We start from the raw sequence: 54960 nt of genomic DNA, 5'->3' as shown, positions 1-54960 counted from the left end.
GTAAACAATTGATGATTTTCTGAGCTCTCTCTCAACTTCTTAAAAAGTGATGAAATTGGTGCTTATTTTTTTGCGTGTTCGTTTTCCAGCAGTGTCAGATGTTTCCTTTCTGCTGCGAGGGCTTTTGGACTCTAAGTGGCACTGAACCATTGCCCGCCCGGTGTTACCCAACAAAGCATTGCAGCTTGTACAAAACACTATTCCACCGTCAGCATGCAGAATTTGGCTTCCACATTCTTTCACTCAATGTGCTGCATTGTGGCCGTTTATGATTTGCATATTCTGACATTCTCATTTGTCTGCTAATTCTTGAGACTGCTTCTCTCAAAACTGCACTGCAATCCCTCCCTCATCTACCAATCAGCGAGTTGAGCCTTGTGTCAAACACTAAAATGCACAAAGTTTGCAAAATGGTTGATTTCACGGAGCACCCAAGATTTCACAGTACGTGATGTATTTTTCACGGCCGTGTGGTTAGTAAGGCCCTAGGTAATGGGGATGGAAGGTGCGGATGGATATTGGGAATCGACGGTGAAGATGGATTTTGGGGATGGATGGTGTGGATGAATATTGGGGATGGATATTGGGGATGGATGGTGAAAATGAATATTGGGGATGAAAGGTGAGGATGGATATTGGGGATGGAGGGTGGGGCTGGATATTGGGGATGTACAATGTGGATGGATATTAGGGATGGAGGATAAGGATGGATATTGGGGATGGAGGGTGAATATAGATATTGGGGATGGACAGTGTGGTTGGATATTGGGGATGGAAGGTGAGGATGGTTAATAAGCATGTTGCTCTGAGAGCTGTTTGTTGCACTACACATCTTTCAAGTTTGAATGGGTTGAATTGATTACAAGCAAAGTTTCATTTGTTCCAAGTTTAGTATCAAAATAAGGGGAAGGACGTACACCCAAACAAATTTATTTGGGGAACCTTGTGTCTCATGTTAGTTCCTGATCTGAATCTTCTTGAGTCAAATCCAAAATCCCATTACAATTTGATGCATTTTACACCTCTCTCCTGCCTGCGCTATCTAACCACCTCTACAAAACATGGTAAACCTCATATAAGAAACTAAACAAGAAAGACTTGCAGGTTGATAGGTAAATTGGCCATTATAAATTGTCACCAGTATAGGTAGGTGGTAGGGAAATATAGGGACAGGTGGGGATGTTTGTTGGGAATATGGGATTAGTGTAGGATTAGTATAAATGGGTGGTTGATGTTCGGCACAGACTCGGTGGGCCGAAGGGCCTGTTTCAGTGCTGTATCTCTAATCTAATCTAATCTAATCTAAAATCTATAACTCATTAATAATTTGGTTATAAGCTGAATTCCTCACTAACAATCTCCTAACATGGATGCTGATGAGATCAATGTGACTTTCTTGTAATCCTATTGCTTGTTTCTTTCCTGTTATATTAATTGCTGAACAACCATGTGAATCTGTTACTTTGAATCTGCATCCCTCAGCACCAGTGTAATCCTTTCATCATACATTCTTTCTTTTGGGCCTCCTTATCTCGAGAGCCAATGGATACGCGCCTGGAGGTGGTCAGTGGTTTGTGAAGCAGCGCCTGGAGTGGCTATAAAGGCCAATTCTGGAGTGACAGGCTCTTCCACAGGTGCTGCAGAGAAATTTGTTTGTTGGGGCACAGTTGGCTCTCCCCTTGCGCCTCTGTCTTTTTTCCTGCCAACTACTCAGTCTCTTCGACTCGCCACAATTTAGCCCTGTCTTTATGGCTGCCCGCCAGCTCTGGCGAATGCTGGCAACTGACTCCCACGACTTGTGATCAATGTCACACGATTTCATGTCGCGTTTGCAGACGTCTTTATAACGGAGACATGGACGGCCGGTGGGTCTGATACCAGTGGCGAGCTCGCTGTACAATGTGTCTTTGGGGATCCTGCCATCTTCCATGCGGCTCACATGGCCAAGCCATCTCAAGCGCCGCTGACTCAGTAGTGTGTATAAGCTGGGGGTGTTGGCCGCTTCAAGGACTTCTGTGTTGGAGATACGGTCCTGCCACCTGATGCCAAGTATTCTCCGAAGGCAGCGAAGATGGAATGAATTGAGACGTCGCTCTTGGCTGGCATACGTTGTCCAGGCCTCGCTGCTGTAGAGCAAGGTACTGAGGACACAGGCCTGATACACTCGGACTTTTGTGTTCCGTGTCAGTGCGCCATTTTCACACACTCTCTTGGCCAGTCTGGACATAGCAGTGGAAGCCTTACCCATGCGCTTGTTGATTTCTGCATCTAGAGACAGGTTACTGGTGATAGTTGAGCCTAGGTAGGTGAACTCTTGAACCACTTCCAGAGCGTGGTCGCCAATATTGATGGATGGAGCATTTCTGACATCCTGCCCCATGATGTTCGTTTTCTTGAGGCTATACACTATAATTAAAAAGATAATGATTTCACAGGTTTTTTTCTGTAACGAGTTTCTTTGTAGCCACAGATCAGTATTTGTACTTCCCTCAGCCTCGGGGATCAGTACACACTGGGAGAGCTCCAATTATCTTTTGTTAAAACACATTCACGACCAAACAATGATATTAAATCAGCTGGTGCTGTTCAGGTCAGTTCTCAGTTCAAAAGTTCCGTAATCACCATCTTTGATGCTGTGTGGCTGTACAATGGTAATGTTAATCAGTGATTTTAATGTGGTACAACTTAAGATTCTTGCCTTCCTACTTAAAAAACAAGGGACAAAAGTTAGTAAGAAAGACATGCATTTTTATAGCATCTTTCATGACCTTTCATGTGTTCTCAGCACCTTGCTGCATGACTGTGACCAGCTACCAGGAAAAGAAGCTCAATAATTTCTATCTTTGCTGTCTGTGGTTCATTATGGATATATCCTGGCAGGACTAAATCACAAATGTAGCAGTCCTCTCAAAGGCAGAGCTCCGAAGTGTGTTGGCACTAATCAAACAGAGGCGGCTTCGGTGGATCGGACACGTCCCCAGGATGGACAACGGTCGCATACCTGAGAACATTCTGTATGGTGAGGTGGCCGTGGTCAGATGACCAGTGGGGCGCCCAAAGCTCTGCATCAAGGATGCTTGCAAGTGTGACATGAGAGCCCTAAATATTGACTACCTCACTTGGGAGTCTCTAGCTGGTGAGAGAGGGAAATGGCGACACATCCTGTGGACTGGCGTGCACTACCACCATGATCAGTTGCTACAACAGCTTGGCAACAGGTGCCAATGTCAAAAACAACAACTCACAGCATCACTTGGCAGCTTCACGTGCAGCACTTGTGGCAGAACCTGCCTCTCAAGGATTGGCCTTCACAGCCATCAACCAAGGTGCACCAAGAGAAGACACCCCAACTAAATGGATTGTTTGCTGCATGTCCATCATCTTTCGTAGATGGAAGGATGCCAACCCTTTCGTGACCTCAGGACACCCCAAAGCATTTCATATCCAATGAAGTACGTTTTGAAGTGTAGTCACTGTTGTAATGTAGGAAATGCGGCAGCCAATTTGTGCACAGCAAACTCCCCCAAACAGTGATGTGATAATGAGAAGATAATCGCTTTTAGTGAATAAAAGCAAAATACTGCAGATGCAGCAAATCTGAAATAAAAACAAAGTGCTGGAAATACTCAGCAGGTCTGGCAGCAGCTGTGGAGAGAAACATTCTGCTTCTCCCTCCACAGAGCTGCCAGACCTGCTGAGTATTTCCATCAGTTTATGTTTTTATATCTGTTTTAGCAATGTTGATTGATGGAAGAAGGAATTTTCCTCCACACAAGATCAGGGGGCAGGTTGTTCAACCTTGCCCCTCTAAGAGCGAAGTCCAAAGTACGGAAAGTCCTCATCAGGGAACTCCTCTTTGCTGACGATACTGCTTTAACATCTCTCACTGAAGAGTGCCTGCAGAGTCTCATCGACAGGATTGCGGCTGCCTGCAATGAATTTGGCCTAACCATCAGCCTCAAGAAAACGAACATCATGGGACAGGACGTCAGAAATGCTCCATCCATCAATATTGGCGACCATGCTCTGGAAGTGGTTCAAGAGTTCACCTACCTAGGCTCAACTATCACCAGTAACCTGTCTCTAGATGCAGAAATCAACAAGCGCATGGGAAAGGCTTCCACTGCTATGTCCAGACTGGCCAAGAGAATGTGGGAAAATGGCGCACTGACACGGAACACAAAAGTCCGAGTGTATCAAGCCAGTGTCCTCAGTACCTTGCTCTATGGCAGCGAGGCCTGGACAACGTATGTCAGCCAAGAGCGACGTCTCAATTCATTCCATCTTCGCTGCCTCCGGAGAATACTTGGCATCAGGTGGCAGGACCGTATCTCCAACACAGAAGTCCTCGAGGCGGCCAACATCCCCAGCTTGTACACACTACTGAGTCAGCGGCGCTTGAGATGGCTTGGCCATGTGAGCCGCGTGGAAGATGGCAGGATCCCCAAGGACACATTGTACAGCGAGCTCGCCACTGGTATCAGACCCATCGGCCGTCCATATCTCCACTTTAAAGACGTCTGCAAACGCGACATGAAATCCTGTGACATTGATCACAAGTCGTGGGAGTCAGTTGCCAGCGTTTGCCAGAGCTGGCAGACAGCCATAAAGGCGGGGCTAAAGTGTGGCGAGTCGAAGAGACTTAGCAGTTGTCAGGAAAAAAGACAGAGGCGCAAGGGGAGAGCCAACTGTGTAACAGCCCCGACAATCAAATTTTTCTGCAGCACCTGTGGAAGAGCCTGTCACTCTAGAATTGGCCTTTATAGCACTCCAGGCGCTGCTCCACACACCACTGACCACCTCCAGGCGCTTACCCATTGTCTCTCGAGATAAGGAGGCCAAAGGGAGAGATTGATGGATAATTATTAGCCAGAGCACCTGGGAGAGCAGATGGGGCCTCGCTTTAATGTCTCATCTGAAACATGGCATCTTTGATAGTGCAGCACTCCCTCAGTACTGCACTGGAGTGTTAGCCTCGATTTTATGTTTGAGTTTCTGGAGTGAGATTTGAACTCACCACCTTCAGACTCAAAAGGCATGGAGTTTTACTTGAAGCTTGTGTACCTGGCAGCAATGTAAAGTCAAATTATTAGCAATATTGTATTAACAAACTTTATTAAATCACAATTCTCTTTAATGCTTTCTTTAAAACTCTCTCTCTGAGCTCTGTTTTTTTTTCACTGGGCTGTTTTTCAGGCACTATATAGCCACCCAAAGAACTAAAATCGCTGCCCGACAGGACACGGCGTCAACTGGGAGAAGGACTGACTGCCCAGGAGAGCATCGCACGCTAGCAAGATGATAAAGAGATAATCACCTGGATGAGTGTGCAATGCAGCTTGCAGGATGTGATTGCCATCTTGGACGGCCCTAGTGAATAAGACGCTTTGTGTTGTGTGATGCTGACCAGCATGAAGATCTCTCGCCAGTGCTACTTAAAGGGATCATGCAGGGCTTGCAGGTAAGTTGCTGCTTCAGTACTTCTGGCTGCTCTAAGTCTGGGCAGTTTTTGCTGAGTTTGAAAAGTGTTCGAAGTTCAATTTGGCTACACAGAGAAAGGACTGGCTGCGCTTGCAATCCTGTTGTTACATCCTTCAGAAATGATCCTGCTCCAGATGTGGGCAGCCCGGTAGGACTGTCTCTCAGAATGGAGCATGACTGGGAGAATGAAGGAAGACACCACAGAGCTGAACACACTGCCAGAAGAGGAAGGCAAGGGCACTGCGCAGAAGGCCACACCCACCGCAGGTCTGAAGGGAGCAGTTCTGAGTTTGGAAGCAGCAGTCTGACCTTGCAGGGTGGCAGTCTGAACTTCTATCACAGTTTTCTGAGATTCCAAGGCAGCAGTGCAATGGAAGCTGTTTGTGCTGAAATGCAAGCTGTGACATCGCCAACAGACTCTGCATCCCCGTGGGTTCCACAGATGTGCTACTGGAGGTAACCAGCCATTCCATGCTGAAAAGGATGGGCTCCAAGTTCTGTGCAAAGCCCTGTGCCAAGTTGTTGCTGGATTTCTCCATGCTCCTTGACATTGACTGCAGGTTTTCCAGTGCATCAAGTTGCGTACATCCCATCAAAGCCCTTATCTAATACCTCTGCAGCAGACCGTGTGTGACCTTGCCATCCAGTAAACTGGCACCAGTGCTATCCTTTTCCACTGCACCCCCTCCCCCGCCTTCAGGCAGGGAACTGATCGGTGACGTGACTAAATGGATGGAGTTAAAACTCCTCAGCAAGGGAGGGAAATCCTGAATTCCGGGTTCCCTCTGACTTTCTGACTGAGCTGCTCCTTACGAGACAGGTAAGTAAAAATTCAGGCCCAAGTCCCACACTGTGGGCAGGATTTTGCTCTGTCCCAGGTATTGGGGCCTGTGGCGGGAGGGGGGGGGGCGGTGCCTGAAGATGCCTCTGGGAAAGGGCTGCCACATACCCCGACACCAGGAGGGCCCGGCCCGATATTACCGGCAGTGACGGGACCTCCATTTGAATATTTAAATAAATTAAAATGATTGAATTAATGATATTCACATCACTGCCTGCTGTCCCACTGCGATCTTCAGCCTGGGGGCCGGCACTCCCGAGCTTTTGGATCCCCGTCTGGGGAAACGAGTCAGCACACGGGGAGGGGGGAGGAGGTTAGTTTATCAGTGTGGGGTGGAAGTGGGGGGAGCAGGGTCAAATTAACAACATGGGTTGTGGGAAGGGTTTGAGGTTAAAGTTTATGCAGTTCATGAGGGTGAAGGTCGCATGGACAACATAAGGGTTTTGGGAGGAGAAGGCAAATAATTAAATTGTTTCTGCGGGGGGTGGGAGAGGGGCAAAAGACATGTCTTTATTTTTATTTACTTGAGTATTTAAGTATTTAAATCTCCCAGTAGGGCTTGAAGCCCTTTAAAAATGGCGCCAGGGCCTGCGCTAAGGCAGCTGACGCCATTGCCGGGGACGTTCAGCCCGCCCCCTCCACGTGATCGGGAGTGGGGGCACAGTCCACCCCGGCTGCTTAAATGAGCCTCTGCATGGAAGATTCAGCCCTGTGTCTCACATCATGTCTTACTCTGAGCTCTGTTTCCTTTGCCTATTCCTCTATGACAGCAGTGGGAACAGACACTGGATCGGAATATTACTCAGTCGCAACCTGCGTGTCACTCAGTTGCACTTGTGAGTGGAACTGTTTGTTTGGGTTGTGTATTGCTGCACATGTTCAGCTGCACTACTTCTCCTTCTCACTTCCACTTTCCTACATTTTTAAAGACTCGATCACAAATTTCTGGCTCACAGAAATACCTCCTGCTTCTGACAAGTAAGTGATTTACTTTGCTTTGTATTTTAAGGATATGTCACTTCAATTGTTTGCTATGTAAGGTTGCAGTTTAATTATTTCTGAATATCTTCCCCTCATCGCCTAACCTAAAAAGGATAGAACAGGGTACTTTCTAAATGGTGAAAAGCTGAAACAGCGAAGGTCCAATCAGATGTGGGGGGTCCAGGTACATTAGATCATTAAAATGTTATGAACAGAAAATAATCAAGAAGGCTAATGGAATACTGGCCTTTATATCACGAGGACTAGAATACAGGGGGTAGAAGTCATGTTTCAGCTAAACAAAGCCCTGATTAGACCATACCTGGAGTTACTGTGAACAGTTTTGGGGGCCACACCTTAGGAAGGATATATTGGCCTTAGAGGGAGTACAGTGTAGATTTACCTGAATGATACCTGGACTCCAAGGGTTAAGCTATGAGGAGAATTTACACAAAATAGGACTGTATTCCCTAGAATTTAAAAGGTCGTTGAAGTTTTCATGATATTAAGGAGAACAGATAGGGTCAATTGGGAGAAACTATTTCCACTGGCTGGGGAGTTTAGGACTAGGGGACATTGTCTAAAAATTAGAGCCAGACTTTGCAGAAGTGAAATTAGGAAACATTTCTACACACAAAGGGTGATGGAAGCTTGGAACTCTCTTCTGCAGATGGCAATTGATGCTAGATTTTAAATCTGACGTTGATAGATTTATTTTATCCAAAGATATTAAGGGATGTGGGGTAATGGTAGGTATATGGAGTTTTAGATCAGCCCTCTAAGGTGCCCATCAAAACCAGCTGCCCCTATACTGACAAGCTCCTATAAGGAAATTTCTGTACAGTTTGTCAGGTTATTTTAAATGAGGCCCAAGTGTGAAAGTGGCTCAAGTCCAACAGGAGCACATGGCTGATTAACGCTATCGATGAAAATTGTCCGACTGATGTTGATGTGCAGGCTTGCTAGCAGGTGTTGCTGGAGGGGGATTGGATTCAGAGCCTCTCACCAGCTTGTTTAATTCCTATTTAATGGATAGCGACATTTACAGAGGAAGTGTTATCCGTTTGTTAAGTAGTTAATGTCAGGAAGCACTTCTTCACACAAAGGGTTGTGGAAATCTGGAATTCTCTCCCCTAAAAAGCTGTGGATGCTGGAGAGAAATTAAAAATTTCAAAACTGAGATTGATCGATTTTTGTTCGGTCAAGGTATTAAGGGTTATGGAAACAGAGTAGGTGGATAATGTTAAGATACAAAGTGGCCATGTTCTAACTGAATGGCAGGACAAGCTGGAGGGGCTGAATGGCCTCCTCCTGTTCCTGTATCAATAGGAGTGAAATGTTTACTTCTGTTGCTGTAGTTTGATCGCATGTTGAATCGGGAGTTATTTAGCAGCTAGAGTGTAATGGGTGTGAGTATGAACTGCAATGGGAGCAATAAATGTAGTGGAGTTCCAGCTGGCTGAGAAGTGATCACATCCTGCATTCCCAACACTTGTTTTATTGTTGCTGTTATGTCTGCGTCTGTATTATTATCTTAATACCCGTGTCCTGGCCAGCATTTCTCCCTCAACTAACCTCTAAAACAGATTAACTGGTTATTCTCCTATTGCGGAATCTTGCTGTACACAAATTGGCTGCTGTATTTCCTCAGCACAACAATGACTACACTTCAAAAATACTTCACTGGCTGTAAAGTACTTTGGGATGTCCTGAGATCGTGAGAAGTGCTTTTGAAATGCAAGACTTTCTATTTTGGGAGGTCTGTGATTAAAATTGTTGTAAAAGTTTAAACAAGCCCTGTTGAACTTCAGTCACTGGTCAGTTTTATTTTGCATCCTGTCATCTGTCGATTGATTGCAGTGCGTTTTGCAATGCTGCTTGTTTTTCCTGCAATTCAGGATTTGTGGGTTCTGCTTTCACTACCTTCCTTCCTCTTATATTAATGATTTCCTCCAGATAGAAGATGTCTGACTGATTGCAATGTTGAGATGTACAGCTCAGGTTCTGATACAGGTGCAGGAGCTAAGCTTTTAGCTCTACCTGGTTTTGTAACATGTCAGCAGTGTTCAGTTATAGTCTCAATATTACAGGCAGGATATAGAGTTATTGGCAGGATCTCACAGAAGGACAACAGGGCTGATTCATGAACTTGGAGAACTCAGTAAAGGTAGTCTATTCTGGAAAAGAGGAGGGTGATTACTGACTTGATCAGTTGTTTTTTCTTCTTTTTTACATTTTTTACAACCTTTTTTTTTTGCATTTATTTCATTTCATCTTAGTTTGTTCAGTTTGCTTACCCACTGTTTTTTTTCATCTTTGTACTTGCTGCTGTTCAATATTCAGTCCGTTAACACCTATTCTGTACTAATGCTTTGTCTTTCAACACACCATTAACATATTGTTTGCCTTTGCTCCATGACCTTTTGGTCAGCTATGTGGCCTTGTCCAATCTACACCTTCTCCTTTGTTACTTTGTTATCTCTTGCCCCACCCCCACCTCACTTGCTTATAACCTGTGACATTTTTAATATTTGTCAGTTCCGAAGAAGGGTCACCGGCCCGAAATGTTAACTCTGCTTCTCTTTCCACAGATGCTGCCAGACCTGCTGAGTGGTTCCTTTATTTATTATATTAGGGTGATTACTGACTTGATCAAGGTGATTTAAGATTTTCAGGGTATGGACCTAAAGAGGTTCTTCTGTTGAAGACAGTATATGAGGAGGGAGAGTTTAAAGTTGATGTCAACAAAAAATGTGAAATTTAGATACTTAATAGATGATCAAATCATGGAACAGTAGAGCTGGGGAGCAGAAAACTGTGACCATGCAGACTGACTTTGTCTCACTTTTCATCTCTTCCTTTTCCGCTTTGTTTTTCTTTGCTCTGCCCTTCTGCTGATCCCCTGCTATTCTGTGATGACCATATATGCTCACGAATGGTGTAAGCTTCTTTATTCACCTACTGTCCTGACTTAATAAAGAGGATGGAGAACAAAGACCATTACTGGTTCCCTTTATCTAGTCTACTTGTTACGTCCTCAAAAAACTCTAATAGATTTGTCAAACACAATTTCTGTTTCGTAAAACTATGCTGACTTTGTCTGATCATACTATGATTTTCTAAGTGCATTGTTAAGACTTCCTTAGTAATAGATTCCAGCATTTTCCTGATGACTAATGTCAAGCTAACTGGCCTGTAGTTTCTCTTTTTCTCTCTCCCTCCTTTTCTTGAATAGCAGTGTTACATTTGCTAACTTTCAATCTGCTGGGACTGTTCTAGAATCTAGGGAATTTTGGAAAATCATTACCATCGCATCCAGTATCTCTGCTGCTATCTCTTTTAAAACCCGAGGATGTAGGCTATCAGGTCCTGGGGATTTGTCAGCTTTTAGTCCCTTAAGTTTCTCCAATTATTTTTCTCTGTGTCTTCTACTGTGAAGACAGACAGAAAATATTTGTTCAATAGCTCTGCTATTCCTTGTTCCACATGATAATTTCTCCCATATCTGCCTCTAAGAGACTAATGTTTACTTCAGCTACTCTCCTCGTTTTTATATACTTGTAAAAGCTCTTACAATCTACTTATTTTTATATTGCTGGTGAGTTTAATCTCATTCTATTTTTTCCTTTTTTTCAACTTTTTGGTCGCCCTTTGCTGGTTTCTGAAATGCTGCCAATCAAAGAACAAAGAACAGTACAGCACGGGAACAGGCCATTCGGCCCTCCAAGCCTGCACCAATCTTGATGCCTGTCTAAACTAAAACCTTCTGCACTTCCGGGGTCCGTATCCCTCTATTCCCATCCTATTCATGTATTTATCAAGATGCCTCTTAAACGTCGCTATCGTACGTGCTTCCACCACCTCCCCCGGCAGCAAGTTCCTGGCACTCACCACCCTCTGTGTAAAAAAACTTGCCTCGCACATCCCCTCTAAACTTTGCCCCTCGCACCTTAAACCTATGTCCCCTAGTAACTGACTCTTCCACCCTGGGAAAAAGCTTCTGACTATCCACTCTGTCCATGCCACTCATAACTTTGTAAACCTCTATCATGTCGCCCCTCCACCTCTGTCGTTCCAGTGAAAACAATCCGAGTTTATCCAACCTCTCCTCATAGCTAATGCCCTCCAGACCAGGCAACATCCTGGTAAACCTCTTCTGTACCCTCTCCAAAGCCTCCACGTCCTTCTGGTAGTGTGGCGACCAGAATTGCACGCAATATTCTAAGTGTGGCCTAACTAAGGTTCTGTACAGCTGCAGCATGACTTGCCAATTTTAATACTCTAATCCTCAGGCTTACTGCTATTTTTGCAACATTATAAGCCTCTTTTAATCTAATACGATCCTTAACTTCCTTAGTAAGCCACAGATGGATCTTTCTCGCTGAGGTTTTGTTTTTTAATGGACTGTATTTTTGTTGAACATTTTGAATTCTTTCTTTAAATGTTTCCTACTGTTTATTTACAGTGGTACCTTTTAGTCTGTATACCTAATCAAACTTAGCTAGTTCTCCCCTCATACCTATGTAACTCACTGCAAGTTCAAGATTCTTGCTTGGCACTGGGGTATGTCACTTTCAAGATGGATACAGAACTGACTCAGTCACAGAAGACAGAGGGTAGCAGTGGAAGGGTGCTTTTCTGAATGGAGGGACGTGACTAATGGTGTTCCGCAGGGATCAGTGCTGGGACCTTTGCTGTTTGTAGTATATATAAATGATTTGGAGGAAAATGTAGCTGGTCTGATTAGTAAGTTTGCGGACGACACAAAGGTTGGTGGAGTTGTGGATAGTGATGAGGATTGCCAGAGGATACAGCAAGATATAGATCGGTTGGAGACTTGGGCAGAGAAATGGCAGATGGAGTTTAATCTGGAAAAATGTGAGGTAATGCATTTTGGAAGGTCTAATACAGGTGGAAAGTATATAGTAAATGACAGAGTGTTGACAGGCAGAGAGAGCTGGGCGTACAGGTCCACAGGTCACTGAAAGTGGCAACACAGGTAGATAAGGTAGTCAAGAAGGCATACGGCATGCTTGCCTTCATCGGTCGGGGCATAGAGTATAAAAATTGGCAAGTCATGCTGCAGCTGTACAGAACCTTAGTTTGGCCACACTTGGAATATTGCGTGCAATTCTGGTCGCCACACTACCAGAAGGATGTGGAGGCTTTGGAGAGGGTACAGAAGAGGTTTACCAGGATGTTGCCTGGTCTGGAGGGTATTAGCTATGAGGAGAGGTTGGATAAACTCGGATTGTTTTCACTTGAACGACGGAGATGGAGGGGCAACATGATAGAAGTTTACAAAGTTATGAGTGGCATGGACAGAGTGGATAGTCAGAAGCTTTTTCCCAGGGTGGAAGAGTCAGTTTACTAGGGGACATAGGTTTAAGGTGCGAGGGGCAAAATTTAGAGGGGATGTGCGAGGCAAGTTTTTTTTACACAGAGGGTGGTGAGTGCCAGGAACTTGCTGCCGGGGGAGGTGGTGGAAGCACGTACGATAGCGTCGTTTAAGAGGCATCTTGACAAATACATGAATAGGATGGGAATAGAGGGATACGGTCCCCGGAAGTGCAGAAGGTTTTAGTTTAGACAGGCATCAAGATCGGTGCAGGCTTGGAGGGTCAAATGGCCTGTTCCTGTGCTGTACTGTTCTTTGTTCTTTGTACTGTTAGGGGCCTATAAACTAATCCCACCAGCATTTTCTGACCCTTGTTATTTATAATTTCCACCCATACTGATTCAACTTCCTGATGTTCTGAACTTCTGAACCAAGATCATTTCTTACTACTGTCCTTATGTCATCGTGCTGCTCCTTTTCCTTTTCCATTCTGTCTTTTTGAAATGTTCTGTACCCTGGAATATTTATTTTCCATCCTTAGTCACCTTGTAACCATGTCTCTGTAATGGTGATTAGATCTAAACCGTGTTTCTCTATTTATGCCAATCCCCACCCCTCAATTGTGGGCTAAAATATCTAAATATTAAACTATACAGTCTTACAGCACTTAAGAGGCCAATTCGATTCACTCCGTGCGATATCAAGAAACGACTGAAAGCACTGGATACTGCAAAGGCTATGGGCCCTGACAATATTCCAGCAATAGTACTGAAGACCTGTGCTCCAGAACTTGCTGCACCCCTAGCCAAGCTGTTCCAGTACAGCTATAACACTGGCATCTACCCTGCAATGTAGAAAATTACCCAGGTATGTCCTGTACACAAAAAGGAGGGCAAGTCCAACCCGACCCAATTACCGCCCCATCAGTCGACTCTCAATCATCAGTAAAGTGATGGAAGGCATCATCAACAGTGCTATCAAGCGGCACTTGCTCAGCAATAACCTGCTCAGTGACGCTCAGTTTGGGTTCCGGCAGGGCCACTCAGCTCCTGACCTCATTACAGCCTTGGTCCAAACATGGACAAAAGAGCTGAACTCAAGAGGTGAGGTGAGAATGACTGCCTTTGACATCAAGGCAGCATTTAACCGAGTGTGGCATCAAGGTGCTCGAGCAAAACTGGAGTCAATGGGAATCGGGGAAAACTCTCCCCTGATTGGAGTCATCCCTAGAGCAAAGGAAGATGGTTGTGGTTGTTGGAGGCCAAGCATCTGAGCTCTAAGACATGACTGCAGGAGTTCCTCAGGGTAGTGTCCTAGGCCCAACCATCTTCAGCTGCTTCATCAATGACCTTGCTTCAATCATAAGGTCCGAAGTAGGGATGTTCACTGATGATTGCACAATGTTCAGCACCATTTGCGATTCCTCAGATACTGAAGCAGTCCATGTAGAAATGCAGCAAAACCTGGACAATATTCAGGCTTGGGCTGATAAGTGGCAAGTAACATTTTCACCACACAAATTCCAGGCAATGACCATCTCCAACAAGAGAGTATCTAACCATCTCCCCTTGACATTCAAAGGCTTTACGATCGCTGAATCCCCCAATATCAACATCCTAGGGGTTTACCATTGACCAGAAATTGAACTGGAGTAGCCATATAAATATCGTGCTACAAGAGCAGGTCAGAGGCTAGGAATCCTGCAGCGAGTAACTCACCTCCTGACTCCCCAAAGCCGGTCCACCATCTACAAGGCACAAATCAGGAGTGTGATGGAATACTCTCCACTTGCCTTGATGGGTGGAGCTCCAATAATATTCAAGAAGCTGGACACCATCCAGGACAAAGCAGCCCGCTTGATTGGCACCCCATCTACAGACATTCACTCCCTCCACCACCGACGCACAGTGGCATCTACAAGATGCATTGCAGCAATGCACCAAAGCTCCTTAGACAGCACCTTCCAAACCTGTGACCTCTACCAACTAGAAGGACAAGGGCAGCAGATGCACGGGAACACCACCACCTGCAAGTTCCCCTCCAAGTCACACACCATCCTGACTTGGAACGATATCGCCGTTCCTTCACTGTCACTGGGTGAAAATCCTGGAACTCCCTTCCTAACAGCACTGTGGGTGTACCTACCTCACATGGACTGCAGCGGTTCAAGAGGGCAGCTCACCACCACCTTCTCAAGGGCAATTAGGGATAGGCAATAAATGCTGGCCTGGCCAGCGATGCCCACATCCCATGAATGAATTAAAAAAGAGGCCATTCGGCCCATTGTGTCTGTGCAGCTCTTTGCTAGAGCAATCCCAAACAAATCCCACTAACTTGCTCTCTCCTCATCACCCTATGTGAATCCAAAACTATGCTCTCCCTATCTTGTATCTTCCACTGCTTCAAATATTGATCCAAATGTTCCCCCAAAATATAATGGGCTCTCCTTTAACTAATGATTGTGGCAAACCATTCTATACTCCGACAATTCTTTGGAATGAAATTTCTCCTAACCTCTTGCCTCCTTCTCTTAGTGACAGTTTAAATTGCTAACCCCTCCATCACTCCTCAGCCTGAGAAATAGTCTTTCCTTATTCCATCTCTTCATCATTTTAAATACCACTATTAAATCTCTTGTTGGCCTTCTCTGCTCCAGGGGAGACAGTCCTAGTAACTCCTTAGAACTCTAGTTTCATGTCCCTGGTACCATCCTGGTGAACGTACACTGTCCACTCTATGTGGCTTTAATGTCCTTTCTGTAATGGGGCTCCTAAAACTGCACTCAGTAATCTGACTGTGGCCTAATCAGTGTCTTGTACAAATTGTACTCTCTTGAATGGTTTATTCACACTGCTGTTGCATTGTTCACTTCGTTTGGTTCAAACAAATTTTGTGGTTTGAAAAGGAACTGAGAATGTGCGAATGTCTGTCTGTCTGTTTACAGGTTGGAGTGAACTGTGTTATTATGGTGTCAAGAGTTTGTTTCCCATCACTGCCATTCACCCAGTGTTGATTCATGTTGTTGCAGCCCAGTCGCCACTCTTTCCACTGTTTCCCGCGAATACCACTAGGTGTTAGCAGTCATGAGCACAACAGGCACAATCACCCAGCAGCCCAGAACTGAACGTCATCCACTGTTGGGATCCGGCTCATGGAGCACAGGACTCTGCAGCCTGACTGACAATATCCCCATTTGTAAGTACGATTATCTGGGGCAGAGGAGAGGCGATGGCAAGGATCAGCGTGTGAACGGGAGGTCAGGGTGACACCTAGAGGGGAGGACAATGGTCAGGGGTAGGGAGGAGGTTCTTGGTAAAGGTGGAGTATGGATGATGATGAGTGTGCAGAATGGGTGCGGAGTTCAAGGCAAGAGTCAGGCCACATATTCAAGTGGAGGGACAAGGGTCAGGGGAAGAGGCACATGCGAGGTGGATTTGTTTTAGCTTATGAGTAGAGATCTACTGTAAGTGTGTACATTCATCAAGTGGCTGACACACCTGCACAGAGTCAGGAATTTAGCATGTCCAGCAAAACAGCTGGCCAGCAGTGAGCTAGATTCAGGTAACTTTTTAATATTCTTGGTTTCCACATGGTGCAGGGAGCAATTAGTAGCGTCTCATGCAGGAAACCCACACAACAGCATCCGGGAGGTGGAGAGTATCGTGGATAGCACGTATAGAGAGGTGGTCACACCGCAGGCTCAGACTCCACAGGCAGGAAGGGAATGGGTGACCACCAGGCAAAGCAAGAGGACTAGGCAGACAGTGCAGGAATCTCCTGTGGTTATTCCCCTGCAAAACAGATATACTGCTTTGGATACCGTTGGGGGGGAATGGCCTCTCCAGGGAAAGCAGCAACAGCCCAATTTGTTGCACCACGATTGGCTCTTCTGCACAGGGGAGGAGTAAAAAAGTGTGGGAATGCAATAGTTATGGGGGATTCAATTGTAAGGGGAATAGATAGACGTTTCTGTGGCCGCAAAAGAGACTCCAGGATGGTATGTTGCCTCCCTGGTGCTAGGGTCAAGGATGTCTCAGAGCGGTTACAGGACATTCTGAAGAGGGAGGGTGACCAGCCAGTGGTCGTGGTACACATTGGTACAAACGACGTAGGTTAAAAAAAAAAGGATTAGGTCCTAAAAGCAGAATATAGGGAGTTAGGAAGTAAGTTGAAAAATAGGACCTCAAAGGTAGTGATCTCAGGATTACTACCAGTGCCACGTGCGAGTCAGAGTAGAAATAGCAGGATATATCAGATGAATACGTGGCTGAAGAGATGATGTGAGGGGAAACTCTTCCTGGGACATTGGGACCGGTTCTGGGGGAGGTGGGACCAGTATAAACTGAACGGGTTACACCTGGGCAGGATCGGGACTGATGTCCTGGGGGAGTATTTGCTAGAGTGGTTGGGGAGGGTTTAAACTAAAATGGCAGGGGGATGGGAACCTTTGCAAGGAGTCAGAGGAGGGGGGGGGATCAAAGACAAGAACAAAAGAAGTAAGGGGAATAAGAAAAGTGATAGGCAGAGAAATCAAAGGCCAGAATCAAATAGGGCCACAGTGAAAAATAGTGGGAAGGGGACAGGTAATGTTAAAAAGACAAACCTTAAGGCTTTGTGCTTTAACGCGCAGAGCATTTGCAATAAAGAAGAAGAATTAATTGCGCAAATAGATGTAAACCGGTATGAAATAGTCAGGATTACGGAGACATGGCTACAGGGTGACCAGGGATGGGAAATGAATATCCAGGGGTATTCAGTATTTAGGAAGGACAGATAAAAAGCAAAAGGCGGTGGAGTTGCATTGCTGGTTAAAGAGGAAATTGACACAATAGTAAGGAAAGATATTAGCTCTGATGATGTGGAATCTGTATGGGTAGAGCTGAGAAACACTAAGGGGCAAAAAACATTAGTGGGGGTTGTATATCGACCCCCAAACTGTAGTGGTGATGTTGGGAATGGCATTAAACAGGAAATTAGAGACACCTGCAATAAAGGAACATCTGTAATTATGGGTGAATTTAATTTGCATGTAGATTGGGCAAATCAAATTAGTCACAATACCGTAGAGGAGGAATTCTTGGAATGTAAATGGGATGGTTTTCTGGACCAATACATTGAAGAACCAACTAAAGAACAGGCCATCCCAGACTGGGTATTGTGTAATGAGAGAGGAATAATTGACACTCTAGTGGTGTGAGACCCCTTGGGGATGAGCGACCATAATATGATAGAATTCTTCATCAAGATGGAGAGTGATGTAGTTGATTCTGAGACTAGGGTTCTGAATCTTAATAAAGGAAACTACAAAGGTATGAGGCGCAAGTTGGCCATGATGGATTGGGAAAAGTTACTTCAAGGGATGACAGTGGATAGGCAATGGCAAACATTCAAAGAGCGCATGGATGAACAGCAACAATTGTTTATTTCTGTCTGGTGCAAAAGTAAAACGGGAAAGGTAGCCAAACCATGGCTTACAAGGGAAATTAGAGATGGCATTAGGTCCAAGGAAGAGGCATATAAATTCACCAGAAAAAACAACAGACCTGAGGATTGGGAGCAGTTTAGAATTCAGCAAAGGAGGGCAAAGGGATTGATTAAGAAGGGGAAAATAGAGTATGAGAGTAAGCTGGCGGGGATTTTAAAAACTGACTGTAAAAGTTTCTATCGGTATGTGAAGAGAAAAAGATTGGTGAAGACAAATGTAGGTCCCTTACAGTCAGAAACAGGAGAATTTATTATAGGGAACAAAGAAATGGCTGACCAACTAAATGCATACTTTGGTTCTGTCTTCACAAAGGAGGACACAATTATCATAGCAGAAATGTTGGGGAACACGGTTTAGTGAGAGGGAGGAACTGAAGGAAATCAGTATTAATAGAGAAATGGTGTTGGGAAAATTGATGGATTGAAGGCCGATAAATGCCCAAGGCCTGATAATCTACATCCCAGAGTACTTAAGGAAGTGGCCCTAGAAATAGTGGATGTATTGGCTGTCATCTTCCAAGATTTTATAGACTCTGGAACAGTTCCTACAGATTGGAGGGTAGCTAATGTTACCCCCACTATTTAAAAAGGGAGGTAGAGAGAATACAGAGAATTGTAGACCAGTCATCCTGACATCGGTAGTGGGGAAAATTCTAGAGTCCATTATCAAAGATTTTATAACAGAGCACTTGGAGAACAGTGGTAGAATCGGTCAGAGTCAACATGGATTTACGAAAGGGAAATCATGCTTGACAAATCTACTAGAATTCTTCAAGGATGTAAGTAGAATTGATGAGGGGGAGCCAGTGGATGTGGTTTATTTGGACTTGCTGAAGGCTTTCGACAAAGTCCCACAGAAGAGATTAGCTTGTAAAATTAAAGCGCATGGGATTGGTGCATTGTGAGGAGGATGCAGAGAGGTTTCAGGGTGATTTGGACAAGTTGAGTGAGTGGGCAAATGCATGGCAGATGCAGTATAATGTGGATAAATGTGAGGTTATCCACTTTGGTAGCAAAAACAGGAATGCAGATTATTATCTGAATGGCTATAAACTGAGAGAGGGGAATATGCAGCGAGACCTGGGTGTTCTTGTACACCAGTCGCTGAAGGCAAGCATGCGGCTGCAACAGGCAGTAAAACAGACAAATGGTATGTTGGCCTCAATAGCGCGAGGATTCGAATACAGGAGCAGGGAAGTCTTGCTGCGATTATACAGGGCCTTGGTGAGGCCACACCTGGAATATTGTGTACAGTTTTGGTCTCCTTATCTGAGGAACGATGTTCTTGCTATAGAGGGAGTGCAGCGAAGGTTTACCAGACTGATTCTAGAAATGGCGGGACTGACGTATGAGGAGAGATTGAGTCGGTTAGGATTATATTCACTGGAGTTTAAAAGAGTGAGGGAGGATCTCATAGAAATCTACAAAATTCTAACAGGACTTGACAGGGTAGATGCAGGGAGGATGTTCCCGATGGTGGGGGAGTCCAGAACCAGGGGTTATAGTCTAAGGATACGGGTAAACCTTTCAGGACTGAGATGAGGAGAAATTTCTTCACCCAGAGAGTGGTGAGCCTGTGGAATTCGCTACCACAGAAAGCAGTTGAGGCCAAAACATTATATGTTTTCAAGAAGGAGTTAGATATAGCTCTTGGGGTGAAAGGGATCAAAGGATATGGGGAAAGCGGGATCAGCTTACTGAGTTGGATGATCAGCAATGATCATAATGAATGGCGCAGCAGGCTCGAAGGGCCGAATGGCCTACTCCGGCTCCTATTTTCTATTTTTCTAACAGGCAGAGTGTCCAGTCCCTGAATATACAGATTATGTGTGACACCTTGCACAGAATCCTACACATCAGCACAAGCTTCGCTGCAAGATGGCACCATGCAACACTATAAAGACTGACACACTCCAGTGGATCCTCTGTAAACACTGACACACTCCTGTGGATCCACTATAAATATTGAGACACTCCCGTGGATCCACTGTAAACACTGACACACTTTCAGGGAGAGGAAAGTCCTCTCCTACCCCCTGATGGAGGCATCTGGAGATGTCATACTGGGTGAATCTGGAGACAGGAAAAAGAATAAAATGTTGTGATCTTCCAAAAATTCCCTCGTTTCTGAAACGGTCCCTGCAGATTGGACAATTGCAAACATCTCTATTCAAGAAAGGAGGGAGACAGAAAACAGGAAACTAGAGGCCATTTAGCCTAACACCTGACATTGGAAATGTGCTAGGATCTATTACTGGTTGGAGGTAACAAATCTGTCTGTCTGTAATATTCAGATGCAACAAGTTTAGTGTCATTCTAATTATTTGGATCAAACTTGAAAAGACTGAAGACACAGCTTTTTATAGTATTCCCCTTAAAGAGCTGGGGTGGAAGGAGAACAGTGAGGGGCTGGGGAGCAGTGAGGCAGGGGAATGAGAGCTAGCAGTGAGAGCTGAGGAGTGGCGAGGACAGGGGAGCAGTGAGGGCCAGGGAGCAACGAGGGGCGATGGGTGGTGAGGCCAGGGGAGCAGCAAGAGCAAGGGAGCAGTGATGGTGAGGGAGCAGCGAGGGCCGGGGACCAGTCTGGTCCGGGAAGCAGTCAGGGCCGGGGAGCAGAGGCAGGGGAGTGACAGGGAACAGTAAGGGTCAGGGAGTGGCGAGGCTGGGGAGCAGTGAGGGCCGGGGAGCAGAGGCAGGGGAGTGACATGGAACAGTAAGGGTCAGGGAGTGGTGAGGACAGGGGAGCAGTGAGGGCCAGGGAGCGACGAGGGGCGATGGGTGGTGAGGCCAGGGGAGCAGCAAGAGCAAGGGAGCAGTGATGGTGAGGGAGCAGCGAGGGCCGGGGACCAGTCTGGTCCGGGAAGCAGTCAGGGCCGGGGAGCAGAGGCAGGGGAGTGACAGGGAACAGTAAGGGTCAGGGAGTGGCGAGGCTGGGGAGCAGTGAGGGCTGGGGAGCAGAGGCAGGGGAGTGACATGGAACAGTAAGGGTCAGGGAGTGGCGAGGCTGGGGAGCAGTGAGGGCTGGGGAGCAGAGGCAGGGGAGTGAGAGCTAGCAGTGAGAGCTGAGGAGTGGCGAGGACAGGGGAGCAGTGAGGGCCAGGGAGCAACGAGGGGCGATGGGTGGTGAGGCCAGGGGAGCAGCAAGAGCAAGGGAGCAGTGATGGTGAGGGAGCAGCGAGGGCCGGGGACCAGTCTGGTCCGGGAAGCAGTCAGGGCCGGGGAGCAGAGGCAGGGGAGTGACAGGGAACAGTAAGGGTCAGGGAGTGGCGAGGCTGGGGAGCAGTGAGGGCCGGGGAGCAGAGGCAGGGGAGTGACATGGAACAGTAAGGGTCAGGGAGTGGTGAGGACAGGGGAGCAGTGAGGGCCAGGGAGCGACGAGGGGCGATGGGTGGTGAGGCCAGGGGAGCAGCAAGAGCAAGGGAGCAGTGATGGTGAGGGAGCAGCGAGGGCCGGGGACCAGTCTGGTCCGGGAAGCAGTCAGGGCCGGGGAGCAGAGGCAGGGGAGTGACAGGGAACAGTAAGGGTCAGGGAGTGGCGAGGCTGGGGAGCAGTGAGGGCTGGGGAGCAGAGGCAGGGGAGTGACATGGAACAGTAAGGGTCAGGGAGTGGCGAGGCTGGGGAGCAGTGAGGGCTGGGGAGCAGAGGCAGGGGAGTGACACGGAACAGTAAGGGTCAGGGAGTGGCGAGGCTGGGGAGCAGTGAGGGCCGGGGAGCAGAGGCAGGGGAGTGACACGGAACAGTAAGGGTCAGGGAGTGGCGAGGCTGGGGAGCAGTGAGGCCCGGGGAGCAGCGGTTCTTTTGTTTTCCAAAATCCAGGATAATCCAAAATCCGGCATGGTCTCGGCCCCAAAGGTTGCTGGATTTTGGACGTCTAACCTGGACTAAAGAGGTAATAGCAGGTCATTTAGAAAATCATGATACAATCAGGCAGAGTCAGCATGGTTTTGTGAAAGGGAAATTGTGTTTGACTAATTTATTCGAGTTCTTTGACTCGAAGGTGGATAAAGGGCAACGTGTAGATGTGGTGCACTTGGATTTCCAAAAGGCATTTGATAAAGTGCCATATCAAAGATGAGAGTTCATGGTGTTGGGGAGCCGGGGGTGTGGGTGGTAACATATTAGCATGGATAGAGGATTGGTTAGCTAACAGGAAGCAAAGAGTAGGGTAAATGGGTCATTTTCAGGTTGGCAAGCTGTAACTAGTGGTGTGTCACAGGGATCAGTGCTGGGGCCTCAACTATTTACAACCTATATCAATGACTTGGATGAAGGGACCAAATGTATGGTAGCTAAATTTGCCGATGACACCAAGATAGAGAGGAATGTAAGTTGTCAAGACGACGTAAAAAGTCTACAAAGGGATATAGATAGGTCATGTGAGTGGGCAAAAATTTGGCAAATGGAGTATAATGTGGGAATATGTGAACTTGTCCACTTTGGCAGGAAGAATAGAAAAGCAGTATATTATTTAAATGGAGAGAGGCTGCAGAACTCAGTGGTACAGAGAGATCTGGGTGTCCTGGTACATGAATCATAAAAAAAGCTTGTATCTAAGTACAGCAAGTGATGGGAAGGCAACTGGAATGTTGCTGTTTATTGCAAGGGGAATCAAGTATAATTGTAGGGAAGTGTTGCTACAGAGACCGCATCTGGAGTACTGTGTACAGTTTAGGCCTCCTTACTTAAGAAAGGATATAATTGCATTAGAAGCAGTTCAGTGAAGGTTCACTCAACTGATTCCTGGGTTGTATTATGAGGAAAGGTTGGGCCTATACTCATTGAAGTTTAGAAGAATGAGAGGTGATCTTATTGAAGCATATAAGATCCTGAGGGGACTTGACAGGGTGGATGCTGAGACAATATTTCCCCTTGTACGGGAGTCTAGAAGTAGGGATCACAGTTTAAAAATTAGGGGTCTCCCATTTACCACTGAGATGGGGAGAATTTTTTCTCTGAGGCTCGTTAACCTGTGAAATTCTCTTCCCCAGAGAGCAGTGGAGGCTGGGCCGTTGAATATATTCAAGGCTGTGTTAGATAGATTCTTGATCTACAAGGGAGTCAAGGGTTATGGGGGACAGACAGAAAATTGAAGTTTTTGACCACAAATCACATCAGCCACGATCTTATTAAATAATGGAGCAGGCGTGAGGGGCTGAATGGCCTACTCCTGCTCCTAATTCTTGTGGTGTTGTGTTCAAAAGTGGCTGTGTACTCAATGAGAATGTTTATTTCCACAGGCATTCTTGGTGCTATCTGCCCTACCATCCTGGGCTGTCATTTAGCCCGTGATTATGGAGAGAACTGCTGCCTGCCATTGGCACCCGGGGGTCTGGTTGCCCTGAGAACCCACATGAGACTTTCATATAATATTGAGGTAGGTGAATGAGCTCCTTGTGCTTTTGACCATCCCTCACCCCAGTTGTTCCATTCCTGAGGTCACTTAAACCATTTTATAATGTGGTGAGAGGTGCACTGTCCTTTTACCTCTGCAGCTTGGGTTAGTAAACAGCTCAGGCTGAAAGGATGAAGGTGTTGTCACTCTGCTATCAGAAAGGGTCTTGTGCAGATAATTTCATTTCATTGTGGATTGAGTCTGTGGGATACAACATCTCTACAATCCTCCGATATCTCTACAATCCTCCGATATCTCTACAATCCTCCGATATCTCTACAATCCTCCGATATCTCTACAATCCTCCGATATCTCTACAATCCTCCGATATCTCTACAATCCTTCAATTCTGGCATCTCATGTATCCCACAGTTCTTTCGCCTCACCATTGGTGGCCATGCCATCAGCTGTTTGGAACCTATGCTCTGGAATTCTCTCCCTAAATCTCTGTCTCTCTACCTCTCTTTATTGAGTATAGAAATAGGATAAATTAGTGGCTGGAAAGATGATGTGGCAGGGAGGGCTTTAGACTCCTGGAACATTGGGACAGATTCTGGAGCAGATGGAACGTGTACAGGCGTGGCACCTGAACAGAGCTGGGATCAATGTCTTTGCGGGACGATTCACTAGTGTTAGTGGGGAGGGTTTAAACTAACTTAGTAGGGGTGTGGGCACCAGGTGGTGATCAAAGAACAAAGAACAGTACAGCACAGGAACAAGCCATTCGGCCCTCCAAGCCTGTGCCAATCTTGATGCCTGCCTAAACTAAAACCTTCTGCACTTCCGGGGACCGTATCCCTCTATTTCCATCCTATTCATGTATTTGTCAAGATGCCTCTTAAACGTCTCTATGGTACCTGCTTCCACCACCTCCCCCAGCAGCAAGTTCCAGGCACTCACCACCCTCTGTGTAAAGAACTTGCCTCGCACATCCCCTCTAAATTTTGTGCCTCTCACCTGAAACCTATGTCCCCGAGTAACTGACTCTTCCACCCCGGGAAAAAGCTTCTGACTATCCACTCTGTCCATGCCGCTTATAACTTTGTAAACCTCTATCATGTCGCCCCTCCACCTCCGTCGTTCTAGTGAAAACAATCCGAGTTTATCCAACCTCTCCTCATAGCTAATGCCCTCCAGACCAGGCAACATCCTGGTAAACCTCTTCTGTACCCTCTCCAAAGCCTCTACAAGGTGTTCAGGAAGATAGAGATGGAGAAAAAGGAGGAGGGGTAGCAGTATTGATCAAGGAGAACATTACAGTACTGGAGAGAGAGGATGTCCCAGAGGGGCCAAAGACAAAGTCTATTTGGTTATGACTAAGAAACAATAGAGGTACCATTACATTTCTGGGTGTAATCTATAGGCCACCAACTAGAGGGAAAGATATAGAGGAACAAATTTGTAAGGAACTTGCAGAAAGGAGCAACAATTATAAGGTAGTTATAATGGGGACTTCAATTACGCAAATACAGACTGGGATAGTAATAGTGTAAAGGGCACAGAGGGGCAAGAGTTTCTAGAGTGTACTGAGGAGAATTTTCTACATCAGTATGTTTTCAGTCCAACAAGAAAGAAGGCATTGCTGGATCTGCTTCTGGGGAATGAAGTGGGTTAAGTGAATCAAGTGTCAGTAAGGGAACATTGAGGGGACAGTGATCATTGTATTATAAGGTTTAGGTTGGCTATGGAAAAAGATGAGGAGAAATCCAGGTTAAAAATAATTAATTGGGGGAGGGCCAACGTCAATGGGGTGAGAACAGATCTGGCCCAGGTAAATTGGAATCAAAGATTGGCAGGGAAAACTGCAATGAAACAATTGGCTCCCTTTAAAAAGGAGATAGTTTGGATACAGTCAAGGTACATTTCCACCAAGGGGAAAGATAGGGCAAAACAAATCCCTGGATGATGAAAGAGATAAAGTGTAAGATGAAGCAGAAAAAGAATGCATATGATAGATGTCAAGATTATAATACAAGTAAGGGGGGGGTGGGGGGGGGGGGGGTTGGTGGTGGCGTAGTGGTATTGTCACTGGACTAGAAACACAGAGACCCAGGGTATTGATCTGGGGACATGGGTTCAAATCCCACCACAGCAGAAGGTGGAATTTGAATAAATCTGGAATTTAAAAATAAGCTAGTCTAATGATGGCCATGAAACCATTGTCAATTGTTGTAAAAACCCATCTGGTTCACTAATGTCCTTTAGGGAAAGAAATCTGCTGTCCTTACCTGGTCTGGCCGACATGTGACTCCAGACCCACAGCAATGTGGTTTACTCTTACATGGCCTCTGAAATGGCCTAGCAAGCCACTCAGTGAGGGCAATTAGGGATGGGCAATAAATGCTGGCCTGGCCAGCGACGCCCACATCCCATGAATGAATAAAAAAAAAGAACCAGGCTGAATATAGAAGGTTCTGAGGGGAAGTAATGGGCAACAAATGTTGGCCTTGACAGCAACACCCATATCCCATGAAATGAATAAAAAAAAGCAGAGAGAATATGAGAAGAGACTGGTAGCTAACATAAAAGGGAAACCAAAAGTCTTCTGTTGGCATATAAATAGTAAAAAGAGGAGTGAGACCAATTAGGGACCTAAAAGGGGATTTGCACATGGAGGCAGGGGGCATGGCTGAGTTACCAAGTGAGGACTTTGCATCTGTCTTTACCAAGGAACAAGATGCTGCCCAAGTCATGATGAAAGAGGAGGTAGTTGAGACACTGGATGGGATAAAAATTGATAAAGAGGAGGCATTAGATAGGCTGACTGTACTTACAGTTGATAAGCCACCAGGACCGGATGAGAGACATTCAAGGATATTGAGGGAAGTAAGGGTGAAAATTGCAGAGGCACTGTTCATAATCTTCCAATCCTCCTTAGATATGTGGGTGGTGTCAGAGGACTGAAGAATTGCAAATGTTTACACCACTGTTCAAGAAAGGGTGTAAGGATAAGTCCAGCAACTAAAAGCCAGTACGTTTAACCTTTGTGATGGGAAAGCTTTTAGAAATGATAATTTAGGACAAAGTTAACAGTCAATTGGACAAATGTGTATTAATTAAGGAAAGCCAATATAAATTTGTTAAGGGCAAGCCATGTATAACTAAGTTGCTTGAGTTTTTTGAAGGTGTAACAGTGAGGGTTGGTTAGGGTAATGCGATCGATGTGGTGTACATGGATTTCCAAGAAGCACTGGTCAAAGTGCCACATAACAGACTTGTTGGCAAAGTTCAAGCCCATGGAGTAAAAGGACAGTAGCAGCATTGTCACAAAATTGGTTGAGTGACAGGAAACAGAGAGTAATGGTAAATGTTTGTTTTTTGGACTGGAGGAAGGTTCCCCAGAGGTCAGTGTTAGGACCCCTGCTTTTCCTGATATATATTAAGGACCCAAACTTGAGTGCTCAGGGCACAATTTCAAAATTTGAAGATGACACAAAACTTGGAAGTATTGTGAACTGTGAAGACAGTGATAAACATCACTGAAAGTGGCAACGCCAGTGGATAAGGTAGTCAAGAAGGCATACGGCATGCTTGCCTTCATCGGTTGGGGAATAGAGTATAAAAATTGGCAAGTCATGTTACAGCTGTACAGAACTTTAGTTAGGCCCCACTTAGAATATTCCGGTCACCACACTACCAGAAGGACGTGGAGGCTTTGGAGAGGGTACAGAAGAGGTTTACCAGGATGTTGCCTGGTCTGGAGGGCATTGGTTATGAGGAGAGGTTGGAAAAACTTGGATTGTTTTCACTGGAACGACGGAGGTGGAGGAGCAACATGATAGAGATTTACAAAGTTATGAGCGGCATGGACAGAGTGGATAGTCAGAAGCTTTTTCCCAGGGTGGAAGAGTCAGTTACTAGTGGACATAGGTTTAAGGTGCGAGGGGCAAAGTTTAGAGGGGGTGTGCAAGGCAAGTTTTTTACACAGAGGGTGGTGAGTGCCTGGAACTTGCTGCCGGGGGAGGTGGTGGAAGCAGATACGATAGCGACGTTTAAGAGACATCTTGACAAATATATGAATAGGAAGGGAATAGAGGAATACGGACCCCAGAAGTGCAGAAGGTGTTAGTTTAGGCAGGCATCAAGATCGGCGCAGGCTTGGAGGGCCGAATGGCCTGTTCCTGTGCTGTACTGTTCTTTGTTCTTTGTTGTTCTAAGACATAGACAGGCTGGTGGATTGGGCGGACAAACGGCAGATGAAATTTAATGCAGAGAAGTGTGAAGTGATTCATTTTGATGGAAGAACGAGGAGAGGCAATATAAAATAAAGTGTACAATTCTGAAGGGGGTGCAGGAGCAGAGGGATTGAGGGTATATATGCACAAATCATTGAAGGTTGCAGGACAGGTTGAAAAAGCAGTTAATAAAGCATGCGGGATCCTGGCTTTATTCACAATACCCTCTGACCTTCTCCTCTCTGACCCTGAATGGCCTGTCCTCAGCAAAGGCTTCAGCTTCATTACCTTATGCCCCAACCTCAATGAATTTCGAGCTTGACACGACACAGAGCTCCTCTTCCGTCGCCTTCACCTCCAGGCCTACTACCCTGACCAGCAGACCTGTCTCCTGTTTTCAGTATTCTCCCTCCACCTGGACATCTCCCTCTGGCCTCAAACCCTCTCTAGATCTTTTCATTGAGAACGGTCAGCGTGATATCATTCTTCTCAATTTCTCTGCTGCCCTCACTCACTCAAATCTGTCTCCCACTGCCCTTGCAGCACTCCGTTCTCTCAAACCTGCTGACAAGGGTGGTGCTGTTATTGTCTGACAAACTGACCTCCACCTTGCAGAAGTCAAATGCCAACTCTCCAACACTTCCTCCTACTTCCCTCTGGACAATGACCCCACCAATGAAAATCAAGCCATTGTCTCCAGGTCTGTCACTGGAGATCTTCCCTTCATGGCCTCCAGCCTCATAGTCTCCAACAGCCCACTTCTACCTCCTTCGCAAAATCCACAAACAGAACCAGCCGTTTCAGCCTCTTGCTGCCCTACTGAACTGATTTATTCCTATCGCCACTCTATTTTTCTCTCCTTGTTCAGTTTCTTCCCACTTATATCTGTGACTCTTCCAATGCCCTCCATCACTTTAGCAGTTTCCGGTTTCCTGGCCCTAACCGTCTCCCTTTCACTATGGACATCCAATCCCTCGACACTTCCATCGACCACCAGGACGGTTTGAGGGCTTTCTGCTTCTTCCTTGAACAGAGGCCCAACCAGTCCCCATCCATCACCACCTTCCTCCACCTGGCTGAACTTGTTCTCACATTGAACAACTTCTCCTTCAACTCCACTCACTTCCTTCAAATAAAAGATGTTGCTGTGGGATCCTGTGTGGGTCGTAGCAATGCCTGCCTTTTTGTGTGATGTGTAGAACATTCCTTGTTCCAGTCTGACTCAGGTCCCCTCCCTCACCTCCTTTTCCAGTACATTGATGACTGTATCGGTGCTATTTCCTGCTCTTGCCCTGAATTCAAAAATCTCATCAACTTTGCTTCCAATTTTCCACCCTTCTCTCACCTTCATGATCCATCTCCAACTCTTCGATTCCCTTCCTTGACTTTTCTGACCCCATTTCTGGGGATGGGCTATCAACCAATATTCATGATAAGCTCACTGACTCCCTCAGCTACCTTAACTACACTTCCTCATGCCCCGCCTCCTGTAAGGACTCCATTCCATTCTTCCAGTTTCTCCATCTCCGGCGCATCTGTTCTGATGATGCAACCTTCCGTACTGTGCCTCTGATATGTCTTCATTTTTCCTCAACCGAGGATTCCCCCTCACCATGGTTGACCGGGCCCTCGACCATGTCCATCTCATTTCCTGCACTTCTGCTCTCACCCCTTTCCCTCCCTCCCGGAACCGTGATAGCATTCCCATTGTCCTCACCTTCTACCACATCAGCCTTCATATTCAATAGATCATCTTCAGCCATTTCCACTACCTCCAGTGAGAAGCCACCAACAAAAATATCTTCGCCTCTTCTTTCAGAATTCTGAAGGGACCATTCCCTCCGCAACATCCGGGTCCACTCCTCAATCAACCCCAACAACCCCTCCCCTTCCTCCGGCACCTTTCCATGCAAGCTCAGAAGATGCAACACCTGCCCTTTTACCTCCCCCCTTCCCACTATCCAAGGCCCCAAACACTCCTTCCGGGTAAAACATTTATGTGTATCTCTTTCAAATTAGTGGACTATATTGCTGCTCACAATGCAGTCTACTCTCTGTCCTCAGCCGACTGCACTGTTCCAATGAAGCTCAACGTAAACTCAAGAAACAACACCTCTTCTTTCGAGACGGCACTTTACAGCCTTCTGGACTCAACACAAAGTTAGTTGAACAATTTCAGACCTTAATCTCTGCTCCCATTTTGTTTCCTTTTGCTTTGGATGTTTTGACTTTACTCGAGTTTTGCTCTTGTTTTTGCTTTCAAACGGCAGCTGTTCATCATTCTGCCAACCACACCTCCTCCAGACACATCTTTTGCTTCGTTACTTATCCCATTACCACTCCCTTTGGCCCGACACCATCAACTCTTTTGTCATTTAATCCCTCCCATCCTCCACCCTATCACCAACCTCTTTTGTTCCTTTTCCACCCACCCTCTTTCACTTGCTTCAAATCTATTACATTTCTAACTTTTCCCAGTTCTGATGAAAGGTCATCGACCTGAAATATTAACTCTCTCCATATGCAGAGTATTGTCAGCATATTCAGTTTTTATATTATCTGGCCTCCCTGGTTACTTCTTCCACATCATTGAGTCGACAAGCACTCCCGACTCCCTCCTTACTTATCACTTCCTACTCTGTACCTGGCACTTCAAACCTTTAGCACAGTGAACAATCTGCACCTGGCACTTTAACCCTTTACCACAGGGAACAATCTGTACCTGGCACTTTAACCCTTTACCACAGTGAACAATCTGCACCTGGCACTTTAACCCTTTACCACAGTGAACAATCTGCACCTGGCACTTTAACCCTTTACCACAGTGAACAATCTTTACCTGGCTCTTTAACCCTTTACCACAGTGAACAATCTGTACCTGGCGATTTAACCCTTTACCACAGTCAACAATCTGTACCTGGCTCTTTAACCCTTTACCACAGTGAACAATCTTTACCTGGCACTTTAACCCTTTACCACAGTGAACAATCTGTACCTGGCTCTTCAACCTTTTACCACAGTGAACAATCTTTACCTGGCTCTTTAACCCTTTACCACAGTGAACAATCTGTACCTGGCTCTTTAACCCTTTACCACAGTGAACAATCTGTACCTGGCTCTTCAACCTTTTACCACAGTGAACAATCTTTACCTGGCTCTTTAACCCTTTACCACAGTGAACAGTCTGTACCTGGCTCTTCAACCTTTTACCACAGTGAACAGTCTGTACCTGGCTCTTTAACCTTTTACCACAGTGAACAATCTTTACCTGGCTCTTTAACCCTTTACCACAGTGAACAATCTGTACCTGGCTCTTCAACCTTTTACCACAGTGAACAATCTTTACCTGGCTCTTTAACCTTTTACCACAGTGAACAATCTTTACCTGGCTCTTTAACCCTTTACCACAGTGAACAATCTGTACCTGGCTCTTCAACCTTTTACCACAGTGAACAATCTGCACCTGGCTCTTTAACCTTTTACCACAGTGAACAATCTTTACCTGGCTCTTTAACCCTTTACCACAGTGAACAATCTTTACCTGGCTCTTTAACCTTTTACCACAGTGAACAATCTTTACCTGGCTCTTTAACCCTTTACCACAGTGAACAATCTGTACCTGGCTCTTTAACCCTTTACCACAGTGAACATTCTGCACCTGGCGATTTAACCCTTTACCACAGTGAACAATCTGTACCTGGCTCTTTCACCCTTTACCACAGTGAACAGTCTGCACCTGGCGATTTAACCCTTTACCACAGTGAACAATCTGTACCTGGCTCTTTCACCCTTTACCACAGTGAACAATCTGCACCTGGCGATTTAACCCTTTACCACAGTCAACTGTCTGTACCTGGCACTTTAACCCTTTACCACAGACAACAGTCTGTACCTGGCTCTTTAACCCTTTACCACAGTGGATAGTCTGCATCTGGCACTTTGTCCCTTTACCACAGTGAACAGTCTGCACCTGGCGATTTAACCCTTTACCACAGACAACAGTCTGTACCTGGCACTTTAACCCTTTACCACAGACAACAGTCTGTACCTGGCACTTTAACCCTTTACCACAGACAACAGTCTGTACCTGGCACTTTAACCCTTTACCACAGACAACAGTCTGTACCTGGCACTTTAACCCTTTACCACAGACAACAGTCTGCATCTGGCGATTTAACCCTTTACCGTCGTGAACAGTCTGCACCTGGCGATTTAACCCTTTGCCACAGTCAACAGTCTGTACCTGGCACTTTATCCCTTTACCACAGTGAACAGTCTGTACCTGGCACTTTAACCCTTTACCACAGTCAACAGTCTGCACCTGGCGATTTAACCCTTTACCACAGTGAACAGTCTGTACCTGGCACTTTAACCCTTTACCACAGTCAACAGTCTGCACCTGGCGATTTAACCCTTTACCACAGTCAACAGTCTGCACCTGGCGATTTATCCCTTTACCACAGTGAACAGTCTGTACCTGGCTCTTTAACCCTTTACCACAGTGAACAATCTGCACCTGGCTCTTTAACCCTTTACCACCGCGAACAGTCTGCACCTGGCACTTTAACCCTTTACCACAGTCAACAGTCTGTACCTGGCACTTTAACCCTTTACCACAGTCAACAGTCTGCACCTGGCGATTTAACCCTTTACCACAGTCAACAGTCTGCACCTGGCGATTTATCCCTTTACCACAGTGAACAGTCTGTACCTGGCTCTTTAACCCTTTACCACAGTGAACAATCTGCACCTGGCACTTTAACCCTTTACCACCGTGAACAGTCTGCACCTGGCACTTTAACCCTTTACCACAGTGAACAGTCTGTACCTGGCTCTTTAACCCTTTACCACAGTGGATCGTCTGCATCTGGCACTTTGTCCCTTTACCACAGTGAACAGTCTGCACCTCGCGATTTAACCCTTTACGACAGACAACAGTCTGTACCTGGCACTTTAACCCTTTACCACAGACAACAGTCTGTACCTGGCACTTTAACCCTTTACCACAGACAACAGTCTGCACCTGGCACTTTAACCCTTTACCACAGACAACAGTCTGTACCTGGCACTTTAACCCTTGACCACAGTGAACAGTCTGCACCTGGCACTTTAACCCTTTACCACAGTCAACAGTCTGCATCTGGCGATATAACCCTTTACCACCGTGAACAATCTGCACCTGGCTCTTTAACCCTTTACCACAGTGAACAGTCTGTACCTGGCTCTTTAACCCTTTACCACAGTGAACAGTCTGTACCTGGCACTTTAACCCTTTACCACAGTCAACAGTCTGCACCTGGCGATTTAACCCTTTACCACAGTCAACAGTCTGCACTTGGCGATTTAACCCTTTACCACAGTCAACAGTCTGCACTTGGCGATTTAACCCTTTACCACAGTCAACAGTCTGCACCTGGCACTTTAACCCTTTACCACAGTCAACAGTCTGCACCTGGCGATTTACCCTTTACCACAGTCAACAGTCTGTACTTGGCGATTTAACCCTTTACCACAGTCAACAGTCTGCACCTGGCGATTTAACCCTTGACCTCCGTGAACAGTCTGTACCTGGCGATTTAACCGTTTACCACAGTCAACAGTCTGCACCTGGCGATTTAACCCTTTACCTCCGTGAACAGTCTGTACCTGGCACTTTAACCCTTTACCACAGTCAACAGTCTGCACCTGGCGATTTAACCCTTTACCTCCGTGAACAGTCTGTACCTGGCACTTTAACCCTTTACCACAGTCAACAGTCTGCACCTGGCGATTTGACCCTTTACCTCCGTGAACAGTCTGTACCTGGCACTTTAACCCTTTACCACAGTCAACAGTCTGCACCTGGCGATTTAACCCTTTACCACAGTGAACAATCTGTACCTGGCTCTTTCACCCTTTACCACAGTGAACAATCTGTACCTGGCTCTTTAACCCTTTACCACAGTCAACAGTCTGCACCTGGCGATTTAACCCTTTACCTCCGTGAACAGTCTGTTCCTGGTTCTTTTACCCTTTACCACAGTCAACAGTCTGCACCTGGCGATTTAACCCTTTACCTCCGTGAACAGTCTGTACCTGGCACTTTAACCCTTTACCACAGTCAACAGTCTGCACCTGACGATTTAACCCTTTACCACAGTCAACAGTCTGCACCTGGCGATTTGACCCTTTACCACAGTCAACAGTCTGCACTTTGCGATTTAACCCTTTACCACAGTCAACAGTCTGCACTTGGCGATTTAACCCTTTACCACAGTCAACAGTCTGCACTTGGCGATTTAACCCTTTACCACAGTCAACAGTCTGCACTTGGCGATTTAACCCTTTACCACAGTCAACAGTCTGCACTTGGCGATTTAACCCTTTACCACAGTCAACAGTCTGCACCTGGCGATTTAACCCTTTACCACAGTCAACAGTCTGCACTTGGCGATTTAACCCTTTACCACAGTCAACAGTCTGCACTTGGCGATTTAACCCTTTACCACAGTCAACAGTCTGCACCTGGCGATTTAACCCTTTACCTCCGTGAACAGTCTGTACCTGGCGATTTAACCCTTTACCACAGTCAACAGTCTGCACTTGGCGATTTAACCCTTTACCACAGTCAACAGTCTGCACTTGGCGATTTAACCCTTTACCACAGTGAACAATCTGCACCTGGCTCTTTAACCCTTTACCACAGTGAACAGTCTGCACCTGGCACTTTAACCCTTTACCACAGTGAACTGTCTGCACCTGGCGATTTAACCCTTTACCACAGTCAACAGTCTGCATCTGTCGATTTAACCCTTTACCACAGTGAACAGTCTGCACCTGGCACTTTAACCCTTTACCACAGTCAACAGTCTGCATCTGTCGATTTAACCCTTTACCACAGTCAACAGTCTGCAGCTGGCTCTTTAACCCTTTACCACAGTGAACAGTCTGCACCTGGCACTTTAACGCTTTACCACAGTCAACAGTCTGTACCTGGCACTTTAACCCATTACCACAGTCAACAGTCTGCAGCTGGCTCTTTAGCCCTTTACCACAGTCAACAGTCTGCAGCTGGCTCTTTAGCCCTTTACCACAGTGAACATTCTGCACCTGGCACTTTAACCCTTTACCACAGTGAACAGTCTGCACCTGGCACTTTAACCCTTTACCACTGTGAACAGTCTGTTCCTGGTTCTTTTACCCTTTACCACAGTGAACAGTCTGTACCTGGCGATTTAACCCTTTACCACAGTGAACAATCTATCTGGCACTTTAACCCTTTACCACAGTCAACAGTCTGCACCTGGCGATTTAACCCTTTACCACAGTCACCAGTCTGTACCTGGCACTTTAACCCACTACCACAGTCAACAGTCTGCACCTGGCGATTTAACCCTTTACCACAGTGAACAGTCTGCACCTGGCACTTTAACCCTTTACCACAGTGAACAATATGCTGGGATTGGAAAAATTCCGATTTGTGAGTAGTCATTTAAATATGTCTCAACCTGGAGTAATTCACACCGACCCGCGGCATGTGAAGGATGTGTGGAGAATGGGAAGCTGAGAGCAACCTTTACACTCAAAGGGTAATGGTGGTGTGGAATAAATTACCAATGATACAGGCATGTAAATGGGGTCATAGATCATGCCTATTAAATCAGGGTGATCAGCCAGCCAAGGAGTTGTTGGTCTTGGTAAGATTGTTGATGGAACAGGCTGAATTTCCAACAATAAATGTGAAGAGCTTATGTGCATATTTGTCACTAATTGTTTGACCATTCATTCAGCTGCCTCTGCAAACTGATTTGGGGTTCCATGTACACAGATTATTAAAAAGTCATGAACAGGTACAGAGAGTAATCAGAAAGCCTCATGGAATGCTGGTCTTTATAGCCAGAGGAATGGATTACAAGGGGATAAAAGTCAAGCTTCAGCTGCAGAAAGCCCTGGATTGACCACACCTGGAACAGTGTGAGCAGTTCAGGGCTCCACACCTGAGAAAGGATATATTGGTCTTGGAAGAAGCACAGCATAGATTTACCAGAATGACACTTTGCCTCGAAAAGTTAAGCTACACAGAGAGATTAAACAAATGGGTTGTATTCCCTGGAATTTAGGAAGTGAAGAGGTGATTTGATCAAAATTTATGAGGTATTAAGGGGAACAGATAGGATAGATACAGAGAAACTATTTTTGTTGGGTGGGGAGTCTGGGACTAGAAGGAATAGTCGTCTCGATCCAGAGCTTTTAGGAGTGAAATTGGGAAACACAAAGAGTGGGAGAAGTTTGGAATTCTCTTCCGCAAACAGCAACCAGTGCTAGATCAATTATTAATTTTAAAAATGAGATTGATAGATTTTTGTTAACCAAAGGTATTAAGGGATATGGGGCAAAGGCAGGTATATGGAGTTAGGTTGCAGATCGGCTATGATCTCATTGAATGGTCGAACAGGCTCAAGGGGCTGAATGGCCTCTTTCTGTTACTATGTTCCTGCTTTCCTCCCTTCTCCTTTCTCACTGAGCCAAATGTCCCCCCAGGGACCACCTCCCACCCCTTCCCCAGCCTAGCCCTTGAAACCATGTCTTTCTCTCTCTCTCTCTCTCATTTCTATCCTCTCTCCTCTCCTGCACTCTTCAAGATCACATCGTACATGCTTCCTGCTCCCTTGATCCTATTATCACTAAACTGCTGACCAGCCAACTTCCCCTCCTGGTTCCTATGTTAGCTGAAATTATAAATGGTTCCCTCTCCTCAGGTACTGTCCCCTCCTTTTCCAAACCAAGTCCACCCCTCTTCCCGTCCACTGCCTCTAGCTCAATCAGACTCTTCATGACCTTCACGTCCTATTTTGATGTTGCTGAGTTTCTGATCCCATAACAAAGACTATCTAACATCATCTGCCTTCACCCATCTCTTCAGAAATTTCATCCATGCCTTTATCACATCCAGACTCAACTATTTCAATTTTCCCATTCCCCACTCTCTGTAAACTTCAGCTCATCCAAAATCCTGTAGCCTCTATCTTATTCTGCATCAAGTTCTGTTCACCCACGGTTCATGTCCTTCTCACCTACATTGGCTCCTGGTCATCATTGTGTTTAAATCTCTTCATGGCCACTCCCGTCCCTATCTTTATAACCTTCTCCAGCTCAAAATCCCTCCCTCACTGACCTCTCTGTTCTTTGACTCTTGCCTCTTATGCATTCCCTTCCTTCCTTCCTTCTACGATTGACGACCATGCCTTTTAGCCTCCGACACCTATTTTCCAGAATTCTCTCTCTTAAACCTCTCTGCCTTTCTACCTCTCTCTTCTCCTTTAAGATCCTCTTTTAAACTCTTTAATCTCTTTGACTAAGCTTTTGGTCACCTGATCTAATATCTTCTTTGGTTCAGCGTCCGATCTATTAATTACACCTCTCTGAAGCACCTTGAGATGTTTTTCTAAGTTCAAGGCACTGTATAAATGCAAGTTAGTGTTATTGAGGGATATGGTGAGAAAGTGGATAGCTGGGGTGAGGGATCTAACAAGAAGCTCTGTCAGATGGGTTGAGGAATATGGACAGTTGGATGGATTGAGGGATGTGAAGAGAAGTTGGATTGAGATTGTGGTGAGGAGGCTGAGTGGAGGAGGTTGGGTTGAGGAAGTTGAGTGGAGGAGGTTGGGTTGAAGATGTGATGAGGAGGTTGAGTGGAGGAGGTTGAGTTGAGGATGTGGTGAGGAGGTTGAGTGGAGGATGTAGTGAGGAGGTTGAGTGGAGGATGTAGTAAGGAGGCGGGCAGTTGAAATTGATCTTTGAAGGAGATGGACCTGTTTAACCCTAATGTCCATCACTTTTTCCTGAAAAGTGTCAATGAACTGGTCCTTTGACAAAATTCGGAAAAAGAAAACAATTTGGGTAAGAGCATGAATTAATCACTAACAACCAAACCAATTAATACAAAGCAATTTTTGCTGTGGCTTTCCAGTCACTGTGATTTTTTCACAGTCTCTAATTCCAGTCAGACTATTTAAAGCAATGACTTACTGGCTAAAGGCACCTGGAATTGTTCGGCTCACTCCCTGGTCTGTGATGAGTTAACAGGAAAGGGAGGAGAGAAATCAGTCAGGGTTCCTGCTCCTAATCACTATGGAGTGATCCAATGACCCCTGTTGGACAATGTGTGTTTGCACAAGTGAAAGCAGGTTTGAGCCTGGCTGGGATTCTTCCGATGGTTGAAAAGCCACCAGTACTAACTGTCCAGGCACACTTGTAAAGAATTGATTATGGATGAGCTGTTCGTGCACTTGGAATATCCTGCACATTTTCTGGCCAACGTGTTTTTAAAAGGAAGTCTTATTTATCATTCCTATCTTCTGCATTACAGGGAACCATTTGCAATGATGTCTTGATGATGCTTTTCTGTGGTCCGTGTGAAATCTGTCGAATGGCTCGTGAGTTGCGTAACCACAATGGGTAATACAGGTAAGAGAAGCAGCCACCTCCATTTTAACATAAAACTCTATTATCCATCCCCCACCATTTCACTGAGTGTGCTCTTGATGGGTGAAGGTTCCATCAGCACCAGCTAAACTTCTGAACCTTCTCTCAGAACCTGGTCTTCCTGAGGCAGTAAGCATGAACACACTGTCCAGGCTTGGTGGCATCATAGCAAACTCCATCCTGTTCTCAGCTGATCTTCATATCATAGAATCATACAGAAGGAGGCCAGTCTGCCCATCGTTCCTGCCCAGTGCTATCCAATGAGTCTTGCTCCCCTTCTCTTTCCCCCTAGTCCTGCAAATATTTTCCCTTTGGGTATTTATCCAATTCCTTCTTGAAAGTTCTTATTGAATCGACTTCCACCGTCCACTTAGGGAGTGCATTCCAGATCATAACAGCTCACTGCATTTTTAAAAAAACCCTCCTCATCACCCCATTTTGTTTTTACTGATTATCTTAAATCTGTGTCCTCTGGTTACCAACTCTCCTGGCACTGGAAACAGTTTCTCCTTATTTACTCTCTCAAAAACCCTTCATAATTTGAACACCTCTATTAAATCTTCCCTTAACTTTCTCTGCTCGAAGGAGAACAATCACAGTTTCTCCAGTCTCTGTACACGTTCCTGCAAGACTGACTAAGGATAATGAGGGTGCTATCACCAACCCCAGCCCAGTGGTGACATCAGCTTACTACCCCAGACAAGATCGGGTAGAAAGGGGATCAAACCTGGGTCTGTCAAGTCTGGATAGCTCAGTAGTAAATCTTTGATTCCTCACTTTTGGTGTCGTCGATATTTAACTCAATTCCTCTAGCCCCCTCTTCTCTTAATTTACTATTTCCCTGCCCTCCTGCCTCAATCTCACTCTTCATGTGAAAGGAGGAAAAAAGAAAACAGGGAATGATAGGCCAGTTAGCCGAACATCAGTAATGGGCAAAATGCTAGAATCTATTATGAGGGACATGATAACAAGGCACTTAGAAAATCAGAATATATTTAAGCAGAGTCAACATATATTTATGAAAGGAAAATCGTGTTGGATAAATCTGTTCGAGTTTTTTGAGGATGTAATCAGTAAGATGGATGAGGGGGAACCAGAAGTGTAGTGTATTTAAATTTTCAAAAAAGCATTCAATAAGGTTCCACACAAGAGGCTATGACACAAAATTAGGAGGAATTGTATTGGGGGTAATATATTAGTATAGATTGAGGATTGGTTAATGGACAGAAAACAGAGAGTAGGAATAAATGAGACATTTTCAGGTTAGTGGGCTTTAACTATTGGGGTTCCACAAGGAACAGTACTTGGGCCTCAGCTATTTACAAGCTATATTAATGACTTAGATTAGGGGACTGAGTTTAGACAGGCATCATGATCGGCGCAGGCTTGGAGGGCCGAATGGCCTGTACCTGTGCTGTACTGTTCTTTGTTCTTTGAGAGTAAGATGCACTCAGGGGTCTCCTGCACTACCTGCATGATTATTTTTGACTGTCTGGTGGTCACCCATTCCCTCGCTCCCTGCATACTCTTAAGCTGTGGGGTGACCACAGTTATAAACATGATTTCCACATAGCTCTCATCCTCGTGAATGCACCGCAGTGTCGCCAGCTGCCACTCAAGTTCCAAAACCCGGAGCTCAAGCTGCTTCAGTTGACGACACATCCTGCACAAATGGTTCTCCAGGATATGGCAAGCATCCTAGAGCTCCCACATGGCACAGGAGGTGCACTGTCGAGGGTGAAGCAACCCTGCCATTCCTTTATTTATTAGTTGACCCTTTGCTACTGCTAAAACAAAACCTTACTACAGCTTAGAATTATTAATAAAATCTTACGAGTACTGATATATCCTACTAAAAATCAATACAGTTCACTAGTTAAAATAAACCATACTCAAGAGAAAATACCAGCTCCTCACTTGTTCCTTATTATTAAGCTATTTACACACACACCCTAACCCAGCTATTTATAGTTATTCCCTAACAGCAGTTACTCATCAACTAATCACCTTACAGCTTTCCTGTGACATCACTGCACACTTTGTTTTCAATCTCCGGCGAGCCTGGACTCCTCTCCCGGAAGGTACACGTTCTAGGCCGTGATCCTCGGGCTGTATTTATCGGCTCCCCGCTCCGTGTTCTTCCCGTAGGTGCGCTCCTCTCTGCTTCTCTCCCGGAAGGTAAACATCAGCAAATTTCCCTGCAAGTCGCCCCGTCGATCTCACCCACTGCAAAAGCATCTCCAGCACTCGCACTGCTCGGATATAGACAGGTTTCAATGGTATATGGAATACGATGTAACTAAGTGTGGTGTTATCCACTTTGGAAGGGAAATATTTTTGAATGTTGAGAGACTGGGAAATGTTTGGATTCAGAGGGACCTGGGTGTCCATGTACATGAATCACAGAGAGTTAACTTGCAGGTACAGCAAGCAATTAGGAAAACAAATGGTATGTTAGTTTTTGTTAGAGGGATTCGAGTATCAGAGTAAAGAAGGCCTATAACAATTATATAGGGCATCTGGAGTACCAAGTCCAGTTTTGCTCTCCTTACCTAAGGAAGGACACAATTGTTCTAGAAGGAGTGCAACAAAGGTTCACTAGACTGGTTCCTGGGATTAGGGGATTGTCCTATGAGGAGAGGTTGGGTAGACTAAGCCTATATTCCCTGGAGCTTAGAAGAATAAGTGATGATCTAATTGAAATAGATAAAATTATTGAGGTGCTTAAATGCTGAGAAGATGTTTCCCCTGGCTGGGGAATCTAGAACATGTCATTACAGTCATAGAATAAGGGACTGAGATGAGGAGAAATTTCTTCACTCAAAGGATTGTGAATCTTTGGAATTGTTTACCCCAGACAGCCATGGATGCTCAGTCATTGAGTATATTCAAGACAAAGGTCAATAGATTTTTGGGTAATAAATGAATTAAATGATATGGGGATGGTGCGGGAAGGTGGAATTGAGGTAGAAGATCAGCCATGATCTTGTTGAATGGCAGAGCAGGCTTGAAGAGAAGGGACAAATGTAAGTTCCAGTATCCATATTGATTATTCACAAGCTTGATATCTTTCCTTACCCTGAGCTGAAATTCAGACCCCCGTTACTCGCCATCGTCAAGACTGCATGCTTCCACCTCCACCCCAACCTCAGCCCCCCACAGCTTAATGTGCCTGTTTCATCTCCTAGATTCAGTTACTCCAATACTGTCCTTCCCAGCCTCCAGTCCTCTTCCCTACACAAACTCCAGTTTGCCCTGTCCTATACAACTGCGCCATCCTCACTGACCATCACTGAATATCCGCTTCCCAGTATCACAAGTTTAAAATCCTCCTCATTGTTTTTTAATTCCTCCATGACCACAACCCACCCTAGCTCTGCCATCTTCTCCACTCCTATACTGTCCACACCCCTGTCCCTCCCATCACCAAACACATGGAGTGCTGTGCACAATTCTGACCTCCATAGTATGGAAAGGGTATTGAGGCACTGGAGAAGTGCAAAAAAACCTTCACAAGGCTGAGACCAGAACTGAGAGGTTATGCCCATCAGGAAAGATTGAACAGGTGGAGAAAGAGAAGACTAATAGAGCTGACAGAGGTCTTCAAGATTATGAAAGGGTTTGAAAGGATAGAACATAGAAAATGTTTCTCCTTGTGGAGGAGACCAAAGGGCTTATAAATATAAGATAGTCACCAATTATAAAAATCAGGAGAAACTTCTTTTACCCAGAGAGATGTGAGAATGTGCAACTCGCCCCCACATGGAGCAGCTGAGGTGAATAGTAGAGACAGATTTAAGGAGAAGCTAGATAAACTATGAGTAAGAAAGGAATAAAAGGTGCATGGCCAAGTGAAGAAGGGATCACAGTCGCCTCTCTTGCCCTTCCTCTTATTTGACCACAACAGGGTTTATTTCTTTTTAAACAGTGGTTGTACTTACCACCTCAGTGAGTGTTTTACCTTTTACCTTTAATGTGATTATGAAAGAACCAATTGGACAGGTTTTCTTGAGTTTAAAAAAGGAAGAGTAAGTTTACTATACTCAACAAGCTAAACCCGATCTAAAAATAATTTTTAAAAAATGCTACACATCCACGCATACATTCACACGAGGAACACACACACACAAATAGATTACAGAGTGTAAAGTAGGTTTTTTGGTTGCATTAAAGTCCAGAATGGATAAAAGTTAAAGATGCAGTCTGAGGTGGTCTTCCAGCTGGAGTTGTATCCTTGAAGTCTTTGGCTGGTCAAAGTGCACTTTGTGGCTAACCTACTTGGCTCAGGGTATTCATGGAGGCAGACTTGTAGGTGGCTCTTTTCCCCTGGTCTCTGGCTGTAGCAGTCTGTAGGCTTGGAGAGTCCACAGACGCAGATGGTTTTCAAACTCGATGTTTTCTGGAGAGATAAAAAGAGAGAGGAAGAGAGAAAAAGGGAAGCACACAACCTTTCCTGCTGCTGTACACTCAGTTACTGCTTGTCTTTTGTGTGTAACAAAACTCCCAGTTTTACATAGCCTGGAGAGACAGTCACATGGTTCTCTCAATCACCTTTGTTTTTAATGAGGTCCAAAGTTTAAAACCCAAAACCTCTCTCAGGTGGTATTGTCAGTGTTCACCCCAGGAGGGATGCTGCACTCATGAATGCCTTAAGGTATCTTTGAATGTCCCACTAATCCAGGCCATCCTAGACTGGGTATTGTGTGATGAAAAAGGATTAGTTAACAATCTTGTTGTGTGGGGTCCCTTGGGGAAGAGTGACCATAATATGATAGAAGAGTGAGAGAGTTGATTCCAAGACTAGGGTCCTGAATCTAAATAAAGGAAACTATGAAAGTATGAGACACGAGTTGGCTATGATAGACTGGGGAACGTTACTTAAAGGGTTGACAGTGGATAGGCAATGGCTAGCATTTAAAGAGCGCATGGATGAATTACAGCAATTGTTCATTCCTGTCTGGCGCAAAGATAAAACAGGAAGGGTGGCTCAACCGTGGCTTACAAAAGAAATTAGGGATAGTATTCGATCCAAGGAGGAGAAATATAAAATGGCCAGAACAAGCAGCAAACCTGAGGATTGGGAGCAGTTTAGAATTCAGCAAAGGAGGACAAAGAGATTGATTAAGAAGGAGAAAATAGAGCATGAGAGTAAGCTTGCAGAGAACATAAAAACTGACTGTAAAAGCTTCGATAGATATGTGAAGAGAAAAAGATTAGTGAAGACAAATGTGGGTCCCTTACAGTCAGAAACAGGTGAATTTATAATGGGGAACAAAGAAATGGCAGACCAATTAAATACATATTTTGGTTCTGTCTTCACAAAGGATGACACAAATTACCTCCCAGAAATGTTGGGGAACGTAGGGTCTAGTGAGAAGGAGGAACTGTATGAAATCAGTATTAGTAGGGAAATGGTGTTAGGGAAATTGATGGGATTGAAGGCCGATAAATCCCCAGGGCCTGATAATCTACATCCCAAAGTACTTAAGAAAGTGGCCCTAGAATTAGTGGATGCATTGGTGGTCATCTTTCAAGGTTCTATAGACTCTGGAACAGTTCCAACGGATTGGAGGGTAGCTAATGTAACCCCACTATTTAAAAAAGGAGGTAGAGAGAAATAGATCGGTTTGCCTGACATCAGTAGTGGGGAAAAAGCCAGTGTCCATTATCAAAGATGTAATAGCAGAGCACTTGGAAAACAATGACAGGATCGGACAAAGTCAACATGGATTTACAAAAGGGAGATCATGCTTGACAAGTCTACTGGAATTTTTTGAGGATGTAACTAGTAGAATAGATAAGGGAGAACCAATGGATGTAGTGCGTTTGGACTTTCAGAAGGCTTTTGATAAGGTCCCACATAAGAGATTAATGTGCAAAATTAAAGCACATGGAATTGGGGATAAGGTACTGGCATGAATAGAGAACTGGTTGGCAGACAGGAAACAAAGAGTAGGAATAAACGGGTCTTTTTCCGAGTGGCAGACAGTGACTAGTGGGGTACCACAGGAATCAGTGCTCGGACCCCGTTATTCACAAGATATATTAATGATATAGATGAGGGAATTAAATGTAATATATCCAAGTTTGCAGACGACACAAAGCTGGGTGGGAGTGTGATCTGTGACGAGGATGCAGAGAAGCTCCAGTGTGATTTGGACAGGTTGAGTGAGTGGGCAAATACATGGCAGATGCAGTATAATGTGGATAAATGTGAGGTTATCCACTTTGATGGCAAAAGGCAGATTATTATCAGAACGCCGATAGATTGGGAAAGGGGAAGGTGCAGCGAGATCTGGGTGCCCTTGTGTACACGTTGCTGAAAGTAAGCATGCAGGTGTAGCAGGCAGTTAAGAAGGCAAATGGTATGTTGGCCTTTATAGCGAGAGGATTTGAGTACTGGAGCAAGGATGTCTTGCTGCAATTATACAAGGCCTTGGTGAGACCACATCTGGAGTATTGTGTGCAGTTTTGGTCTCCTTATCTGAGGAACATTATTCTTGCTATGGAGGGAGTGCAGCGAAGGTTCACCAGACTGATTCCTGGGATGGCAGGACTGACGTATGAAGAGAGATTGGGTCAATTAGGCTTCTATTCGCTGGAGTTTAGAAGAATGAGAGGGGATCTCATAGAAACCTACAAAATTCTAACAGGACTGGACAGACTAGATACAGGAAGGATGTTCCCGATGGCGGGGGATTCCAGGACCAGGAGTCACAGTCTAAGGATAAGGGATAAGCCATTTAGGACTGAGATGAGGAGGGATTTCTTCACCCAGAGAGTGGTGAACTGGTGGAATTCTCTACCACAGAAAGCAGTTGAGGCCAAATCATTAAATATATTCAATAAAGAGTTAGATTTAGTTCTTAGGGCTAATGGGATCAAGGGATACAGGGAGAAAGTGGGAACAGGGTACTGAGTTTGGATGATCAACCATGATCGTATTGAATGGCGGAGCAGGCTCGCAGGGCCGAATGGCCTACTCCTGCTCCTATTACTCTATGTTTCTAATAAGGGTGATCTGGATAATCTACTCAGCCAAAGCATTGTCCTGGCTAGGCTTCTTGTTAGACTCGTGTCTCCAATTCAATTTCCTGGTATTTCAGATGCAAATTACGGTGGCCATTTTGGTTGTAACAAGGGGACAGGCAATATTCGATTTAGTTCTGAGTAATGAGCCAAATTTAATTAGTAGCCTAACTGTGCGTGAACATTTATCAAATAGTGATCATAACATGATCGAATTCAAGGTAGCGTTTGAAAGTAAAAAGCACGAATCAGCTACTAGAAATTTAGACTTGGGTAAGGCTGACTTTACCGGGATGAGACGGAGACGGTCCACGGTAAACTGAGTAGATCTGTTAATGGGTCAAACGACTGAAGAACAGTGGAGAATATTTAAAGAAACATTTAACGAAATACAGAGCGAGTATATACCCCTGAGAGGAAAAAGCTCCACTTCACAGAAAAAACAGCCATGGACAACTAAAGAGATTAGGGATAGCATAAAACAAAAAGAAAGGGCTTACAAAAATGCAAAACGCAGCACAGATCCGGCCAAATGGGATCGATACAAAGACCAGCAAAGGGTCACAAAGCAGCTTATAAGAGCTACTAAAAGAGATTATGAAAGGAAACTTGCAAGGGACATCAAAATCAAAAAGAAGAAATTTTACAGCTACATAAAGGGAAAGCAGGTGGTCAAGAGCAATGTAGGCCCACTAAAAGCTGAAACTGGAGATATTGTCATTGATAATGGGGAAATGGCAGACATGTTGAACAATTACTTTGCCTCAGTATTTACAGTTGAAAAGGAGGATAACTTGCTGGAAGTCCCGAAAAAATTAATAGCCGAAAGGGGACAGGGGTAAAACATCAGTAACAAGGAAATTAATGGAACTAAAGAGTGAGAAATCCCCAGGACCTGATGGTTTCCATCCGAGGGTGTTAAAGGAAGTAGGCGAGCACATTGTAGATGCCCTAACTATAGTCTTTCAGGGTTCCCTAGATTCAGGAGTGGTCCCTCTGGATTGGAAAGTTGCACATGTCACTCCACTTTTTAAGAAGGGTGAAAGGGGGAACCAAAGAAATTACAGACCAGTTAGCCTGACATCTGTGGTGGGCAAGTTGCTGGAGTCTATAATCAAGGATAGGGTGACTGAACACCTAGAAAAATTTCAGTTAATCAGGGACATCCAGCATGGATTCATGACGGGAAGGTCATGCCTGACAAATCTCATTGAATTTTTTGACGAGGTGACTAAGGTCGTGGACAGGGGAGTGTCTATGGATGTTATTTATATGGACTTCCAGAAGGCATTTGATAAAGTCCCACATAAGAGACTGTTAACTAAGGTAGAAGCCCATGGAGTTGAGGGCAAAGCATTGACATGGTTAGAAAGTTGGTTGAGTGGTAGGCGACAGAGAGTGGGGATAATGGGTAAGTACTCCGATTGGCAGGATGTGACTAGTGTTGGGGCCTCAATTATTCACATTATTCATGAACGACTTGGATGATGGCATAGTAAGTCATATATCCAAATTTGCTGATGATACAAAGTTAGGCGGCATTGTAGACAGTCTAGATGATAGCATAAAATTGCAAGGAGATATTGGCAGACTAGGTGAGTGGGCAAAACTGTGGGAGATGGATTTCAATGCGGCCAAGTGTGAGGTTATCCATTTTGGACCAAAAAAGGATAGAGCAGGGTACTTTCTAAATGGGAAAAGGTTAAGTACAGTGGATGTCCAAAGTGACTTGGGGGTTCAGGTGCACAGATCTTTAAAATGTCACGAGCAAGTGCAGAAAATAATCAAAAAGGCTAATGGAATGCTAGTCTTTATATCTAGAGGATTGGAGTATAAAGACACAGAGGTTATCCTGCAGCTGTACAAAACTCTGGTTAGACCCCACTTGGAGTACTGTGAGCAGTTCTGGGCACCACACCTTAGGAAGGATATATTGGCCTTGAAGGGAGTGCAACGTAGGTTTACAAGAATGATACCTGGACTACAGGGGTTCAGTTACGAGGAGAGATTACACAAATTAGGCCTGTTTTTGCTAGAATTTAGAAGGTTAAGGGGTGATCTGATCGAAGTCTTCAAGATATTAACAGGAAAAGACAGGCTAGCTAAAGATAAACTATTTCCACTGGTTGGAGATTCTAAAACTAGGGGGCATAGTCTAAAAATTAGGGCCAGACCATTCAGGAGAGATGTTAGGAAGCACTTCTTCACGCAAAGGGTGGTAGAGGTTTGGAACTCGCACCCATAAACAGCAGATGAAGCTAGAACAGTTGTTAATTTTAAATCTGAGATAGATTTTTGTTAAGCAAAGATATTAAGGGATATGGTCCAAAGGCAGGTATATGGAGTTAGACCGCGGATCAGCCATGATCTCATTGAACAGCGGGACAGGCTCGAGGGGCTGAATGGCCTACTCCTGTTCCTATCTTTCTATGTTCCGATGTCAGTTTTTTTTTTAAGTTAACTGTAGGATTTTTTCCATTAAAAAGTTTAATGTAAGTTTCCAACCGATGAATGAATTAATGTTTCTCATTTGGCATATCGTGTTTTCTTGACAAAAGATATGTTAATGTTAGATGAAGGAGGGTGGGAGGAGGCTTGTGTGGAACACAAAATCTTATAGTATGTTTGTACAATGCAGACTGTCCACAGATTCACTGTTTGCACAGGCTGCATAAACTAAACTTGTATAACCTTGAGTTTAGAAGATTGAGGGAGGGATTCAGGTAAATAATTGAGGTAAGGGATTCAGTAAAGTAGATACAGATAAACTATATCTTCTAATGGAGAAATCCAGAACAAGGAGACACAATCTTAAAATTAGAGCTCGACCATTCAGGAGTGAGATAAAGAGCTGAATTTTATCAGCACTCCACGGGGGCTCATTTAAATGGAGGGGGTAGAATGGCCGCCCCTGATGACGTCGAGAGACCGGCCACCGGGTCCCCGGCAAAAGCATCCGGCGCCACCGCGCAGGCACTGGCGCCATTTTTTAATGGCTTCGAGCCCTTCAGAATATATTTAAATATTTAAAGGTGCCGGCGTGATGAAAAAAATTAATAAACATTTAATTTAACATTGAATCCTCTCTCCCACCCTCCTCACTGAGTCCTCAACACATAATTTGACCTATCCCCCAAAAAATACACTTTTTGAAATTCCAAACGTCCCCCCTCACAAACTTCAGTATCTTTGACCCTCAACCCCTTCCCACCATATCCACAAACAATCGGAATACTTTTTCCCTCTCCCCTCCCCCTGCCCTGATAATTTTATTTCTCCCCTCTCCCCACCAGTGTCTCGCCTGGGAACTCCATACGGAGTTCCGAAGGCATGCGATTTGCAGCCGGTTGGCCGTAAAATCGGTGTTGGACGGCCGCTGTCCGCAAGTAAGTTCATCTGCATTTTAATTATCCTCATTTTAATATTTTAATGAATGTCCCGCCGCCAAGCGGGACCTTCTTGGTGTGGTCGGTTGTGGCGAGCCGCTCCCATTAACATTTTATAGGCCTCCCCGTCACGACCCACGGCGTCAAGGGGCTGGTAAAATTCAGCCCCAGGAATCACTTTTTCACAGAAAGGGCAGGAGAAACTCTTCCCTCCCCCCCCCCCAAAATGTTGTGAATGCTGGCCAACAATAAGAGCCTTCAAGACTGGCGTCGGTATGGCGGGATATGGAACCCAGCTAGGTAAATGAGGTTGAGGTACAGATCAACCATAATCTGATTGAATGGCAAAACAGGCTTGAGGGGCTCCTCCTTTTGCTATGATTCCAGAGACTCTGGCATTGTGGTCCCTCTGAAGCTAAATGCAAAGCCCAAAGCCTGACTGTTAAGGCCTCAATGAAGAGGTGCAATTAAAGCAAGGTGGAGCTCAGTGTCAGTTCCAGTATTGAACAGACTTTAGATTGGATCAAACAGCAGGATAGCACAAATACACTCCCTGCTTGGCTGGTCTTTCAATGGGCTGTCTGGATATTTCTAAACTGTCAACCAGACCTACAATAATAAAAGCAAAACACTGCAGATACTGGGAATCTGAAATAGAAACAGAAAGTGCTGGAAATACTCAGCAGGTCTGGCAGCATCTGTGGAGAGAAAAGCAGAGTTAACGTTTCTGTGACCTTTCATCAGAACTGAGACCTACAAATCTGTTTTATATCAAAATAAAAGTTTTATTTCCCATTTATTAGATTATTAAATTTTACAATTTACATCAGCACTCAGAACTGATGTCCTTTCCCCACACCGGCCTTGATCCAATTCCACCCAATGTCCAGTTTTGAACTTGGTGACAGTTTGAAACCCTACGAAGTTGTAGGAAGAGAGACTTGCATTTCTATAGCGCCTTTCACATTCTCAGGACATCCAAAGTAGCTTAGAGCCAATGAAGTACTTTTGAACTGTAGTTACTTTTATTTATTTAGAGATACAGCACGGCCCATGGAGTCTGTGCCGACCAACAACCACCCATTTATACTAATCCTACATTAGCCCCATATTCCCTACCCACCATTCTCCTACCTGCACTAGGGGCAATTTACAATGGCCAATTTACCTATCAACATGTAGGAAACACAACAGCCAATTTATGCACAGCAAAATCTCACAAACAGCAATGTGATAATGACCAGATAATCTGACTTGTGAGTTTGTTGTCTCCGTACTACGCATGAAGGCAGTGGATAAAATACACACTCAACACGAACAATGAAGCCGACCCCTAAATGTCTCTAAAAGCAGATTAAATAACAAAATGAGGTCTGGCTCAGTTGGTTACAGCAACTGAAGAGCTGACCCAGGGGAGCATTCTCTGCCAATGTTAAGACAACTGATCTCAATTCGAATGGCACCAGTAGAGATAGCAATGGTACCTCTGCTGCCATATTAAGGAGGGAGGACATCAGGGAAGTTTCCTGCTCCTGGTCATTGTCCAGCAACTCCATACCGGAAGTGTGTGGAGGTTGGATGGGGTTTCAACTATATAAAAGGAATGGTGCAATGGGGTTAATGACCCTTAACTGCTACTAAAAGGTCCTATAAACTTAAGGATATAGTCCTGACATGCTAGGGTCTAGGCAGTGTCTGATTCACAGAGACACAAACAAATCGATCTGTGGAGGGGGTGGGGGACAACAGCACGAGAATTGTTCAGTTTGATCTGGTTCTGGAGGCTCGGGGATCAATGTCTGTGTGAAGCTCTATGCAAAGCCTAATCTTGAATTTTAAGGTAAAAGAGCAGCAGATCTCAGTGATACTACTCAGCACTTCACACTGGATCAAACCACAGGGTAGAACCTCACTCAACAACAATAACGTGCATTTATATAGCACCTTGACTGTAGTAAAATGTCCCAAGACTCATCGCAGTAAGGTTAGAAAACAGGAATTGAGACCAAGATGACATGGTGATATCAGGATAGGTGACCAAAAGCTTGGTCCTAGAAGAAGCTTTTAAGGAGCATCTTAAAGGAGGAGAGAGGGGTAGAGAGTCAGACAGGTGTAGGCAGGGATTTCCAGAGATTAGGGCCAAGGGAGCTGAAAGCAGGACTGCCAATAGTGGATTGCTTAAAATCAGGGATGCACAAGGTGCCTGAATTGAATGAGTGCAGATATCTCTGAGGGTTGTGAGGCTGGAGGAGATTACAAAGGTAGTGAGGAGTGAGGTCATGGAGAGATTTGAAAACAATAATAAGAATTTTAATTTCGAGGTATTGCTTAACTGGGACACAATGTAGGTCAGTGAGCACAGGGGTGATAGGGGAATGGGATTTGGTGCGAGTTAGGACATGGGCAGCAGAGTTTTGGATGATGTCAGGAAAAACCCTATATGCCAAATGAAAAATATTTAATTTCATCGGTTGGAAACTTACCCTACAGTAACTTTTTTAAAAACTAGCAGCCAAGATGGCCACTGCAATTTGCATTTGAAATACCAGGAGATTGAACTGGAGACAAAAAGTCTAACAGGAAGCCCAGCCAGAACAATGTTTTGGCTAACTGAGTAGATTAGCCAGATCACCCTCATTAGCGGGACATTCCAAACCAACTTGAGGCGTTCATAAATGGAGATGTCCCTCCAGGGATTAAACAGTGCCAACCCCACCTGACAGAAGTTTTGGGTTTTATACTTTGGACCTCATTAAAAACAACAAAATGATTATTGACAATGCAGCCAGCAGCTGACGTCATCAGACTGCGCCAAACTGCGCACAGGCGTAGATTGGCTCCTACTCTGCGCATGTGCTGCGTTCCACATTGCCAGGACTGGTTAGCTCATGTGCAGATGACGTCATCGCGTAATGCAGGCGGAGACCTCCTCCTCCGCCCACTCGCTGCCCCCTGCCCCCCCCCCCCCCGCTCCCACTCGCTCACTCCTTCCCGCCGCTCGCTCACCCCCCCGCCCGCTCCCCCCCACCTGCCCACCCACCCACTTGCTCACCTCCACTCCCGCTCACTCACTCCCGCTCCCGCTCCCACTCACTCACTCCCTCCCACCCTGGCCCGCTCGCTCTCTCCCTCCAGCCATTGTGTGCTGCCATGTGTTTAGGTTGCCTTCATGTGATTATTTGAGCAGCGCCATCTTTAGTCCTGGCAGCTGCCTGATGTCTCAGGCTGCATTTGCGCATGTGCCATTGCAACACCACCTAGTGGTTGCGTTGTCAGCAAACACAGCCTAAAAACAAAGGGGAGTGAAAGAACCATATGACTGTCTGTTTATCTCTGAAGAAACTGGAAGTTTTGTTACACAGACAAGCAGACAGGCAGTAACTGAGTGTACAGCAGTCCTGCTGCTCCCTTGTTTCCCTCTCTCTTCCAGAAAACATCAAATGAAAACCGTCTGCAGCTGAGGGATCCTTCAAGCCTGCAGACCACTACAGCCAGCAACCAGGGGAAGAGAGTCAACTACAGATTCTGCCTTCAGGAAAACCCTGAGCAAAGCAAGCCAGCCAATATACACTTTGACCAACCAAGAACTTCAAGAACACAGCTTCAACCAAGGACTACTGGATCATCCACTTCACAGACTGTATTTAAGTTCTATTTATTCTGGACTTTAGTCCAACCACCAAATCTATTTTTCCTCCAGTAATCTACTTGTGTGTGTTTGTGAGATTCTCATGTGAATGTGTGACTGAATGTGTAGCATGTTTTTAGTAGTTTTAAATCTGGTTAGAGTGGCAAGTATTATAAACTTACCTCTTGTTTAAACTCAAGAAAACCTGCCCGATTGGTTCTGTCGCAATCACAGTAAAGGAAAAAGGTAAAATCTCACTGAGGTGGTAAGCAAAACCACTGTTTAAAAGGAATAAACCCTGCTGCAGTCAAATAAGAGGAAGGGGCAAGAGGGGAGCCTGAGACCCTTACTCACCTGGCTGTAACAATGAGCACAAGTTTCTGGAGTGTGAAATATGGGAGGCTGACCTAGAGAATAGTCAACTCTAGAGGTAGCAAAGGTATTGGTGTGGGTTTCAGCAGTAAATGAGCTGAGGCAAGGGTGGAGTTTTGTGACGTGCAGAAGGTTTTAGTTTAGACAGGCATCATGATCGGCGCAGGCTTGGAGGGCTGAATGGTCTGTTCCTGTGCTGTACTGTTCTTTGTTCTTTGAGTTGGGCAATACTACAGAGTGGAAGTAGGCAGTCTTGGTGATGGAGCTTATCTTGGGCTCAAGCACAACACCAAGGTAGTGAATAGTCTGGCTTGGCCTTGGACAGTTGCCAGGGAGAGGGATGGAAATGGTGGAGTTTGTAGCAGGGACCAAAGGACAATAGTCTTTCCAATATTTAGTTGGAGGAAATTTCTGCTCATCCAATACTGGATGTTAGAAAAGAGTGTGACAAATCAGAGACTGTGGAGGGGTCGAGAGAGGTGGTGATGAGGTAGAGCTGGGTGTCACCAGTGTACAAGTGGGACCTGACATTGTGTTTTCAGATGATGTTGCTGAGGGTCAGCATGAGATGAGAAATGGATCCTTGGGGGACTCCAGAAGTAACAGTGTGGAAGTGGAATTAGTGGAATGAGGACCCATTGTAGGAAATTCTTTGGCTACAATTCAGCAGATAAAAATGGAACCAGATGAGAGCAGTCCACCCAGCTGAATGACAGTGGAGAGATGTTGGAGGAGGATGATGTGGTCAACTGTGTCAAAGGCTACAGACAGGTTGAGAAAGACGAGGAGGGAAAGTTTACCTTTGTCACAGTCACACAGGATGTCAATTTGTGACTTTGATAAGAGTTGTTTCGGCAGGGGTGGCAACCTGATAGGAGGGTTTCAAACACAGAATTCCGGGGAAGATGAGCACGGATTTGGGAGGTGACAATACATTCAAGGACTTTGGAGAGGAAAGGGAGGTTGGAGATGGAACAGTAGTTTGCAAGGACAGATGTCAAGGGTGGGGTTTTTGAGGAAAGGGGTGATGGCAGCAGATTTGAAAGGGGGGGGACATTACCAGTGGAGACTGATCTGTCTACAATATTAACTAACATGGGAGGCAGGCAGGGAAGTTGTGTGGTCAGTAGTTTAGTGGGAATAGGATCGAGGGAGCAGGAGATGGGTCTCATGGACAAAGTGAGCTCAGAGAGAGCATGATGGGAGGTGGGGTAGAATCTAGTGAAAGATTTGGATTCAGGGCTAGGGCAGCAAGAAGCACTAAAGGATATTAGTGAACCAGTTGGGGTTTTACAACAAATTCATGGTCATTTTAACTAATACCAGTTTCTTAATTCCAGATTTTTTTTTAGTGAACTGAATTCAAATTCTCAAACTCATATAGCTGCACCGATACAATGGGCTGAATGGCCTCCTTCTGTGCTGTACATTTCTTTGATTCTATGCACTCCATGGTGTAATTTGAGCTCGCGTTCTCTGGGTTATTGTTCCAGTAATGGAGGAACAGCCAGTGCTTGTGTTCCTGATTATTATCCAGGGCCCCATCCTGAAATGTGCTTCTGGGCATCGGCAAAGTACAGGAGTGAGCTTAGCTGTGAGGCCTTCCTGTTTGAATAGCCAACCAAAACTCAATCTTTAGACTTAAACTTGGGAAAAGGCAGCTTGGGCAGGGTACAAGAGAGTGGTCGACACCCGTGGGAGGGTATTGAGAGAAAACAATTCTAGATTTTGACACTGATTTTTGTTTGTTACAGATGCTGCATAGAAGGGCCAAGGTCCCCTTATCAACATCGACGTGTGCTCGATACAGATTCATATGTGTAGTGAACAAGCTCATTGTGTATCCCAATAAAGATTGATGTACATTTGATACAAAGTGATGTGTGTTGATCATAGCTCTGACTGTTCCCGGCTTGAAATGTTCCTCCAAATGCCCCGGCTCCGACCGTCCCCGGCTCCGACCGTCCCCATCTCCGACCGTCCCCAGCTCCGACCCTGTCCCCAGAACCAGATCCAGCAATGCATCCTTTCTCTTGAGCTGAAGACGTACTGATCGATAAAATTCTCCTGAATACACATCAGAAACTCTTGCCCCTCTCTGCCCTTTATATCATTACTATCCCAGTCTATGTTATTATAATTAAAATCTCCCATTCTCACTATTCTATAGTTTTTGCCACCTCTTTGTAATTTCCTTGCAAAATTCCTTTCCCACTTGTTGGAGGCCTACAGAATACACCCATTGGTATAATGGCGCCTCGAATGTTTATCATAGAGTTATATTGCGCAGAAACAGCTCCTTCGGCCCATCGTGTCTGTGCCGGCCATCAAGCACCTAACTATTCTAATCCCATTTTCCAGCACTTGGCCCCGTAGCCTTGTATGTTAT

General features: G+C 45.3%; 1 protein-coding gene across 3 annotated transcripts; it reads left to right on the top strand.

Annotated features, from left to right (window-relative positions):
- Positions 1-5431: 5431 nt before the first annotated feature.
- LOC137347067 (cornifelin homolog A-like) lies at positions 5432-54447 on the top strand. Of its 3 annotated transcripts, none has more exons than XM_068011086.1 (5): positions 5432-5461; positions 7093-7300; positions 23363-23499; positions 38041-38138; positions 54326-54447. In XM_068011086.1, exons 1-4 carry the CDS (start codon positions 5447-5449, stop codon positions 38131-38133), a joined length of 453 nt encoding a protein of 150 aa, XP_067867187.1. In that variant the 5' UTR covers positions 5432-5446; the 3' UTR covers positions 38134-38138; positions 54326-54447. The 3 variants fall into 3 exon arrangements, with proteins under 3 accessions (XP_067867187.1, XP_067867188.1, XP_067867189.1); XM_068011087.1 differs by lacking the exon at positions 5432-5461 and adding an exon at positions 15670-15836 and having other exon boundaries at positions 7210-7300; XM_068011088.1 differs by lacking the exons at positions 5432-5461; positions 7093-7300 and adding exons at positions 9279-9470; positions 15670-15836.
- Positions 54448-54960: the final 513 nt, after the last annotated feature.

The sequence above is a fragment of the Heterodontus francisci genome, chromosome 31 (assembly GCF_036365525.1).
Source record: "Heterodontus francisci isolate sHetFra1 chromosome 31, sHetFra1.hap1, whole genome shotgun sequence".
Lineage (NCBI taxonomy): Eukaryota > Metazoa > Chordata > Chondrichthyes > Heterodontiformes > Heterodontidae > Heterodontus > Heterodontus francisci.
The sequence above is the reverse complement of the archived record's forward strand: the minus strand, read 5'-3'. Positions and strand labels throughout refer to the sequence as shown.

Coding starts and splice junctions, on each gene's coding strand:
- LOC137347067 (XM_068011086.1), top strand. Junction 7,301..23,362: donor ATACCTCCTGCTTCTGACAA/GTAAGTGATTTA, acceptor TTATTTCCACAG/GCATTCTTGGTGCTATCTGC. Junction 23,500..38,040: donor GACTTTCATATAATATTGAG/GTAGGTGAATGA, acceptor TCTGCATTACAG/GGAACCATTTGCAATGATGT.